Source organism: Phodopus roborovskii, unplaced genomic scaffold (genome assembly GCF_943737965.1).
Source record: "Phodopus roborovskii unplaced genomic scaffold, PHOROB, whole genome shotgun sequence".
Taxonomy (NCBI): Eukaryota; Metazoa; Chordata; class Mammalia; order Rodentia; family Cricetidae; genus Phodopus; species Phodopus roborovskii.
This window is the reverse complement of record NW_026126749.1, coordinates 9,221-81,309: the sequence shown is the minus strand read 5'-3', so window position 1 is coordinate 81,309 and position 72,089 is coordinate 9,221. Positions and strand designations below refer to the sequence as shown.

The 72,089-nt window shown below is 39.7% G+C and overlaps 1 pseudogene; it reads left to right on the top strand.

The window, feature by feature from the left end:
* Positions 1-39,953: 39,953 nt before the first annotated feature.
* LOC127214550 (F-box only protein 33-like) lies at positions 39,954-43,983 on the top strand (annotated as a pseudogene).
* Positions 43,984-72,089: the final 28,106 nt, after the last annotated feature.

The following is a 72,089-nucleotide window of genomic DNA, read 5'->3' as shown; positions in this document are numbered from 1 at the left end:
TCCTCCCCCTACCACCCACACAAACCCCAGCCCATCCCCTTTCTGCTCCCCAGGGAGGGTAATCTTCCATGGGGAGTCCACAGTGTCTGTCAGATCATTTGGGGCAGGGAACCCTACAAGGTCACATCTAACAATATGAGCAACAGTGGAGAGGCTACCTTAAATGGCATTTCCTGATAATGAGTTTGATAATTAAGTTATATGCCATCCTAGAGCCTTCATCTAGTGGCTGATGGGAGGAAAAGTAGATACCCACAGCTACACAATGAGCCAAACTTCTGAAATCCAGTTGCAAGGAGGTGGGAGTGATAAGCAAAGGGGTCAAGAACAGACTACAGAAAACAAAGTGACAGCTGACCTGAACAAGGGGGAGCTTATGGATCCCTACACTGATAGCTGGGGTAGTCTCTCATTGCTTTTAATCATAGGACAATGTGGCACCAAGGTAATCTTAAAGTACTTCCTGACCAACAGCCATAAACTTTCTTTCCTCTATTGTGGAGGAGCAATCCAAATTCCTGTTGGTTACCTTGAACTTTCTCTCCTCATTGCACTGTTATTTCCTTCTCAAACTGTTGTATTAAGGACATAAGCTCAAAGTGGTCTGGGAGAACTCTCAGATTCCACTTCAATGGAATAGTTGTTGTGGCTTCAGTCAGGAATACTGACCTCACACCAGCAGTCACCCTGGAACCAAAATGTCTTTGCTTGAAGAACTTAAGTTAATGGGAACAGGAAACCAATTTTTCCCACAGGAAGTCACTAGGCATGACAGAGGGAGGCACAATTCCCTTTTCTACCACTTGGTGCCTGAACCTATGCATCTGTGCTATAGATAAAGCAGGCTCCTGGAGAACACTGCCACAGTCGTCCTGGCTGATGACATGTCATTGGCTTTTTAACCGTGTCCTCGAAAGTCCATCCTATCATTCGGTCATGACAGCTGCTTCAAAATGTTAGTGAATATGGTAAGAGCAGTGAACTACAAGATCTGTGAGGCAGTTGCAGCTCTCTGTGAATTTATTGCCATGGACAGAAGGTATACTGTGTGGAATACCATGATGGTTGACAAGGCATTCTGTTAGTCCTTTTATAATATATTTGATAAATCACTGCATGCAAGAAAGGCAAATCCATAATCAAGTAAGAACAAAGCATTGTCCCTTATGCAGTTGAAGTGGTTTAATATAGTATTCCTATCACCAAGTTGTTGGCTGATCAGCCAGGGGGATGGTGAAATACAGGTTTCTTTATTGGTCACTGTTGTAAGATCTGGCATTCAATAGCACCTAAAATCAGGGGAGTCTCGAGTAGATGTTCATGTTATTGTTCCCATTGATAACCCGCATCTCAGCTACCATGGCTACATTGAACTTAGACCCATCACACAATAATAAGCATGAATTGGGAAAAGAGCTGATTGTCCACAGAATGTATAATCCTATCTACTTGATACTGACCTCCTCTGCTGGAATTACCTTTTCATGGGCATTTACATGGAAAACAGGGATCTTCATATTTTTGTTCCTTTGTATATCTGTCCAAATATTTCATCAAACGTTTTCTCAGTTATTCTTTATTTTTTCCATGTTTCTTTTTATTTATCTTTCTCTTATAGTCTTCCCTCCTTCCACTCTACCTAGATGAACTTACTTCTTTTTCCTTTCAAAAAGGAGCAGGCCCTTTGGGCAAATTAAATAAATATAGCATAATGAGATGCAATAAGAATTAGCACAATCCCTCCAGAAGGGAATGTGCTATCAAGGCAGGAGCCAACCCAGTAGGAAGATAAGGTTCACAAGATCAGACATATAAATCAGAGTCTCATCACACTCCCACTATTAGCAGTCTCTCTCTCTCTCTCTCTCTCTCTCTCTCTCTCTCACACACACACACACACACAAGTAAGTATGTTAAACACACACAGCATATATAGAGCATAGCACAGATCATGAAGGCCCATTGATAGCCCCTTAAGGTTATGTGATTCACCATTAGCTCCCTTTGGTTGATTCTGTGGGCTCTTTTCTCCTGATATAGTTGATGTCCCTACAATCCTTCCTCCCTTCTCCTTTGGGCTTCCTTAGATCTTTCTAATGTTCAACTGTGGATCTCACTATCTGTTCCCATCAGCTGCTGGAAAAAGTCTAACTAATGAGACTGCTGGGCTGGACAGCAATCTCTGAGTGGAACAGAATTTCATTACTGTCATTTCATTGACTTTTGTGTATGATGGTGAGAACCCTGCCCAAATATCCACATATGAGAGAATCTGGCTGAACTAATGGGGTGTTCTTCAATAAGAAACACCACTGGAATCCACAGAATTGAACGAAGTCCAATGCAAGAGCAACAAATGTGTTTGCCACCTGAGTCAATGCTCCAGTTCCTACATACCGAGTTTAGAAGAAAAATGTCTTCTTTCTCTTTCCACTTCTCTTATAAGGAAACATTCATTTTTTTTTTGCTTTTGTTCTGAGCCCTTGATGATATGTTCTGCTTATTTAAAATCAGAAAGGCTTTATCTGAGGAAACACTGTTGATATATGCTTCATGCAATAACTAAACTGAATTCCAGTAAACAAACCAAACCAGTATAGCAACAGGGTAGAAGTTGGGAAGAATATGTCAAAATCCAGCTTTCCCGTTCCCCAATATGCCATTCAACTCGCTTATGATGGTATAAAAGGCCTAAGCCCCATGTTGTCTTTCCCCTGATTCTTTGTAAATGCTACACATGTCCCGATCAACCAGGAATCCTTGGTAACAACACTGGCTACTGCTTCTAGACTATAACTGTAGGTCACAGCTGAGAGAATTCTAAGACTGCCTCAGTCATTACAGAGTGCAATCAAGTAAGAATGGTGAGCAGAACCCAGGGAGCTGTATGCTTCAGCCACCAAGTAAGGATGTGAGCCCACCATTGTCTTCCAACTTGAGAACTCAGAGACGTCTGAAGCATGAGGTGTAATGAAATCCAATGTCTGGTGTTTCAGCTGCCCTACACTGAACAGGTCAACCAGGATGAGAGTTTGGGTGGTATTATCCACAGAGATGTTACTTCAGAGGGCTCTCTGGCTCATGACTATCAAACTTATAAGGCCATACTTGTTTTCAGCTGCCATCACAGCATTTGCCATGGTGTAGATTTCTAGTCCTGTCCCACTATAAATGAATCCTATCATTCCTTTGAAGATTTTGGGATGCAGATCACATCTCAACGTGGTTTGGTTTGCACTGCTCTCCTTCATGTCATGTTCAAACATGGCACTGAAAACTGAAAGTGAGCTGCTAAGATGTCCTTGTGAACCCAGAACTCCTGGCCAGCTACCAACCGGCAGCAGACTGTGAAGAGGGGAATTCTCCCACAACTCTCCTTGATCATCTGCCATCGTGGACCTTGGAAGCTATATCCATGGAATCATGCTCAGGTCAGACATGCTGAAGAAGTCTTGGGACATGATCCCCATGTTGAGGGTTGTGAATATGTTTTCTGGGATAATCTGATGAGCATTGGACAAGATGAAATCTGGAAGGATGACCCTTCTGAAAACTTTCCCATAGACTGGCAGGGAGGTAAAAGCTTTTGGGCTTATTCCAGTTTCAGGTTTTTCTCCGTGGGTGTTGATGATCCAAAACTGGAACTGTGCCCCAATGCAACACTTTAGAGAGCTGAGCAACTCTAGGTTAACTGACAAATAATCTCTGCTTCATTCTTCTACCCTGTTATGGTGTAATCTCAAATGCCACTTGTCATTATCCTTTGTTGAGAAAGTTGGGCTTTTAATGCTGTCCCTCATTTCCTCTATAGAAAATGGAAGATGCTGATGGGCCACTTGTAGAAGAAATTCTGAGCTCGGAAATGTTTGCAGACCCAGCTCTGGGCCATCTTGTCCTTTGACATTTCTCCTGGAGGTACTATGAATGTAAACTGGCTCCAAAATGGAGAACAATGATTAGTTTTCTTGACCCTGTGAGAAACAATAGTAATGGTTTAGACATTTAGTTTCTGTCTCTCCAATGTTCCCTCTTCTATGAGGCTGGAAATGTGGATCTCTGAAATTCTTTATCCAGATTTCATTAGTAGCCTCAGTGTAGATACTCAAGGATACTAGGGACTGTTACATCACATCATTTTTTTTTTTGTAGATTGATTTTTAGGTCAATAGGTGACTAATTTTGACAATCATACACAAGTGTTGAAAATTTGGAACATTTTCTACATTTTATATAAAAAAATGTTGTTCTCTAGAGTAACAGAACATACACAATGACTATCTCTCTGTTTATGAACGAAGGGTAATCATGAGAATGACTTTGAGCTGCAGTCTTGCTAAATCCACAATGTCTAGCTTGTTTAAGGGCGAGTCCAAATATTCTGTGCTTACTCAGTCCAGGATGTTGAACATTTTGGCTGGTCTTCAGTAGATACTGGAATTACAGAAACCATTCTCTAGCTCTAGTGAAGGTATGAACTTGCTGCAAGGTGAGGGCAAGCAGTCAGAGAGCAAAATCTTCCTTCTTCCATGTTCTTTTAATGCTCCCAGCAGAAGGTGTGTCCAAATTTAGGGTGTGTCTCCTAGCATCAATATCTAGATTAAAGTTGTGTACATTTGGGCCTTGATATGTAGCTTAAATGTTTTTGTATTTCTGCCTCCCAAGTCTGTATTTGAAGTGGATCTACCCTACCTTCTTCAACTTATGTAAAACATTTCTCAGAGACAAATCTCTGTGAGTCAGAGCCTGTCCAGTCTATACAGGTAGTTCCACGACAGCCAGAATTGTTACCAGAAAAACCCTGTCTTTAAAAAAAAATGAAGTGAAACAGAACAACAACAGCACAAAGGAGTATTCCTTTCATTAACAAGGTCAAGGAAGAGGTGTTTTTCTCCCCTCAGGAGTCTCAGTTTTTAAATATGTAGGACAATGTGGAAGAATTCATATATGGTGGCAGGAAGCAGTGGCAGACAGGATGCTCTGAAAGTGGCTGTCTTCTTTCTGGCCTTTTATTCCTTCCAGACTCACAGTCCCAGATATGGCTCCACCAAATTTCCTTGGCGGTCTTGCCCCTCCTCCTCTGTCAATACTCCTTGAACACATTCTTAATGCTGCACTTAAGGTTGTGCATCATTCCATCATGCTGACTACAATGATTAAACTTCTCATTGGCTCATTATCTTTAATCATTAATTGGTGAGTTCTTTTCTCATTAAACTTTTTATTTCCATGTGCACTCTGCTGGGCTTAAAAATGAGGAATCATTCTTGCTTTGAAAGGGTGCAGAATATGTTCAAGAGTTAGTGATGGGGGGGGGGCTTTTGAGATAATTGATTGTCCTTAGGATGTGATCTGTAAATGCTCCACTTCTATCATCTCTTTATATTTTATGATGTCTTCAGGGATTCACTAGGGCTAGAGGACATGAAAATAACGTCTGTGATTCAATCCACTCAGTAATTCCCAGACTAGCTCTCCTGAAATTCTGGTTCCAATGGTGTTCCTCCCTCCATACACATAAATCAATCAATTGGTTTGGATCTCTGAATGTTTTGTTCCTCACTTAGGATAGGAATCTATTATAGGTGGCTCTCCAGTATCATCAGTGACTCTTCTCTATGCGGGTTTACAGTCAGCATGACTGAAGAGACCACACCATCATCCAGCCTCCTGATGTAGCAGTCATGATAGGGAGCAAAAAAGACATATAAGCCTCTGATTCAGAACATGTCACGAAGAAACTCCAGGACTGACTAAACTCAGCATGCTTAGTTCCTGGTTAATATTTGGAATATGTCACCTGCAAGAGATAAACAAAACCACAGTAACCATTCCCTTCTATAGCCAGCCCATTAAATTACCGGGAATATGTATTTCATGCCAAACAGAAAATTTTTTAAATTTCCCTTAATTTTTCCCAAATGTCAACCAATCAGAAACTTACTCATTCCTCTCCCCACCCATTGGTGTAACCCTGCCTTTTTGCCTTCAATACCCAGCCATAGACACGGTGGTGGAGGGGGTCACTTTCTCTCATGGCTCCCTCCTCAGTTAACTAATCAAGGTTTCTGGCAAGCCAGATAGAGCAGTAATCTTTGCTTTTCTGTTTAGTGAGTCTGTCTCCCTGGTTGTCTTTGAGGGTCCTTGGAACTTGGCATAGCATGGCAGGTACCCATTCCTTCAATTGTCTCATTTGAAATGAAGATCAATAGACAATGGAGGACCCATCATTTGCAATAGTAACGCTTTACATTGCTAGCTCAGAGCTCCCATGAGCAAGATCCTGGAAAATAAAGCAGCTTTTTCTGGGGGAACTGGACCCCCCCAAGTCTGCAATACAGAAAAAGTTCATAGAGTCTGCCATTCCTTGAATGGGACAGGTGGAGCTTTAATTTCAGGGAGGTGGTTCTCTGGGGGGAACTGGCACAGAGAAAAGGATCCAGGTTTACAACAGGAGGACAAACAAGTCTTAATTAGCACAAGTGTCCACATTACCAGGGAAAGTCATTGCTTATTACAGGAAAACAAAGTGATTGAAACACATACAAACATACACAAATGCAAAAGAACATGTAACAGAGAGAGGGGAGAGAGAGTAAGAAAGTCAGACAGAAAGACAGAGTAAATGGTTTGCTGCTTGACCACTGATTTAAGCCAATATAAAGTCTTTATTAGACAGCTGCCAACTAAACGGGGTGTTCTGGATTCTAGTGAAGTAACTATTCTTCCTCAGGGTGAGCTTTTAAGCACAAAAAAAACCATATTCTGGGTTGGCATACTCCGGTTAACAGGAACAGTTAGCCAGAAGTGGCACTACAAAAGCCAAAATATTAGTATATGTTAAGTAATATTTGAGCATTTAGAGATATTCACAGAGCTATGGACTTTGGTGGATTAAGCTTTTGTTTTTGTTATGTCAGGGTTTCCTATTTTGTGCACAAGGGCTGGGTTTTACACCTCGCATGGTACTAACATCATGGAGACATTCGTGCTTAGGTATGGATTCCTACTAATGTGTACCTCTGTTACACAGCTTAGTGTATGCATCAGAAGCCTATGGTGCAGAGGCAGAAAAGGGTTTTGGATGCCCTGGATAAGTGGAAATATTGATATCAGCTGTCCGGTGAATGCAGAGCATTGGATGCAAGTCCTCTGGAAAGGTATACATCACATTTCTAAAAACTAAAACACTTCTGATTTTGTTGATTTGAATGTTCTCTCTCACTCTCTCTCTGCCTTTTAGTTAGTTTGGATAAAGGTTTATATATCTTATCAATAATCTCAAAGAAGCAACTCTTTGTTTCATTTATTCTTTGTCTTGTTTTCCTTTTATCTAATTTACTGATTTCAATTTAGTTATTTCCTGGCCTCTACTCCTCTGATGATGGGAGATGTCATTCTGTATATGTTTCTCATACTGGATAATGAATAAAGCACTGTTGGCCAATAGAAAAGGAAGATATGAGGGACTAGGAGACAAGGAGGAAATAGGAAGGAGGAGCCAAGATGGAGAGTCTGGAGTGACCAGAACTGCCATACCTCCGCTCCCGGTAAGACCACGTGGAAATACATAGAAATGGGTTAATAATTAAGACAGAGCTAGCCGATAAGAAACTAGTAATGGGCCAACAGAGTTATATCAAATACAGAGTCTCAGTGTGTTAATTGGGGCTGGCTTGGTGGCAGGAACAGACCAGCAGTGGGAGGAAAAACCGTACTTGTTACAAATGGCACCCAACATGGGGCTACTAAGAACTTCCCCTTAAAATTTAACAAAAGCTTAAAAAAGGGGTGTTACAAAGCAAAGAACAGAGACAAGGAAGGCTTCTTACTAACAGCATTTTTCTCGGTTGGACTCTGATTTGCAAGAGACAAGCAGATATTTGCTCGGCTCCTTTAAGGGAATTTTCCTGACACAGCATAAGCGGCAAAAAACTATACAGCTTTTAAATAACTCTGCTAACAATTTATTGGTGTGTATGAGAGCTTGCAATGGCAGTGACCACATCAGACTGAGGCAGTGAGCACAGCTTTCAGTGCTGGTGGTAAAATAGCCACCGCCATCTTTTATAAACTGCTGAAGATACAACAAAGACTTTCATTTTAGCAATGTTGTTGTTTACCAGATAAAAGACTTGTGGCCAGAAAAAGATAAAGATTTACAGGAAAGACAGATTCATATTAAGAAAAACTTCTAAAGGTTTACAGTGTGCTTTAAAATATACGTAGACATGGAAAAAAATAAAATGGTTTTAAAGATACAAAGAGGAACTGGGTGTGGTGGCACACACCTTTAATCCCAACACTCAGGAGACAGAGGCAAGCAGATCTCTGTGATTTCAAAGTAAACCTGGTATGCAAAGTGAATTCCAGGACAGATAAGAGTTACACAGAGAAACCCTGTCTCAAAAAAAAAAAAAATAAAAAGTAAAATAAACAGAGTAATAATAAAGCCACTTAAAGATGAAAAGCTCAGAGAGAATCTGGTTACCGTAGGCTATTGTGTTGTTTCTGCATTTTTTTTGCCTACTGATAAAATAACAACAACTGATAAAGGAAATACTGCTGCATTAATTCAATTTATATATTTTAAAAATGCTTTGACTCCAAAATTTAAGTCTAAGGACAAGTTACTGGGGAAAAGGATTTCTATTTTTGTTTCCACAGAAAGTAAAAAGCTGTGGATTCCTTCCAGACTAATGTGGTTTGGGCAAGCCAGACCCCCTGAAACAGAGTACCAGGTGATCCTACATTCAAAACAGCTGAACAAAGCAGCCTTGCAGACACAGCCAAGATTTCTGCGTCTTCTCAGGATCTCTAATGACAGCACCCCCTATCAGCAGGAAGTAGTTTGGAAAGAAGGACGCCCAAATTCCCAAATATTGTTTATAAATGTTTGTTTTCATTTAAATTGACTTGGTTATAAATGGTTAATGATCACAGCCAATTCTTTGTAAAGGTAAAAAGGGGATTATGGTATAGATATGAATACATTGTTTTGGAATGGATTTTAATTTATTGATACAATTTAAGGTCAATTTTATGATATGTATATTTCTCCTGTTATTTAGGCATTGTGTTTCTATAGCTCAGAAATGTAATGTATAATTTAATGCATATTATAGATAGTTACCAATAATAGTCAAAACTTATAGTTAAGTTAGCTAAGGTTTCTAGATATATAGACATGTATTTGAGATAAACAGGCATTCTTCAAACCTTTCAAAAATCTACAGAATATGGCATTTAAAATGGTTTAGGGTTTTTCTTGACAGTGAGACATAAATGCTCCTGGCAACACAACCTGAGTCAGAAAGGAAGATGAAGATGAACATCGAAGAAACGCGTTATGAAGTTTGCTTTCAATATAGCAAGACTGGCCATTTGGACAAGATACTGCTCTTGTCTGGACTGTTTGACTTTGTGATATATAAACTGGACATGCAGGACCCACAGAAAAGTGACTGCTGATTCAAGATGGACATTGCTACCGAGTTCCTGCTTCTTGAAAGAGTCTGCCAGACAGTCTGCAGGACACAGAGAAAAGTGACTGACAAACTGCCAATACAAGAAGTCAGTTTAACGTTTCCTGCTTTGCTGAAGAGTCTGCCAGACACACTATGGCCTATGGGCTGAAGATGGAAGATTACAAAAGAACCTCGGGTGACCAGGCAGTGAGATGTCTCTGACATTTCTAGAGTTTATATGTTGAAGACAGATAGTTATAGTTTGTTTTCCTTAGTTAAGCTTAAAGATAAGTTACATATAGGACATTAGACTCACAAATATAAGATAGATAATAGAATAGTTTCTTTTAATCTTGCTAAATGTTAATGGACTAAATATTGTTAACTGTGATACTTACTTGATAACTGTTGTGTTATATATTTTGCTATGTTAAGGTTAAAACCCTTCTTTTTATTTAGACAGAAAAGAGGAGATGATGGGAGATGTCATTTTGTATATGTTTCTCATACTGGTTAATGAATAAAGCACTGTTGGCCAATAGGAAAGGAAGATAGGAGGGACTAGGGGAAAAGGGAGGAAATAGGAAGGAGGAGCCAAGATGGAGAGTCTGGAGTGAACAGAACTGCCATTTCTCCACTCTCAGTAAGACCACATGGGAATACATAGAAATGGGTTAATAATTAAGACAGAGCTAGCCGATAAGAAATTAGTAACAGGCCAACAGAGTTATATCAAATACAGAGTCTCAGTGTGTTAATTGGGGCTGGCTTGGTGGCAGGAACAGACCAGCAGTGGGAGGAAAAACTCCTTACAATCTGAGGTGAGTTTTTTTTTTTTTTGTTTGTTTGTTTTTTTGTTCTAGAGCTTTCAGTCTTTCAGTTGTGCTGTTAAGTCACTAGTATAACTATTTTCCAGTTTCTTCATGTGAGCACTTAGTGCTTTGAATTTTCCTCTTAGCACAGCTTTCCAAGTGTCCCATAATTATGGGTATTCTGTGTTTTCATTTTCATTGAATTCTAGGAAGTCTTTAATTTCTTCATTTCTTCCATGACTTAGGAATGGTGGAATAGCCTGTTGCTCGATTTCCATGAGTTCATAGGCTTTCTGTAATTTGTGTTGTTGTTGAATTCTAACTTTAAAACTGAGGGAGGGAGAAAAGGAGGTAGGGAGAGGGAACTTCAATCAATGTTAAAAAAAATAAAAATAAACCTTGGTGAGCCAATAAGATAGAAGGGGTATTCCATTTCTTTCTTTCTTTCTTCATTTCTTTATTTTTGTATGTGTTAAGGCTTGCTATATTGCCAAATATGTGGTCCATTTTATAGAAGGTTCCATGTGGCACTTAGACAAAGGTATATTCTTTTGTGTTTGGATGGAAAGTTCTATAGATGTCTGTTAAGCCTAATTGGGTCATAATTTTTGTTAGTTCCTTTGTTTCTTTGTTAAGTTTCTATCTTGTGGTCATTTCTAGTGTTGAGAATGTGATGCTGAAGTCTCCCAATCTAAGTGTATGAGATTTTATGTGAAACTTCAATTTTAGCCATGTTTCTGTTACCAGTGTGGGTGCCTTTTGTTGGGGCATAGATGTTCAGAATTCAGACATTGTCCTGATGGATTTTTCCTGTGATGAATACAAAATGACCTTCTTCATATATTTTGATTGATTTTAGTTTGAAGTCTAATATTTTTAGATATTGGGATAGCTACACTTGCTTATACCATGGGTGCATTTGATTGGAAAATCTTTTCCAAAGCCTTTACTCTGAGGTAGTATCTGTCCTTGATGTTACAGTGGTTGTGTGTGTGTGTGTGTGTGTGTGTGTGTGTGTGTGTGTGTGTTTGTGCAGCAGAGGGATGGATTCTGTCTTCATATTCATTGTTAGCCTGTGTCATATACATATATATATATATATATATATGTGTGTGTGTGTGTGTGTGTGTGTGTTTGTGTGTGTGTTTGTATGTGTATGGATATATATATATATATATATATATATATATATATATATAATTTTACAAGATTCCATTGTTTTTTTTTTCTGCTGAATTGTATTTCATGGTGTAAATATCCCACATCTTCTTTATCCATTCTTAGGTTGAGGGTCATCTACGTTGCTCCCAGCTTCTTGTTATTACATATAGTGCTGCTATGAACATAGTTAAATACATGTCTTTGTTACATGGATGTGGATCATATGGGTATATGCCTAAGAGTGAAATTGCCAAGTCCTGTGGTAGATTGATTCCCATTTTCCTGAGGAACCACCATACAGATCTCAAAAATAGCTGTACGAGTTTGCACTCCCACCAGCAGTGGAGGAGTGTTCCCCTTTCTCCACATCCTCTCCAGCATGAGTCGTCATTGGTGTTTCTAATTTTAGCCATTCTGGCAGGAGTAAGATTGTATCTCAGAGGTGTTTGATTTGATGGATAAGGTTTTCTTTGATGGATAAGGATGTTGATCACTTTCTTAAGGATCTTTTAGCCATGTTGGATTCCTCTATTGAGATTTCTCTATTCAGTTATGTAACCTAATTTTTAATATGTTTATTTAGTGTTTTGGTGAATAGTTTCTGGGGTTCTTTTTATATTTTGGAGATCAGCCTTCTGTCAAATGTGGGGTTCGTGAAGATTTGGTCTTGTCAGTTGTGTATTTTGCGTTCCAGAAGCGTCTCAAACTCAGGAGATCTCATGTATTACTTTTTGATCTATGTGTCTATGCTACTGGTGTTATGTACAGGAAGCAGTCTCTGTACCAATCTGTTCAAGGGTACCCCAACTTTCTCTTCTAAGAGGTTCATTGTATCTGGATTTATGTTGAGGTTTGATCCATTTGGACTTTGTGCATGGATATAGACATGGGTCTATCTACAGTCTTCTACACACCATCATCCAGTAGAGCCAGCACCATTTGTTAAAGATACTTTCCTTCTTCCATTGCATACTTTTACCTGTTTTGTCAAAAATAAGTTGTTTGTAGGTGTGTGTATTAATATCAGGATTTTTGATTCAATTCCATTTATCTACCTGTTTATTTTTGTGCCAATACCAATCTGTTTTCAGTACTATAGCTCTATAGTAGAACTTGAAGCCAGGGATGGTGATGCATATCACATTTCCTTTATTGTACAGGGTTGTTTTGTCTATCTTGGTTTTTTTGTTTTTCCATATAAAGTTGAGTATTATTTTTTAAAGGTCAGTGAAAAATAGTGCTGAGATTTTAATTAGGGTTTCCTTAGTGTCCGTTGTTATATCACCCTTATTATTTCTGATTATATTGATTTGCATGTTCTCTCTTCTGTTTGGTTAGTTTAGATAAAGGTTTCCCTATATCATTGATTTTCCCAAAGAACTAACTCTTTGTTACATTTAATTCTTTGTATTGTTTTCCTAGTCTCTATATTATTGATTTCAGACCTCAAATTGATTATTTCCTGGTGTCTGCACTACTGGGGTGAGTTTGATTCTTTTTGTTATAGAGCTTTCAGTTGCACTGTTAATTCTTTATTATGTTTATTCTCCAGCTTATTCATGGGGCACTGAGTGCAATAAACTTTCCTCATACCACTGCTTTCAATGTGTCCCACAAGTTTTGGTATACTGTTTCTTCATTCTCTATAAACTCTAGGAAGCTTTTCATTTCTTTCTTTATTCCTTGATCGAGGAATGGTGCAATTGCTCATTGTTCCGTTTCCATGAAATTATAGGGTTTATGAAATTCGTAGTTGAATTCCATCTTTCCATCTTTAAATCATGATGATCAGATAAGATACATGGGGTGGAAATATATATATATATATTCGTTGAGATTTGCTATGTTGCCAAGTATGTGGTCGATTTTACAGAAGATTGTATGTGGAGCTGTGAAGGAGTTATATTTGTTTGTTTTTGGATGAAATATTCTATAGATGTCATTAAACCCAATTGGGACATAACTTTAGTTATTTTGTTTATTTCTTAAGTATTTTCCTGGTGGCCCTGTGTAGTGGTGAGAGTGGAGTGTTGAAGTCCTCCAGTATGAGTGTGTTAGGTTTTATGTGAACTTTAAATTTTAGTAACATTTATTTTACGAATGTATGTGCCTATGTGTTTGGGGAATACATGTTCAGAACTGAGACTTTATTCTGTTGGATTAATGCTGTGATGTATATGACATGACCTACTTCATTTCTTTCTCCTTCTTCCTGTCTTAGGGGGCTATAGGGGTAGGAAAATCTCTGTCTCTCCTCTGTTGCCCATCATTGGAAAACCAGCCCTGATCACCAAGGACAGGATGACTCCATTTTGTCAACACACAGGTTACCTGTGTATTGGCTAGAGTTTATCATAGCTGTCTCCCATATCAGCCATTTCAAGGTGATGAAAATGTACCTGTATGGGTTGCATTTTTATAGCATTTGATTTTTAATGAGGCACATCAGTTTGTTAACAGAAAAGGTCCTAGCGATAAAAGACTAAGTAGGCTAAGGATGGGACCTAGCATGGGAAGGAGGTAAAGCAGGAATCCGTTCTAGGCATTCCAGATGGTTGATCAAACAGCCATCTGCAAAGTTTCTCGGGCTCTTCTTGATGTTCCTTGATTCTGTCTAGAACTATTCCGGATTTGTTAGCATAAAGCAGCATTTAGCTGTAAAGTCAAATAACTCACTTGTGAGCAGTGAGCAAGTCTAGCCCTCTTCTATTTTGTAGGTACACCACTGCTAGAGAGTCAACTTGGTCCTGGAGGTCCTGGACTGACACTTAGATGGTCTGTACACCATCAGTAGCTGTTGAGATAGCTTGGAGTATGATTTTATTGCTATTCCCATTGTTGTTCTTTTGATGCAACTTATGCCTAAGAAACAGAAACACGAGACTCAACGCCTACGTGGAGTTTATAGAGAGAGGGGAGAGAAAGAGGGGGTAGCTGGTGGCCAACCAAAAGCAGGAGAGAGAGAGAGAAGGGAACAGAGAGAGAGAGGAATGAGAGAGCAAAGGAGCAGAGAGAGGCAGAGAAGGAGAGAGGCAGAGAGGCAGAGAGTGAGAGGGGTGTGGGCCACTTGCTTTTAAAAGGGAATTGCTCATGCATAACTGAGTCCTCTGGCTGCCAGGTAAAGCCAGGTAAAGCTGACATAGGGATGACACTGCCATGAGCCACCCGCCCATCGTTGGGGAGGGGGTCAGCTGGCTGCTAGTTCCTAACACCTATGCCTGCAGAACTGTGGCCAGGTCTCCTGAAATACCAAGTCCAACCAATATTGGAATGGATTAGACGGCTCTCTTGTGCCTCATTGTGAAATAGTCTATGCTGCATATTGGGATGGGCACATCCAGGTATTATTTCTATATCTGGAAGGAGGGTAGTCAGGACACCCAATCCTGTCCAATTAGCTGGCAGCAAGGAATAAGCTAAATCACTGCACAAAGTAGGACTTGTCCAGAACCAGCACATAGAGCTGTGGAGACATTAATCACTGAAAAGCAAGAGGTAAAGGAGGCTTGTCCTACATCTCTATCAAAGCTGTCATTCATTCTTAAAATGTTTGTAAAACCATGAGGAATTATCTGGATTTTAAAAGAGACTCTATGTGTGAAGTTATCCTTCCCCATGAATTCATAATTAGGCAACAAGGAATCATAAAGTACAGGTAATGCTTTGGACCAGGAGGTCCCCAAGGTCAACCATAGCTGGAAGTCTTTTGCTAGGCTGGGGTTGGTAATGTTTAAAGCATAATGGGTAGCAGACTGAATATCTGACGTTTGTGAGTTGCTGTTTATACCGCTGGGTTTGGGAAGTAGTAATGTATGATAATCCGTATGAGGAATCAGAGAGTAAATCATGGTTTGCATTTTTTCTGGACTATGATTTCTCTGCCCTGATCTCTCAGCCCACCATCAGAAACACGGATGGGTGCTATCTTATCACAACAGGCTGGTTTTCCAGGTGGAGCAAAGTGTGAAGCCTGAGCATATTTGTTGGAGTAGAGATCTTAATGATAGTTCCCTAGTCTCCTCCAAATTACCCTTTATAGTTTTAAAAGGGGAATGCTGTAAAGTATGATCGATTTTTATGAATGCACTCTTGAGAGGTGCCATAATACCTGGCATTTATTTTATCTACACAGTTGCACTCCATTGGACAAAGGCCTGGCTCTCCATTAATGATGGGAAGGGACTAAGGTTTGTTAACACGTATCCAGTCTTGAGTGACTCCCCTGTTAAGGGCAGACTGCATGGATAGATAAGCAGTTTTATCTCCTCAATCAACATATCCAGTGAAGGAACCAGTAGTAAGGTACTTTCCTCCCCTGCAATCACATGGGGCTCCATATAATGCTTTTATCAATTCACTGTCATCAATGAGCTGATCAAATCCTTGTTCTGAGAGAGGGAACAATAGGAGGGAGGCCCAAAATATAATATATGTCTTCATGTCTGGAAAACAGAAAGGAATAAATATTCGAAAGCAGGATACTTCCAGTTGAAAGAATTCATGTTAACATCTATTTGTTTAACTAATCTCGCAGGGAGCCATCATCTGGCTGACTTCATTTCTTTGAAGTAAAAGCACACTGATCCTTGGCCCCACATTGGGAATGGGTTGGGGCCATGGCAGGTGTTATTTGGGGGGGGTCTCTCCACATGAACGTGATGAATGTTTTGTGTGTATTAGAGAGACAGAATAGCATGACAGCAGATTTTCCAACTTTATAACGATTTTAAAATTAATAATGAAGAGTGCATGTGTTAGGATATTTCTTAGGATGCCTTTGGTGGGATACCAGGTTCTCCCCTTTTAATTTATTAACAGGAAAGTTAAGCATGAGTTTAGTTGCTGTGCAGCTGTGAGCTTTTCAGTGTTAAGAAGTATTGATCGATCCATGCTGCCTCATCAGACAACCATGTAATTGTGTTCTCTCTGCCTATTGCCTGTCATGTTTTCTGTCACACTGTGCACTTCTTGCAGTGATGGCAGAAGCTATGAACTAAATAATGTCTTCCTCATAATATTCATGTCAGTTATTTTATCGCAGGAACAAAAATCTAACATGTAGGATGGGGAGAATCTAATCCCAGCCAGGGTCTGAACCATCATATAGAACCCAGGAAATCAAAGGAAGGACTTGGAGGTCTGCCTACTGTGCTCCCTGCCATACAAAGACATGGTAAGGGTATTGATCTCGAACCCATAAAAGATTCCTTGGGTTGCACCCACCTCATTGATGGGGAATAGATGACAGGAACATCTAACTTTCTAAAGCACAGACCAGGATACAGAATTTTGATCTGTAGTGAGATAGTCCTTTTGTGGCACTGGCCATGCCCATTGGGGGTGGAGCCATGGGCAGAAGTGACCTGTGGAAGGAAGTCAGAGGAAGAGCCTGGAAAAGCTCTCTTGCTGGTGGGACTCGGACAGGAGAACATCCGGTGGAAATTGCTGGTGTTCATCTGTCTAGGGTGCAAGTTATTTTTCCCTGAATAAACATCTGTTCAGCCTATTTATTTATCCTGATCCTGATTTAACCGCAATATTGATCATTTCATAATCACCTGTCAAGTGGGACATCCTGACAGGCTCTTAGATCAGGCTCCTGGGAATCCTGAACTGGATTGAACAGGCACATGTCACAGCAGTGGATCCAAGCTGTTCTTCAGCCATTCTGAATCAGACTCCAGGAGGGGAACTCTTATCCAGTGTTAATATGTGGAGATGAGATGGCACATTCCAGATGGCATCTAGGGCTCATTCATTCCTGATGCCTAATTTAGCATTCAGAATGGACAGGGCCCTAAGAGTTCAACATTCTGTGTGCCACAAAATTTTGACAAAGATAGCACTCAGGAGCAAATGCCTCAGCCTTTATATGCACTCACAGAAAATATTTCTGTATTTGTACTCCATTGGGCAGAGATCCCAGGAGGGGACGAGTGTGGAAGGGAAGAAGACAAGAACAAAGAAAGAGATGAAGAGAGAAAAGCATTAAAAATGAGCTGAGGATTGTGACATTGAGCTATGGACTGGACACAGTGGGACTGACTCCGATAAGGCAGTTTGGTTGGGATGGTGAATGGAATGGGATGAGATGTAAACACTACATTGTTTCTTCCTCCAGCAAGCAAACACCAACTCATGCTTTGATGCATCTTTGCAAAGCCTAAGACTGACTTCATATTTATCTCATTTGACATCCCTCCAGTCATCCTTAGCAGGAGTAACAATTCCTCACCTCTATCCACCCCCCCCCCCCCCGTGCTAACTTTCTAACCTTCCTGGTTAAGACATATGCATATCAATAAACAATATACTTTTTTAATGCATCTGAAGCTTCACTATCAAGAAGAAGGAGGAGATGATAGAAGAACCAATAACCACGAGTAAGGCTTCTAATTGCAAGCTTAGCAGCTAGAAGAACCATGATTAAGGCTACTAGCCAGGAGGTAGTGGCCCAGGCCTCTAATCCCAGCATTTGGGAGGCAGAGGCAGGAAGACCACTGTGATGAGTGCATGGCCAGCATGGTCTACAAGAGTAAGTTCCAAGAGAGTTTCTAAAGCCACAGAGAAACCCTGTCTCAAAAAACCAAAGGTGGTGCGAGGAGGGGGCTACTAAATGCAACCTTAGTGGTTATCTGAAGTAATGTGAGCATCACCCTAGTAATCTTATCCCACATAAGAGGGTCCAGACTACTAAGGGACTTTGCCTAAAAAATGCAGTATGTTGACAAAAACAGTATTTTATTATCTCCTGCCACCTCATAAAACACCCCTTACAACTCTACCCTAGACCTTTGGAAAACAGGTGTGGTTGCCTTGAATCTGCTGGAACCACCTCATAGGTACAGCACAATTCAATGAGTAAGGCAGTGACTACTGTAAGAGTGATGTCAGATGTCTAAAATAGAGTAATTCAGGCAAGAATACTGGCATAGGCTATGACCCAGGAACTACCAAGATCTGTTGCATTTGGAAGCTATAGGCTATAAGTGGTCTGGGAAGATGTCAGGAAAAATGGGAAAGAGTGGAGGGGTAGACCAGAGAAACCAGGAAGAGTACCATAAGACCAGTGAGGAGGTAGCCATGGCCTGTGAGGAAAATCTCTAGTCTAGACCAGGGTTATCTTTGTAGGTTGCCTTAGTTAGGGTTTGTTTTATGTGGTAAAACACCATGGACAATTGTTACTAGGGAAGGAAAGGGTAAATTTGGCTTATATTTCCACTTTGCTATTCATCACTGAAGGAAGTCAGGACAGGAATCAAACAGGGCAATTGCCTGCAGGCAGGAGCTGATGCAGATTCTTTAGACCTGTGCTGCTAACTGACCTCTTTTCTTAACAGAATCCTACTCCACTAGCCCAGGGATGGACCCACCCACAAAGGTCTGGGCCATCCCAAATTGATCCTGAGAAAATGCCTTGGAGCCAGATTTCAAGGAGGCATTTTTTCAGCCAGGTCCCCTTCCTCTCCAATGACTATCTTGTGTCAAGTTGACACACAAAACCAGCCTTTCCAGAAGCACACAAACATGGTTTTCTGTTTTGTTTGCAATAATGGGAACTAAACATCACCCTTGAACCAGCAAGGAGAACTCTGTACCGATGACCTATATTACCACACTTTTTAAAAGTTTTCCTTGTTTGCTTGGATGATTGGATTTGATTATTATTTTTTTTCCTTACAATGTAATTTCAACCTTGATAGCTCAGCTGGTTGGGAAATGCCAGTTCTCTCTGCCTGAGCCTCACAAATGCTAGCATTATAGACATAATATAGGCATGTTCCACCATGGCCTCTCAGAGAATTATTGGGCGTGAAAACCGGTTGAAGAAGCAGCCTCTGACACTTCAAACCTCTATGTACTCACAGCCAGGTCGACGAAAGAAGGATGGGCTAACAAGGACACACATGCATTGGAGGCTGGTTAGATGGAGAAGCTGGGTCCTGCTGCTAGCAGGACTAAACAGGTGGGGACCAGCCTGCAAGCACAGGCTCAGAGAAAAGGGAAGTGGGAAGCGAGGCTGGAGAAGCCTGTTAGCTCCCAAATATCAGCGGCAAGGTTGGCACAGTTGAGTACCAGAAAAGTGGTTGCTTGCCTTCTTGGTTTTTTTGACCTTACATAAACCACCATCATCCTCCTGGTACCTCAGGGTCATTTTTAAAATAAAAATTTTGAGTGAAATATATGAGGCATAAAGTTGTTATGTGTGGCTTCACCCAAAGTTGCAGATCTCTAGCACTGTCTTCCAAACCAGGTACCAGGCACTTCCCAAGGCTGTTCCTACCACAGCAAACTCCAGCTAGCCCTAAAAAGTGTACACTGTCAGCCCATTGGCTAGCTGAGGACACAGTCTGACCTACCAAGAACTAATGCTTCTGTAGGTGGGTCACAAGGCTGGACCTCCCTCCTCCAAATTATTTGTGTCTTATTAATTTAAACTCACCCTGAGCTTAAACCCACATGAACAAGAAAAAACCACAAATATTTTCTGCCAGGCAGGAACCCCTGCCAGTTCCACACTTCTTCCTTCGTTTCCTACAGGATTGAGAGACTGCAATAACCATCCAAAGCACTTTTATGTGAGTCCCACATTTTTCTCTGAAAACTTGGTTGTGGTGCTGTGATTTAATTTCTGTTGGTCTTAAGAGTTTTGAATATTTGCAATTATATTGTTAAAATAAACACCTTTATACCTTTATTTAGTTTAAAGACTGAAGCACACACCACCAAACCCAAGCCCTTCATCTCCCACACATCAGAGTCTCCCTCTGAGGTCCTGGCTGGCTTGAAACTATGTATGTAGCCCAGGCTATGATCCTGCCTCAGCCTCCTCAGTGCTGGGATTACAGGTCTGAACCACCATTCCTAGATATTCTTTTCTCCAACTGTGTCCTCATGTCCACTTTAAGAGTTTTCCCTCCTGGTAGGAGGTGTTAGCACACACCTTCATCCCAGCACTCCAGAGACAGAGGCAGGAAATCTTTGAGTCTAAGGGCAGCCTGGTCTACAGGGTGAGCTCTATGACAGCCAGGATTACACTGAGAAACCCTGTCTTGAAAAACCAAAGAAATGATTTTCCTCTGGTAGTGGCTGTCCTGTGCATATCAGATGCCCTATATGTAAAGTGAATAGACACAAGAGTAAGAGAATGTTAAGTTTCATGCTCCACTCAAAAACTTCAAGGGAAAGAGCCACCGTGCACAGTATGCCCATTTAAACTCAGAACCAAAGCACCTCGTGAATGGAGCAAATATAGATAAAACTTCAGGCAGAATTATCCTTGTTTGTATCAGAATATCATTCATTGACTAGCTCTCCTGTAATCCCAAATGGAAACTTAATTCAAATTTCATAAAACAGTTTCATAAACTATTATAATACTACGGGCATGCATATTGGGAACCAAACCAATGTCTGTCTGTTCTTCCGTTGCAGTCACAACAGTAGCTGAGCCAGAAAGAAAACTGTCATGCTGAGCAGTGGAGCGGTCACGGGGTCCGCCCTGGATGCTGTGGGAACATAAAGAACAGAAGTGTTTCTAACTGGCCTGTCAGACAAGACACAACTTTGTAAGTGTAGAGCAGGCTGCCTTTCCAGCCTTCTCGGCTGACAACTTGTCAACCGTGTATAAAATCCCTGAGAGGCAGCTTCAAAGCTGAGAAATGGGTGAGATTCTGAAAAAAAGATCATACATACACCCCCGTTTGGTCAGGGGGAGCTATGCCATTGAGAACTTCTGTACCATGCACTAGGTAATATTCAGGGAAAATAGAAATGCAGTGAGATTTGGTATCTGGCCCTTAACCAAGTAGAACTGTCTGGAATGGAAATGGCAGAATAGGGAATTCAGGAGAGTTATAATACCTTCCCAGGACTCTTCCTCGGTGCAGGCACTCAGAAAAACGTACCTGTTTCTTCCTTTTTCCATCTTGTTTTCTTTCTGGTGCTGCCCACTGCCTTGGCATGGGTGGTAGTCTGAAGCCCATATAGAGTGGCACTCTTAGGACATGTGACTTTGTTGGAGTGGGTATGACTTGTTAGAGGAATTATCTCACTATGGGTTGCGCTCTGCTGCTTCCTATGCTCAAGATACTGCCCAGTACATTTCAGTCAATTTCTTTTTTTCCTGCAAGCCAAGATGTACCCAAGTACCATGTCTCCTTTCATGCCACTATGCTTCCCACAATGCTCCTTATCATTGTAATATTGGACTGAGCCTCTGAAAGTGTAAGTTACCACCTTGTTAAGAATTGATGTGGTCATGGTTTCTCTTCACAGTAATAGAAACCCTAACTAAGACAGTATGCTTTCCTGGATACATTGGGCTTTCTCACTCTGTTTCTTAGAATCTCCCTCCCTTCCCTCCACTCCCCATGCAGCTGTTTATTTCCCAAGTCACTGCTTACAAACAACATGGCTCTCTTTCTTCCTCCTCTATTTCCCTTCACCAGGCAGTTGCCAAGATTTACAGCTTGCCTGCCCTGTTGTTTTCATTTCAAACTACATTAAAATTGTCCACAAGATCGCTTCTGAGTCTATATTTTACTAACAAGACTAAAGACTGCAATGTGTAAGTCACAGTGTCTTAGTTATGATTTCTATTGCTGTGACCAAACTCAATCTGGGAAAGAAAGGGTCAATTTCTGTGGTCACACTACTGAGGAAAGTCAGGGCATAAAGTCTAGGAACAACATGGAGACAGAACCTGAAGAAGCTGTGGAGGGGTACAGCTTACTGGTTCACTCATCATGGCATTCTTAGCCTGCTTTTTTATAAAGCCCAAGACCACCATCCTAGGGATGACCACAATCATTGTGGGCTGGGCCTGCCCCATGAATACTTAACCAAGAAAATGCCCAACAGACATTCCTACACACCAGATGGAGGTATTTTCTCAAGTCAAGTTCCTCTTCCCAAATAACTACATTGTGTTGACAATCTAACCAACTAGGATACTCAACTTCCCCAGTAACAAAAATCAATACCTTCACCCATTTTTCTACCTTTTGGTAATTAAAATGTATATGTGAGTTTTCTCCTTAGGTTTTCTTTTTGTTCTGCCAGTACACACACACACACACACACACACACACACACACACACACACACACACACACACACACCATATGCATGCTTAGTGAATAATTAGGCCAAAAGCAGGCATTAGAGCCCCTGGAACTGGATTACAGGTGGTTGTTAACGACCATGTGGGTGGTGGGAATCTAACCTAGGTGCTCTGGAACAGTGACTAAAGCTCTTTACCACTCGCCATCTCTCTTGCCTCATGCAATCTTACTTCCATGGATGCTTTCTTTGGAAAGAAGTTTTGGTTACTTTGATTCATTACTTTGGTTTTCTTGATACAAGTCAAGTAGTGTAGCCTCAAGCTCATGTCCTCTTGTCTGTGTCCTTATTATTCTGATCCCAAGTATGAGCCCTGCTATGGAAGATTTGGCAAGCTATTTTGCCCTTGATATCATGTGAAAATATCTCTACCAACTCTGTGTTTCCTTTTGTTGGTTTTCCTTGATTACTTTTGGTGTGGAAGATTGGGGAGTGGAACATTGTTTGGAAGGTATGTATTGTTTGAGGAGGTTTTTTTGTATGTTTGCCTTTGACTTTGCTGATTTGTTTATCTTACTTATTCATAGTTCTGATTGTTATGGTTTGTGGGAAGGAGACTCCAGTTATAGAAATTCTGCCTAGTAGCTTTGGAAAAGAAGGACATGCTTACCAACACTCAGTGGATAGAAGCAGGTAGATCTCAGTGAGTTCAAGGCCAGCCTGGTCTACAGAGCAAGTTCCAGAACAGAGAAACTCTGTCTCAAAAAAGAAAAAGAGAAGGAAGTAAGTGCTGACCCCTGTTGACTCAAGGTTTTAAGGAATATCCCTAGGATAGAACAAGAGGAACTTTAGGTTTACAACATGTGAGGAGAGACTTTCAAACAAGGAAAAACTGTGTTCATTTATTGTGGTATTGCCCCTCTCTTATCCATCACACTTCAGGACTCCTGAACTATAGACTTGATTGTGAATGGAACTCTGTTTCTCTGCACAGTGTGACACACAGAACAATCTCCTTTCTCTACTCTTCACAATTACTTGTCTCTCTAAACAGCCCACTGAGGAAAGATGGCTAAGCTTAGCTTGTAAGGATTGTGATGAATTGAGATCTGCAGACTGGATGACTTAGGAGGACTCTCTGACTACAAAGGGATGCATCCCAGTAGGCCAAAAACCAAATGATCTTGCTCTGACCATGACCAAAAGCAAGAAGAAGAAGGAAACTTATTTTTGCTTACAGTTCCAGAGAGAGCGAACCATAATGGCAGAGGCTGAATGGCAGCCAGTGGCTGGAGCATGAGGCTGAGGGACCACACTATACCCTCACATAGCAAGCAGACACTAAACTGGAATGGGTCAAGTTTGTAAATTATCAAACCCACCCCATGATATAATTTCTCTCTATAGCCTTGTCCCTATTAGTTTCATGACCTCTCCAAAACTGCTGCCAACTGGGAACAAGTATTCTAAGGAATGAGTCTATGGAAGAGGTCAATGTCATTTAAGCATTATGTAAGTCAAAGCACTTGCCACCAAATCTGAAGACCTGAGAATGATCCTTGGAACCTGTGCTGGAGGGGAAAATTGACTCCTGCAAGTTATCGGCTAACCTCCACATGCTCATACACATGCACATGTACAAACATACATATAATAAATATGTAAAAAATAAAATGGTAGACAAAGCAATTTTGTAAAGCAGAGAGAAGAGATTTATTCAACATGGCTACACTAGGAAGAACAGATGAAGGGGTCCAGTAATGTAGCATCCATCTTTAGCATATGAATGTGAGCCTTAGATTAAACACAGAAAGAACTGAGGGGGGAGGATGAGAGATGCACATGATTAATTGGTCCAGGGAGGATGCAGTCTGGTGGATCCTTGCCTCAGCTCTGTATTTATTTAAGGTTGAAATGCAGAGGGATCCCATTGAACAGAATCCTCCATCTTTAATCATACATAAACTATGTGCCAAAGATGATGAGAATCTCAATTAGTAACAATGTCCTTAAGGGATTTCAGCTCCCTCTCTCTGAATCCTACATGTCACAGGAAAATGATGCTTGCAACTTAAATTCCTGAGTATGTGGTCACATATAATGCACATTAGTGAACACATATATCATGTGTAGTGCACAGACACTCTGCAGATATGAATGCCCCCCCTGAGAATAACAAGATAGCAGGAAAGAAAATTCTTTCAAAAATTAGGAAAAAATAATATCAAAAATAAGTAATGAATGGATAAGACAAAGCCAGAGTGCCAAGACAATCCCTTTGTGTTCATCAGGGCAGCCCTGTCCTGCACTCAATAAAATCTACATGTGCATCCTGTCCTCTGGGGTGGCTTGCCAACTGTCTTTCCACTCTCTTGAGCAGCCACAAATTCCTGAATATTATAACAAGTATGGGTTTTTGCTGCCCATCACCTTGTCTTGTCCCGCCGCCATGCCTGCCCCAATTAACGCACACTGAGACTCTCTATTTGATATAATCTGTTGGCCCATTACAAGTTTCTTATCGACTAGCTCTATCTTAAGTATTAACCCATTTCTGCTGATCTATGTATTTCTCTTATCAGGGAGCCGGGCAGAATACTGCTTTCTCCAGACTCTCCATCTTGGCTCTTCTCTCTACTTCCTATTTCCTTCTTGTCTCCTAGCCCCTCCTATCTTCCTTTCCTATTGGCCAACAGTGCTTTATTCATTGACCAGTATGAGAAACATATATACAGGATGACATCTCCCATCATATATTATCTATAACCATATCTATTCTCCTTTCCCTCTCCTTTTTCCCTATGTCTCATTCAAGCCATCTGGTTCTGTTGAGGCATTAAATCAAAATCTCCTTCTCACAAGAACCAGCTGTGATGCTCAGAAATAGTGGGTCATCCTGATATGAACAGGCAGGGAAGTTATCCCTGACTCAGGAAGAAGGCACCAACCACTCTGTCATTTTTGATTCTACATTGTCCTCTAGTGGTCTACTGAAGTATCATCCTTAAGACCCTTGAAGCTTTGATGGTTAGTATTACTCAGAGGTGGCAACTTCCATGTGCAACATCTTCAGGGAAAGATCTCAGAGCTGCCAGAAGATAATTATTGCTAGACCTGGTGAAGCAGACCTGTTATGCCACCTACATGATAGACAGAGGCAGGGAGATTTCAACTTCAAGGCTAGACTGGACACTCTACCCTGGCCTCCAAATAAAAGGCAAAAAGGGGAGAAGGAAGTGAGCTTGTGACAGAACACATTCCTAGTACATTGAAGTTTGCTAGAGTTAATCTCACAGACCTCTGATTATCTGGCAACTAAGCAGGACGTTTGCTGTGATACTGGGGTAGTTTTATGCACAGCAATTATCATGTGCTTCCTTTATATGTGTGGCCCCCAGTGAAAAGAAAGACCATGGTTTTAGCCCAGTTTGAGGATCATGTGTTCACCCACTGAGCCATTTTTTCCTCTAAGTAGTTTGAGGTGTCTGTCATAGAAACTTATGGGACTTTATTCCAGGTCAGAAAGCTAGGTCATCCACAGTTCTGTCCCCCCCCCCATCCAACCACAACATCCCTCCATTTTATCCTTCCGCCCCTCCTGGTCTAGACTTCAGTTTCCTGCATCTGATGATTCTGTTCTCCCTTTGTCCAATCTGCGTTTTCCTGTGTCTCATAGCTTGTCCCATCCTGGTCTAATCTGCAGTATCCTGCCTCTCATGGTACTGTCTTCTCCTAGTCTAGCATGAAGTTTCCTGCATCTGTACATTTTCATCTATATTGCTTTTGGATATGTTAAATAATCCTTGTTATATAGTAGGTTGCATGTTCCACATTAAAGGACAGGGAGTGTAGGAGAATCTAAAATTATCCCTGCCTCTCAGAAAGCATGTGCCTTATAAACTTTTGCAAGCGCCTGTGCTGAGGCCTCTTTTCCAAACAGAGGTAGACTAAAGAAGCTCCTGGTCTTCTGAACCTGAAGGGGAGGGCTATCTGTCTTCATTCCAGCTAGGTGTCAGGACACAAGCAACATAGGAAAAGTTTAGTTTGTGCTTCTACTCCTTTCTCTCTCATTTGCCAATATCATGAACCACCAAGAAAGGATGCACAGGGAAATGTGAGGCCTGCAGCCATCATCTACTTCTCTGAAACTGAGCTTCTCAGAAATGGGGATGCAAGCATGAAATGAGTGCATGCCCTTGCAGCCTATATGAGACCCCTTGGAAACTACTCTGGTGTCTCAGGAATGACTACCAAAGCCAAAAAGATTCAAATTTATGTGAGCCTATCATAGAAAACAAAACCAATTTCACTCAATAGGGTCAACCCAAAGAAAGACACCAGGTAATTTAAAATATTGACTTAAAAAAAAAACCTGGTATTGTGGTAGAGGCAGGTGGATCGCTTTGAGTTCAAACTATTCCAGTCTACACATAGTGAGTTCCAGGACAATCTGAACTATATAATGAGACACAGTCTAGGAAAAAACCTAATCTTCTGAGACACCAGGTAACTTTAAGCAATATTTTGTTTCTTTTTTTTTTACTCCCCCTCCTGGCTTTTGGTGGACTGTAGGCAAACAGAAGCCGCCCGGCCTGGAGTAGGACAGATGAATCTGAGTCTGGAATCTTGGGGCAGCTCAGTACTATGCTAGAACTTTCCTTTCTGATGCAGTCTCAGCTGCTGCTTAAAATACATGTGGCCATGTTCAGAGGCATCCGTGTGGGGCACACAAAGGAAGTGCTTATCCCTCAAATCCCACTATTTCCTCACACCTGCCTCTGTGCCTTCTCTGCCCTACTCATCCAGGGTTCCATTTGTGCTTTGACTCATATGAAGCTGATGAACTGTTCAGTGTTACCAGAGTCCTGAATCAACCAGAATGACTAGTCTCTGTTCTTCAGCTTGTTTCCAGACATGAGCCTGGAATGTCTTCCTGCCATGGTCTACATCATCACCTGTCCATGCTGCTGTCACAAAATCAACACACATCAGGAATCTGCAGTCACAAAACAACCTCACATCAGGTAACTTATAAAAGCCTTGAGAGGATTGGGTTCTGACATGCCAAAGTCAGAGTTTCAAAAGCTTTAATAATAAGTAGGGCATGATTCTACAAGATAGCTGTCTGGCTGAGACATGGCTAAGAGTCAATTCATCTCTGGTGGTTCTTTCAAATGAGTCAATATTCTTTTATTACCACAGCCTTCACAAATCATTCAGCTCTAAAAGGCTGTGGTGAATGTAGGGCATCCTTATAATCCCAAAGCTTGATAGACTGAGACAGGAAGAACATGCATTCAAGGCCAGCCTAGGCTAAATAGTGAGATGCTTTCTCTGAAAACCAAAGGTTGGAAATGTGCCAAGACTCTGGGTTCCACCCCCAGCACAGAGGAAGATAAAGAGAGGAAGACTACTAGGGACAGGATGGAAAGAGGGTCAAGCCCAAGTAGATACTCATTATATTTTCTCTGTCTTGTTTCATGTTTTTTAATGGATGGCTCCTTACTCCAAGACTTGAATTTTGAGAAGAGTCATGCTTTGCCATTTTATGTATGTCCCTAGCTCCCCAAGATAATTGCAGCTACACACTGTGGAGGGGGCTAATCCAGCCAAGAGGTCGCTTTAAACAAATCCCAGATAGCAGGGATTTAGATGTTTCATGACCTGCCATGAAATGTCCGAGACTTTGAACACTGAGAATTCTAACAGAGTCTTAGAGCTTAGAAACAAAGGATAGTTCTGCTGGTGTTTAGTGGAAGTTCACAATGCTGGTATGATCACACACTTTTAGGTCACCTCACAGGCCACCATTTGGTCAATCTGTCCTTCAAAGAAGTTTCACTGATCATCCCACCAGGATCTGTCTGTCTAAGCAGTTCTTGATGTGAGAGTGTCATGGGCTAATGCCTCCAAACTAGGTATCCTGACTTCACCATGTCTTGTCATTAAGATAACAGCAATGAGAGTTGGAGTGATGACTCCATGGTTAAGAGCCCTTGCTGTTCTTTCAGAAGACTCAAGTCCAGTTTTCAGCATTCAGCTACTGAGTGTGTTACAACTACATGTGATTCCGTTTCCAGGGCATTGAACACCATTTTCTGACTTTTATGTATTTTTTTCATGTATATACAAAACAATTTCTTGAAGGTATACATGGAAAGCTTCAGAAATTAAAAAAAAAACATTTTAAGTAAAAGATACCAGGGGCAACATCCTTTTTTTTTTTTTTTTTTTTTTTTTTTAAGAAATGAGATAGACTATGTAATAAAATACCAAATTCCTGCCAGGCAGTGGTGGTACCCACCTTTAATCCCAGCAGAGAGGTGGCAGATGTAAGAAATACTGTATCTTCAGGGAAAGACCAGGCTTTTGTAAGGACACTAGAGTGTGGCCCAAGGAGAGGCATCCTCCCAAAAGTTGCCATCATAGCTGTCTTATAGCTGCACCAGGTCTTGTGGAAGCAAAGATGTGGCCCCACTTACACACAAGGTCAACAGGAACTGTGGGTGCCAAGAACTCAGAGTTGCTACAATGGTGATTGCTTGCTTTTCAAACAGCTGCAGTCACAGATGAGCAGCAGTGGGCCATCCCAGGCGTAGAGAGCCAAGGCAGGACTACACCTAAATGGCTCCTGCTTTAGGAGCTTCTGCGGAAAGACCCGTAGAGCGTGGACCTTCATGCTCCCACTCAGGAAAGGCGCCCCCCCAATCACTCACGAGAAGCGGTCTTGATGTAAAAGCATGAGGTCTTTATATTCCAAGTTCACTGGGGTCCATTGTCATGTGTCACACAGGGGCAGAGGACTATGGACCACTAGCAAGGAAGTAAGATAGCTTTTATAGAATTACACCAAAGCCCGAGCGTCTTAGACCAATCATCTCATAGCATCTAGACACTGCTCAGAGCAGAACAATCAACTAAAACCATACAAGCCCATGTTTTATAGACCAATGAGTTTCCTAACGCCCCAGAGGTTTGCATTCACACAGGTTCCTGGGTGGGATGACAAAGCTCATGTACTCACAGTTCCTGTGAGTACAGCAAACAATGTGACCTTTCGCCTATTTACTAGCTGAGGGCAAGGTCTGGAATTTAAGGTTTAAACTTCTAGCTTCCTGGAGTCATTGGGGAGTTAGGCTTTATTTTTCCATTCTTATGCCATGGCTTACATCCAGCCAAATGTATGAAAAAAAAAATGTAGCCTGTTAGAAAGTGTTTTAAGGACTCATTAAAAAAAAAAAAAAAAAAAAAGTGAAAAAAGGTGACATATATTGGGGTGTGTTCAGATTTTGGATGTTCATATTTCAAAGTTTAGCTTCAACAGCTGTATTACAAGAGATTTTAATTAAATATGTTCCATTTCAACAAACTAGTCTTGGTCTAAAAAAAAGAGAGCTGAAAAATGTATGTATGTTCTGTATGTATAATGTGGACACACATGAGTGTCTGAAATGTGATTGTGAATGTGTGAATTCCAACAATAGGTGCTACTTAAATTGCTTGGGATATAGAAAGAAAAAGAAAAGAGAGAGAGAGAGAGAGAGAGAGAGAGAGAGAGAGAGAGAGAGAGAGGAGGTCACTGTCTTAATTGAAAGGGTTGGAGCTCTGAGTCTCCCATGACCGTCTTGCAGAGTGAAACAGCAGGAAATGTTTAAAGCCAGAATGGCCTGAAAGCCAGAGAATTCTGTATGTATGGTTCAAAAGAGTTTAGCAGAGGAGAGAATAACGAAATCTAAATTTTGGTGGTTAAAAAATGAATTGAAAATATGGTGGTTAATATAAGATTTGAGAGAAGCTATTGAAAGGAGGCCTCAGGTAATTGCATCCCTGTTAGGCCCCACCTAAAAAGGTGTCAGTGAGGATGCAAATGAGACCATGTCAGCTATTGAGAAAAAGCTTCAGGGAACTACAGCCCTTTTAAGCCCCCACCTAAAAAAGGTGTCAGTGAAAATTCAAATGATCTTATGATCATTGAATGATATTCAGATGTTATTAGGAAATGTTCCAATGATTATGTCCTGTTTTAAAAAGAACCTACTGGTGATTTGGAACCTTTAAGCAACATCCTGAAAGGAGATAGTGATCCCAATTCACCTAGACAACTAACTGAAGAGAGTAGACAAGTTCTCTTACAGTTGGAGAATGCAATCCAGCATCAGTAGATTTGCTATATTGACTATGAAAAACCATGGGAGGGTTATGTGCTTCTCACACAGCATAGTAGGACTTTGGTCTTATGGCAAGGAAGATCATTGTTATGGTTGCATTTACCTATTTCCCCAGCCAAAGTGCTAAATCCTTGTTTTGAAGCATTAGCTTATGTGGTTCAAAATGCCATATGGAGTCTAGGAGATATTTTGGCAGGGAACCAAATGTAATACATGTTCTCTATAACAAACAAAAAGTTGATTGATTATTTCAAAACAGTGATTCATGTACAATTGCTTTTACTCAGTTTTTGGGAAAAATTGATAATTAGTTTCCAGCTTATAGGCAACTTGTGATCATGCCTCCTTCTGTATATCCTAAAAATTGTAAGGAGTAATCCTGTTAAAAATGCTATATAAGTTTTTCTAATGGAAAAGAAGCTTATGTTACTGATGGAAAAAATATGTAGTACAGTCAGATCCAGCTTCAGCTCAGAGAGCTGAATAGCGAGCTGTTGTGGTGGTTTTTCGGCTTCTGGTGAATGATTCCTTTAACTCATATTCTGATAGTCATTATGTTTTCAGAGCTCTTCATGTTATAGAGACAGTTACATACATTGGAACTAATAATAATTATGTTAAATTACTGTTTGAGCAAATTCAAAGAGTCATTCATCAAAGGAAGGTACTGTGCTTTGACCCCAGGTAGTACACAGTCCTCTGGTCCCTGTGTAGCTAACTTCTTTCTTAACCAAACAATATGCTACAGGATTAAGAGAAGAGCAATCAGGGCTCTGCCATACATAGGAATAAGTCTGTGACTGGATGCCTGGCCAGAGATAGAGCAGTTGACACACATCAATGCAGACACATCCTCTTCACATGCCAACTCTTTCAACTAAAATGAGGGCCATGTGGAAACATGTTCATGAACTATCATGATTTCCCTTATTTGTGGTTCTCCTGTCTTTGAATAGCAAGGAAAATATTTGTGTGAGCTGCCATAAATCTGACTGAAAGATGTCTTTTCAAGCTCTGTAAAGTCAGCAGAGGTGAGAAGCTTGAAGAGGAAGACAGGCTTATACCCTCTCAGCATGTGTTTGATGAGTCTGTGAAGGGCTCTCACCCACTGAAGCAGAAGAGTGAGCAGAAAACTGGCATCCCCTGAACCTTCAGCTGTTTATGACACTCCGTGCTTTAATAGTTCAGAGATTGTTACACTTTAGCCTCTGACATAATCGCCATTGACATTTTATAGGCTGATACATAGGGGATGGAATATAATTATTTATAAAATTTATTTATGAACTTACTTTTAGTTTCTTGAGGTGGGTCTCTCTCCATAGCTCTGAATGTTCTAGAACTATCTAAGTACACCAGGATAGCCTTGAACTCACAAAGATCTTCCCATCTGCCTATTCCTCAGCCTCTGCCTATGTCATTGCCTCAAGAGTCTGTGACCAAAGGGATGCTCCAACAACCAGGTGGAATCAAGTTTCTTTCTGTACAAATAAGATCCAATATTCTGAAAATCTGCTTTGTTACAGTTTAAGGAAGTCAAGCTCTGACATCATAGGAGGTGTGCTTAAGGTATCCAGGGAAGTTTCCTCTTAGGTGGTAATGTTACCATTGCATTTCTACTTAAAGGAAATACAGCATCAGAATTTTACTGAGCGTTTGCATTCAAATTGCCATTAGATGTTTTATGTTATATCTCTTTAAACAATATGAAATCCCCCAACTACAGCCCATTATCACAAGGACTATTTGCAGTCCAGTGTCACACATCTAGAAAATTTTAATAAGACCACCATGAAAAGATCCCACCACCTGCATCCAATGAGCCTCACAGGGACAAGTTTGAGTACAAGAGAAAGATGGAAAGCAATAGCTTGAAGAGGTCTCTGGTTTATCTCACTGTGTGTGCTGCTTTTGCTACAGATTTGGGCACTGCCCTGAGACAACTGTGTTTTACTTAACCCCTTGGGAGTGATATAAAGGTGTTTTGATGAATATTTTCTAACTTGGATATTATTATTTTAATCTTTATGTTTTCAAACTAAGTAACTTGTAGAATTATTGCTTATTAAACAATGCTCAGGAAATACATTTCTTATTAAAACAATTAACAATATGTTATATTTGTATTTTATTCCCCTAGGACCATGTGGGTCTCTGAATTTTATTTATTTATTTATTTATTTATTTATTTATTTATTTTATTTTATATAACTAAGTCCATTTAAATGAAAACATACATTTATAGACAATATTTGGGAATTTGGGAGTCGTTCTTTCCAAACTACTTCCTGCTGGTAAGGGGCGATGTCATGGGAGATTGGAAGAAGATTCAGAAATCCTGGCTGTAGTCTGTAAGGCTGCTTATTCCAGCTGTTTTGAATGTAGGATCACCTGGTACTCTGTTTCAGGTGGTCTGGCTTGGTCAAACCACATTAGTCTAGTAGGAATCCACATCTTTTCATTTTCTGTGGTAACAAAAATAGAAATCCTTTTCCCCAGTAACTTGTCCTTGAACTTAAATTTTGGAGTCAAAGCATTTTTTTAATTTAATTTATTATTTTACATGTGGATCCCAGTTTCCTCTCCCTCCCTCCCTCCCTCCCTTTCTCCCTCCCTCCTTCCCTCACTTTTACCCTCTCTGTCTTCTCACATGCACTCTAACCCCCCTTCCCTCCCATCTCCCAACACCAATTCCATATGTAGGGGAATGCCATCCAGTTGGGGACATAACTGCCTTAATCTAGAGACAGGAGGGTCTCTGAATCTTATGCCACTCATTAGGACATGCTTCTTTCAAATGTATGATCATCTTCAACTTTGTTGTAATAACTATACATTATTTTGTCATTTTTGGTTGTTACCTCTTGAAAGTATGTTCATTGAAAAAGATCAACAGAAAGGCACTAAGTGAGAAATTATATGGAGTAGAGGGTAAGAAAACTAAAATCAGTATAGGTAGATAGAGAAAATAAGTTCTTTTCAATATAGGAAAACAATAAGCAAATATTTAATTTTTTTAAAACACACAAAAATGATGGGAACTGTAAACAGCAAATTGGGAGTATGCAGTGAGGGGAGAGGGAGTTAGGAGAAACAGAAGGGCAGAAGTGGATGGGAGAGGTGGGCTTGAGGGAACAAGAAGATTGAGTCATGCATGGAATGGAGGAGGGCAAGAAAAGAAATATAATAGACTGAGCCAGTATACGTTTAAAGAGAAATCTGGCACTAGGAAAATGTTCAGAGATCTACAAGGATCACCCCAAATAACAATCTAAGAAATAGTTGAGAGGCTACCTTCAATGCCCTTCCCCAATAATGAGATTGATGACTACCTTATATGCCATCTTAGAGCCTTCATCCAGTAACAGATAGAAGCAGAAGCAGATGCCCACAGCTAAACACTGAGATGAACTACTGGAATCCAGCTCGAGAGAAGAAGTAGTGGTGAGCAAAGGGGTCAAGACCAGGCTGAATTTCGAAACCTGCAGAAACTGTTGACCTGAACAAGGGGGTGTTTATGGGCCTCAGTCTGATAGCTGGGAAACCAGCATAGGACCAGCCTGGAACCCATGAATGTGGGTTATCAGGAGGAATGGGAAGGCTGTGGGGTTTCTGGTAGTGGATCAATATTTATCCCTACAATATGAAGGACTTTTTAAATACAGGGAAACTCTCTCAGCCTAGACATGTATGGGAGGGACTAGACCCTGCTCCAAATGATATGACAGACTTTGAAGATCCCCTATGGAAGGCCTCATCATACATGGGGAGCAGAATGGGAATGGGATGGAGGTTGGGTGAGCAGAGGAGGATGGGAGCATGATAGAACTGTGATTGACATGTAAAACCTCAAACTAAACACAAATTATAAAAATTCAGAACACAGTTCTATTGATTGATCCATGCATCCACCCACCTACCCATCCATTCATCCTTCCATCCAATCATTTATGCAACTGTCCATCTATCCATCCATTCACCTATTCATCCATATACCCATGCATCCATCCATTCATTCATCCACCCAACCAACTTATGTGTATGCCTACTTACCCTCTGGTTTAAGTATTGTGATTATATAGCTCATTTAGAAACATAATGTATAATTTAGTACAGATTATAGAGAGCTATTTATAATAGGTAAAACGTATAGTGTCAGTTAGGTTTTCTAGATATATACATATATATTTGAATAAGATAGGTATTAATGAAACCTTTCAAAGACCTACAGAACATGGCATTTTAAATGGTTTAGAGGTTTTCTTAACTGTGAGGCACAACTGCTACTGGCAACACCACTAGTTAGAAAGGAAGATGGACATCAAAGAAACTCGTTATGGAGATTGATTTCAATATGGAAAGATTAGCCATTTGGGCAAGATACTACTCTTCTCTAGACTGTTTGACTTTATGCTGTATAAAGCAGGACCCACATAGAAGTGTCTGCTGATATAAGATTGACATTGCTACAGGGTTCCTATCTCATGGAAGAGTCTCCCAGATATGCTGCAGGACACAGAAAAAATGTGACAGAAAAACTACCAACACAGGTGGGACATGTTGAAATTTCTTGCTTTGCTGAGAAGTCTGCCAGGCACACTATAGCCTATGGGCTGAATAGGGAACATTACAGAAGAACTTCAGGTGCCTGACCAAGTAGTGAGATGTTTCTGTCATTTCTAGAGTTTATACGTTATCCTTCTGTGGTCTTTGATGGATAGTTGAGGTTATGGTTTTCCTTAGCAAGTATTAAAGATAAGTTACATATAGAACTTTAGATTTCAAAGATAGGATAGATGATGGAATATTTCCTTTAAATCTTGCTAAATGTTATTGGACTAATTATTGTTCACTGTGGTTCTTACTTGATAACTGTTTTCTTATATATTTTACTATGTTAAAGTTAAAACCCTTCTTTTTATTTAGACAGAAAAGAGGAGATGATGGGAGTTGTCATACTGCAAATATATTTCTCTTATCTGTTAATGAATACAGCACTGTTGGTCAATAGGAAAGCAAGATAGGTGGGACTAGGACACAAGGAGGAGAGAGGAAGTAGTAGGGAGGAGATTCAAGATGTGGGACAAAGAGAAAAGAATGATGGGCACTTTCTCCTGTAATATAACACCTTCTAAATTGTCTACAACCAGGAGACTGAATGACCCATCCTAATTTCAGGCATTGCCACCAGGGATGTGTCACAGTATCTGAAACTTGGTGAGGTATGAGGGAATCTGGCAAGGTGAAAGTCGGGATTTCTGCTCTGCTATGGAAAAGGATATTTTAATGGCAGAGTTTTGTGCAGCAGTACAAAACATTGCATTATCAGCATGGAGGAAGATTGCTGCTGAGCCCCAGTTGGATCTGCATACTACAAACAACAGAACTACTTTTTATATAAGGATGAAATCTTCACATTCTTGTTACATCAATGAGATTCATCCATGACAAGGCATTTGGACACCATACTTGGTTCAATAATGTTCTGCACACTGTGATGCCATCAACATTGATGGGCAAGTACCTGTTTAATAAATATACTGAGTTCTTTGGCAAGGTATACATGAACCATATTTTAGAATAGGTTTTTCGCGCCTGAGGACCCCCCATACTGATATCCAACCAAGCTTCAAACAGTCCCATACTTCCCAGCAGAGTATAAGTATAGCATTTGCTTACGAAAACTCCCTCATCTCTCTTTCATATTTATTTCTCATTGGCCTTGGTTGGCAGCTACTGCAGGTTCACCACATATTTACCTGATGCCTCCTCAACTGATTGTCCATTGACAGTAATACTGTGAGGACTGCCATTTTCTTCTTCCTTTAGTAAGTTTGTTTACTTCTTTCTCATGATTTTCATATTTTATGTAATTGTAAATTATCCAGATATTAAATCATCTAATTGAGGTGTCAATTGGAAAGATTTCAACCATTTCTTTACAAAATACTCTCAGGTAACTCTTTAGTTTGCTGGCAATGAACTCTTTTCATTCATGAGAGACCATTTGCCAACTACTTCCAAGATTTCTGGAGTGGATGGTATGTTCCTCCATTTAGGCCTGTCCCTAGACATTCAAGTCTATACTACAACAGGAACCTACATTTTAAGTGTTTGTTTCACACTGACCTCTGACACATTTGGCATTGATATATTATAGGGTTCAATAGAAAATGAAGACTTCATTTATTTATTGACTTTCTTTTATTATCTTTCATGATGTTCTGAACTAAATATTTTGCATCAGGGTAGCCTTGATCTCACATTAATATGCTGGTCTCTGACCCTGCTTCAACCACCACGACACACACACACACAGTTTTAAATTTTGTTTTTTAAAAAATATATATTATGAGTACTCCTCTGTGACTTAATTCTCCCAAAAGATGCCTGGGAATCAGAATTTTTTTTAAGTTTTCTCCAGAATACTATGTAGACCAGGCTGTCCTTGAACTTGCAAAGATATGCTTTCCTCTGCCTCCTCATTGTTAGCTTTAAATGCAAGAACCATCAAGACAGAGCTGGAGTCAGAAGTTTTGAAACCATTAATTTTCTTTACACATTGTGTATGCTAAAATAGCCCCAATCTCTTTATATTCCTGGCCCAGCTCTTTGAGTGCTGAGTTTATAGGCATGCACCCTTCACCCATGTGATAAATTTAATTTACCAAAAATGTCAGCACAGACTTCATTGTCTCAATCCATCCATGTCAAATGTTGTTATGAATACTTTGTAATTATAAATAATAATCACAAAATTCTAATAGTGATATCTCTCCATACTCTGTTTTCTGAAAATGGTTAAGTAGGGGCACCTACTTTCTACAAAGTAAATAGTTTAGTAAGGACTGTCTCACTGGGATACCTGGCACCCTAATTTATTCTGAGAACCACGGGATATACTAACAGATACACAAAACTATGATACTTATTTGAAAAGTGTTTATTAAGAAATTTCCAATAACTGGGCTACAGAGATGGCTCAGCAGCTAAAAGCACCCGCTATTCTTATTGACGATAAGGGTTCAATACACATTGAACACCTAATGGCTTACAACCATCTGAGTAAGTCTCATTTCAAAGAATCTGGTGCCCTCTCCTGGCCTCTGCAGAAACCAGCCACAAACAAAGTGCACATACATACATGCCCTCAGAACCTATGAAATAGTGCTGGGCATTGTAGCACACACATGTAATGCTTTAAATGAAAAGAAACCAGAAGGTGAGGGCTGTTGTTCTCTAAGAACCCTTACGTTAGAACAAAACAATCATTACATTGGATTGAAAATTTTGACAACCTCTGCTTCTCAAAACTGCAGGGCATGTGGTGAGTTTTCCTGTTGCTAATTGATTCTTCTTGTTCATTTATCATTAATTTTCTTTCTTTCTTTTTTTTGGTTATTAAATCTCTGTCTATTTTTCTATTTGTTCATTATTTGGAGACAGTGTCTCATTCTGTGTTCCATGGCATGCCTCAAGCTGAGAGATCCTCCTGCCTTTGAGACCTGAGTGCAGGGATTAAAGGTTTCAGGCCCATGTTAATTTTATTAATTAATTATTTTATTATTTAATTTTTTTTGCATCAAGTTTCTCTGTGTAGTCCCATGTGTCCTTGATTCACTCTGTAGACCTTGCTGGGAGGTAAGTCATAGAGATCCACCTGCATTTGCCTCCCAACTACCGAAAATAAAGTCATGGACCACTACTGTCTGAATATTTTTTAATTATACCTGTTGAAGTTTCTCAAAGTTCCTGAAGTTCATGAAGGTCTTGAAGAAGGAGATCATACAGTATGTACTGAAACAGATTCCTTGGACCAAAGTGAAGAAGACTTATAGGAACATCTTGCCAACCTACTGGTGAAGCATCATACAGAAGAACCTTGAGATGTGACCTTCAGAATCTTCCAGAATATCAATAGGAAGGATGCCAGTGATAGGTCAGCAGGAGATTTGCTGGTGAGTTGGGTCAACTTCTTTACCATGAGATTCATGTCATAATTAAGATAATTCTTCTTTAGGCCCAACTCCCATAGGAAAGGCAGGTATGGGGCCCATTTTTCTATTTGAGGAAGTAGGCACACTGGGGTAGATATGTTAGCTCTGATCTTTGAAGTCAAATGAATGAAGGTTTCATGCCCTAAACTACCTAGATTGTAAAACTTCTACCTAGGACATCAGTAATTTTGCCCTTGCATCAAAACTGAATACTTAACTCTAGAGTGACGTGGTCGCTCTGGATTTGGACTGTCAGCAATATGAAACACATGGGGATGAGGAAATTGGCTCTGTCTTTGTAAACATGAAAACCTGACCTCAGAAACCACATAAAAGCCAGGCACCATAGCAAGTTGTCCCTTCGGCATGGCAAGTTGTAAGCCAGCTGAAAAGAAATCTGTCTCAAAACCTGACATGCGGGAGGGGCTGTAGGGATAGCTTAATATTTAAGAACACCTGCTCCTCTATCACAGGACCTGGGTCAGTTTCCAGAAGCCAGATGATGGTTCACAACTATTATGTAACCCAATGGTCAGGGAATCTAGTGCCCTCTTCTGTCTCCTGAAGGCACAGCACTCATATGATACACATATATGTATGCAGACAAAAGAACCATATACATCAAATTAAAGCAAGCCCGTTTTATTTTAATGCAGGGCACCTGAAGAAGACACCCAGTGTTAGTCTCTGGTCTCAACATGTATTGATTCTGTATCCTTCCCCCCATCCACCCACCTATATACTTATAATGCATGTATTTGAAACAAATCTAATCAGTTGTGAAATAAGGTTTTTCATTTTTTATCAAGGCTGGTATGTTTATATCTTTAACAAGCACAGGTATAAAATGGAAAAGCCATTTTTCATTAAATAGCATGGTTTTAAGAGTCACATATTTATTTACTCTTGTATGAAATATCTGGATGCAATTTTCTGATAAACTTAGGTCTGTGGCTACAAAGGTTCTTCACACCTTAGTGTTTTGTTTGCTGTTTTAAAAATGTCTCTGTGCTGTTCTTTTACTCTGACTTGTTCTGGGACTCCAGATGTGAGCTCAGCATTTGGCTTTGGTTCCAGTGTTGTTCACAGTCATTAAATTTGAATGCAAGCTTTGTACTTAGTCCATGCCCTTTACCATGTTTGCTATTTCTCTGTGACTTGCCATCACTCTGAATATGCACAACAGTCTGAATTTGATTTGCCTATGAATTTGATGGTAGAGCTACTCTAGAATATCTTTTAGACATATTTTAATATTTGCTTATATTAAACATTTAGAAAATCATTTTGACCATTTTCTCCTATAGGAAACTCCAGAGGTTTAGTCTGTTTGGAGATAGAAGCAAAGAAGTCTATCCAGCACATACCTCAAGAGGGAAGAACTTGACTTCAAGAAGATTAATCAGTTAAGTCACACAGTAAGCTTTACAAGGGCATGTGTTAATAACAAGTCTAGCTCTTGACTGAAAAGTAATAAGACACAATCAAGAACAGTGATCTTTAAAAATTATGGAGGTAACGTACAGGCAAGAAGATCTGAATCCACATTTCCTGATCTTGTGTAAATGCTGTAGAAGCATGATGGACTACCTACAATTATAACTTTGGCAGGCCCAAGGTCAGGTATCCCAGAGCAAGCAGGCCCACAGAGGCTAGCCCTGTCAGCAGACTCTGGTTTGTTTGAGAGAGCCTGCCTCTCTCTCTCTCTGTCTCTCTCTCACACACACACACACACAGTGTTGGGCTAGAATATATGTCCTAGAAATATCTTAACTGCATTTTAGTTGTGATTATGTGACAATTGATGGCATAAATCTTTGGGATAAATCATATAGCTTGCTGGGTAAGTATTGCTATGTGAATTGTTAATATTTTATTTTATGCATTTTTAAGTGTTTGCCTGCATGGGGTATATATGTACCGCATATATGTCTCTTTGCTACAAGTCAGAAGAGGGTTTTGGTTCTCTTGTAAATGTAGTGAGTGAAGGTAGTGTGCTGGTGGGTGGGTGCTGAAAAATGAACCTGGATTCTTCTGCAGAGAAAGCTCTCTTACACAAATCCCATTCCTGCTATTTAAAGGTGTTATTTTTTTCACTTGCTTTTTATTATCTTTTCTGCATGTTTAATGTATCTTACTGATTACATTGTAATGTGAGACTAATTGCATTTGTAGATTGGATAGAAATAAAGTAATGGGAAACAATATATCTCAACATTGAATGCTTTGTGTTGCCCATTTCTAAAAGATTAGTGTCAAGTGCTAATGATAACATTGTGTTCTGTTTCCTTGTATAATTTAGCAGCTGTTTGAAAAATACTGAGTAGGAGTAGGAGACTAAAATAGCTGTCTTGTGTGTTTCTGCTGGAAATAGTGACCCCCCCCAACATCCCTGTTGTCTCTAACTCAATTGCCAACACTATGGAGCACCTGATTTTACTGGGCAATGGTATTTCTGGCAACAGCACACTTATTACTGCAGTTGAACTAGAGTGGTGTGTAAATCTGAGTTCACTTGCCCTGGATTTCTGTGATTTTACAGCTGAGATGGCAAGAGTCTTAACTGATAGCAACCATGTGCCTTCACAGCGATCTCCTGGTCCGCAATGTTTCAGTGATGCACAAATGATTACACAACATGCCAAATGATGAGAACTATAAAGCCCTAGCAGGAAAGATCTCCAGCCTTCAGGTCTATCTAATGGCTTTTGATGTGCAAGGAGAAGACATGCTAAAGATTCTGAAACCCAGTATACCACTTGAGAGTGTTCACTTTGACAGCTATGTCACTTGTGTCTCAGGGGCTATTGTTGATCTTATATCCAGGCAGTACAGCAAATTTCTCACCCATTTTTTATTGGTAATTGATGTAAGTGACACGTCTGGTTTTCCAGATCTTAGTGACAGGTGCAATAAAGATCAATTGGTTTTATCAGCATGGAGGTGCACAAAGCTCATGGTGTGTGCTTTTATTCACTATAACTTGATACTGGCATCATACCTTAAAGTGTTTCATTCTGGTAAATATATCGCAAGTTTGAAAGTCCTGTCTCAACCCTGAGTGCTCTATCCCTGGGTCCCTCTAATGATTTTACCTGTCATGAGGAAATAATACTAATGGAGCTAAGGAAATAGATATGTAACTACCTACATTGGGTATATTCACTCCAATCAGAAGATCCTGAAATGATTAGGAGGAGGGACACAGAAAGAAGGAAAGTGTGACTTTTATACTTACAACCTCATCTTTTAGATTCTAGTGTTGATGTATTTACTATATTGTTTAAATTATCTATTACTTATACATATGCTTACTTCTTAGCCATTCATCTTAGTATGTGTACTATTTTCTTTTGAATAGAGTTGCTATTCAAATATACTAAGAGAAAATTTTACTTTAATACAAATACATTTTATTTTAATATAAATAATATATGAAAATGTCTTACCTAGGCATGGCATCACAAGTAAATAATCTCAGCTCTTGAGAGGCTGAGGTAGGAAGATTGCCAAGAGTTTGAAAGGGCAGTCTGGTCTACATAAGTGTTCTAGTCCAGCCTGAGATACAGTGTGAGACCATGTTCATAAATTAGTAATAATCAGAGTATAGTGGCACACATCTTAAATCCCAGGACTTCAAAGGAAGAGGAATACAGATCTCTGTGAGTTCAAGGCCATCATGGTCTACAAAGCTAATTCTAGGACCACCAGCGATGCTACACAGAAAAATCCTAACTCAAAAAACAAAAAGAACCAATAAATAGGTAACACAACAAGCAAGGACTGTTTTACCTCTATAGTAACTCTTTCATTGTTTTTGAAACTATTTTTCTTAGCCTGCAATTGTGTCCTTTTAGGTTTTACTTTATAATTGGCCATAGAATTATAGGTAATAGACAGAAAAAGATCCATATTAAAATTAGCAAGTGGTTGTTGGGGAAGATGGCTCACGGAATGAAGTGCTTAATGTGCAGGTACAGGACTAGAGTTCATATATCTGGAACCCATCTAACAGCCAGGCAGCTTGGTGGCCACCTCAAGTCCTCTACTCAGGAACAGAGAATAGAATCTCTCCCTGGGTCATGCTGGCTAGCTATTCAAGTTCTGGTTCAATGTCAAGATCCTCTCTCAACTAACAAATCAGAGAGCAAACAGGAAAGGCATCCAGTGTCACCTTTAGACCTCTACAAGTTGGCATACACTTGCATGCATGCACATTGTGTAAAAAATAAAAACAGGGATTGCCAAACAATCCTTTTTAAAGCTTTTTCTTCTTTCAGGGTCTTAGATAGAAATAAAGCTTCATCATCTTCCTCACTTATCCTTTCCCAGAGGTGACCTCTGTTCTGAGGCTGACACATAGTCTTATGTTTCCTATGACTTCTGATAATAAACCATTGCTCTCAAAGTTCCAGATGTCATGACTGTAGACTATGAGAAGCCATAGGAAATATTTTTTGCAATGAAGAAAAATTCCTGTTTTGTATATCGGGTTTTTTGTTTGTTTGTTTTGGTCCTCAAGACAGGGTTTCTGTGTGTACCCTGGCTATTCTAGAACTCACTCTGTAGATCAGGATGAACTCAAACTCAGATATCTGCCTGCCTCTGACTCCTAAGCACTGGTTCTAAAGGCATGTGCTATCACAGCCCAGATACATACATACATACATACATACATACATACATACATACATATATATTGGGACTTAGGTGGGAAATAAAATGTGTTCCTTATGATAAATCAAATGTCTTTTTTTTTTTTTTTGCTGAGTGAAATACCACTTGACAGCTCGCAACTCTGTGACATTCTTAAGAGAGCATGAAACACCTAGGTAGTCATGACTTTTTATTCTCAATTTGTTTTAAAGGGAAAGGACTGACATGGTGAAATACAAATGTGTAGCTTCTTATGAAGCACTTACCGAGGAACAGAGTAAACCACAGAATAAAACAGAAGAGAAAGACAGATGCCTTCTTCTTATATTTAAGATGATACCATGTGGGCACTCATCCTCATTGCTATTGCTGGTCTTTGTGGCTCTCATCTCAAATGCTTGCAGTCACTGAAGAAAGCATTAATATTTACCAAGGTGAACTAACCGAGGATGATGTGGATTCCCGTGCATAACCTTATTGAGCAGAGCAAGTATCGCTGGGCCTTGGTCAACCTTGGCAAGCAGTCCTGGACCCTGAATCACTCAGTGTCTTCACTAAACCAAATTGTCATTTTTACAGAGAGATACTAAACTTCAATGAAGACATTATGTTTTGTAAAATGTATAATTTCTGTGTCCAGATATGCAAAGTAGGGTCTTAGTATTTTTTTTTAAGTATTGTAAACTAAACAATTTGTGCTGTGTTAAATCAGCTTTATAGGATTATATATGTATATTCTATTTCTTGATCAAAGAAAATAGTTAGGTATTGGTTTTACAAGTAGAATGTTACATTGTACAGGGCTTTCTTGATTAGATTGTTACCAAACCTTAAGGGCAAATAGACAATAATTATCTGAGGTTGCTGCCTAACTTTTTCATTGAGGTACTCTGCTTTTTGGACATTTTTATTCTTTCTTTTTCAAAATGCCGAGCTCAGAAGCCAAATACACACACACACACACACACACACACACACACACACACACACACACACACACTCATAGCATAGCCAGGTGGATTGAATGCAATGCACTGCATCTATGTATTCTGGTAGCATCTCATTGATTTTGGTTTAAAATAGAAGGGAAGGTAGTGTCCCAAATGAGATATCTTTAACAGAAACCTGAGTTTAACTTTTATTAACTATATAATAATTGATACTGCCAATTACCATTCTGAATTTCATATAGTATAAGTTAGATATTGTTTCATCCTTTTTAAATGCATTTATATAAACTGAACCCTCAAATTGCTGGATATTTTTAGGCTATATCCGACTTAAGTTTTTTCACCTCTTACATTCAAGTTAGCTTCTTCAGCCCAGATATCAAAACAGTGGAGGAAGAAATGAACTGTATTCCAGGGAATACTTCAAGGCTAAGTGAAAGCACAGAACTGTAGGCAAACAGGCTTGCAAAACAATATTAGTCATAACATCCTTAACAAGTCACAGGATTCTCTCTGTCAGCATGCATGTCAGCTGGCAAAGAATAGATCTGCATGAAAAAGTGCCCACATGCTGGCTGGATCTGGCCGCTTTGGCCAGCTGGATGCTGCTAGATTGTACTATTTAATGTCGAATTTTGACTTGTGGTAGACAGCTGTGCTGTGTGTCAGCATCCTCAGATGAGGGATGGGAAAAAAAAAAGACAAGGAAAAAAACGCATTTGAGTGAAGAGAGAATGGAAGGGAAAGAAAGGAAACACAAAAGCTTGTTCCATGACAGGTGTGAGTTGCTATGGTACATACAATAATGTTAAGGACAGCCTCCAATAATCAAGTAAGTAGCCAACATGGGTGGCTAGCAGTGCTGAGACCTGGCTGCTCCATTGGAAGTTTGGAAACACAATTTATTTATGGAACAACTTTATATATCTTAAAATGGTTTTACCATCTTATATTAAATGAACTGTTGACAGGCGTGCACTTTGTCCAGTGAGCACATACTATGTGGATTTTATATGCACATCTGTAGTGTGAATCCACTGGCACAGTGTGTGTAAATTCCAGATGTGGTGAGAGTTTCCCTTGTACAGGTCATCAGATAAAGCAACTCCTGACAGAAACTGTAAGGAAACCAGCAAAATGTTTGACCCAAAGATGGATGTTGTATGGTTTATGTTAAATATATATTCTTTTAATCACTGAAGAAAGCATTAAAAAGTGACCATTGTAATGTATTTTATTGTATATGAAACACAAACTGTCGATGTTTAAATAAAACTCTTTGGCTGCAGAGTTTAGAAAGCTTAAGTTTTTTTTTTTTTCACTTTGAGAAAATCCAAGCTTACAAACAGACTAAGTCAAGCATGTTCACACACTCCTATCATCCTAGTTCTTAGAGACAACAGGAAGATTGTAAATTGAAGGTCACTGTCTCAGTTACTTCTCTGTTGCAGTGAAAAGCACCATGACTAAGGCATCTTATAAAAGAATGTGGTTAATTGGGCTCACAGTTTCAGATGGTGGAAGAAAAGCAGGACACCAGCAGGAAAATCTGAGAACTCTTTTCTTCATCCACAAGTAGGGAGGGAGGAAGAACTGAATATGGCACAGGGCTTTTGAAACCTCACAGTCCTATATCTTAGTAACTGTTCTATTGCTGTGTGAAATGACACCATGACCAAGGTAGCTCCTGTAAGTGGAAACATTTAACTGGGGGCTTGCTTACAGTCTTGGTGGCTTTAGATAATTGTCAACATGTGAAAAGAATGGCAGCATGCCAGCAGGGATGGTTCTGAAGAAGTAGCAGAGTTTTTTTTTTTTCATTTATCTATTTTATATAACCAAGTTCATTTAAATGAAAACAAACATTTATACACAATATTTGGGAATTTGGGCGTCATTCTTTCCAAACTACTTCCTACTGGTAAGGGCGCTGTCATGGGTGATTCGAAGAAGATGCAGAAATCCTGGCTGTAGTCTGTAAGTTTTGAATGTAGGATCACCTCATACTCTGTTTCAGGTGGTCTGGCTTGATCAACCCACATTAGTCTGGAAGGAATCCACATCTTTTTATTTTCTGTGGAAACAAAAATAGAAATCCTTTTCCCCAGTAACTTGTCCTTGAACTTAAATTTTGGAGTCAAAGCATTTTTTAATTTAATTTATTATTTTACATATCAATCCCAGTTCCCTCTCCCTCCCTCCTTCCCTCCCTTCCTCCCTTCCTCCCTTTTTCCCTCCCTCTTCCCTCCCTTTTCTCTCTCTGCCCTCTCACATGCCCTCTAACCATCCTCTGCTCCCATACCCCCACCCCAATTCCATATGTAGGGGAATGCCATCCAGTTGGGGCCATGTAGGTCTGACAGGTCATGTGAAGTAGGGACTAGGGCTTCTCTCCTGCCTCTAGATTAAGGCAGTTATCCCAGTCCAAAAACTGGTGTTTCTATGTGAAATAAAAATTTTATTTTAAAAAATATATTCATGAATCTATATAAGTATTTCATATGATATCAATGCATGAATCTATATTTAAAAAGACAGTGGAAGGACAAAAGCCACATGGCAACATACTCTGAAGGGTTGTAAACATCACTTCCTAACAGATGTTTTCCATTGATTCAACCATTGTCTACTTTACTAAGTATTGTATACTGATTTTATGTTTTGTTTATGAAAGAAGATGAAGCAGAGATGGTTATTCTTATATCCTATAATTACACACTCACATTGCTCAAAAGTAATGCCCAATTCAATTTCATGAGCTTTCACCTGTCCCATTATCACTTCAATTAGTCTAAGTATAAGGGAAACTAAATGTCTTATCATGTCAGGCTCTTGTTTCAGGCTATGAACAAACTATGACAGCAAGAATCTGGGTCCCTAGGATTCACAGAGCAGGAGAACGACATTTAGTATGTGATTACTACAGGGCCAGAATTAGCAATTAAATAATGAATTTGATTTCTTGAGTTGCAAATTTTAGGTCAGATATGGAACAATTTTGCATGTTTTTATGCCCAATGAAATTAATAGTATTTTGGGAATCAAAATTGCTAATACAAAGTAAAATACTGCTCCAGGGAGAGAAAGAAGAAAGTGGGTTTAAACAGAGATTTAAGGATGTCAAGTTTACAAAAGTTTCAATATAAAACTTGATTGTAGATAAATACCAGTCATTAGTTCTTTTCAATTTGCTGAATCAAGAAATAAAATGGGAATGAAGAAGAAGATGTACATGTTGTAAAATTCTAATTAACAGAATAGAGGGAAAACAGTGCATTCAGTACAAAGCTTTGCTTTCTGTCTGGAGCAGAAACACCTCCTGGTCACTGAATGTCCCCATTGCCACTAGGGAACCATTCCAGTCATAATCACACTGCTGTGCTAGAGAATGAGTTCTTATGCTGTTCCTTTACACTGAAGCAAAATATAACTGACCAGGTGAAAACCACTGGTTGAATACACCGATAGGAAATTCATTAGTTAGGTCTCACTCTCTATTCCTATCAGTATGCAAGACCAAGAACATGAACACCAGTCTGAAGATACTTGAACTCCCTACCTCAGAAAGAGGTATCTCAAAGTAGTTACATCATGGCAGCTCTCTCAATGCAGCCCATGGAAAACAGTCAATATCTTATATGTTAAGAATAAAATGACAGGCATGGTGGTTCACACCCTTAATTCCAGCACTCTATGGGCAAAATCAGGAATATCTCCAAAGTCAATGCCAGCCTGGTCATCACAGCAAGTACAAGGGACTACACACACAGACCCTATCTCTAAGAAGCAAGCAAACAAAATTAATCAATGTATAAATAGTTAAACTGAGAAAAGAGGAAATATATAAAAAGCCAGTCAGACTGACAGGAAGGGAATAGGGCTCTATGCCTACTGTGTGAGCTGAGAACCTCAGCTGTCACCAGAATGTACTGTAGAAAAATAATATTCCAGCTGTCAATTAATCACCATACATTGAGCATCAGAATAGGAATGCCTGTACCTACTTTTGCTCTCTCTCTCTGTCTCTCTCTCTCTGTCTCTCCCATCTCTTTCACCCATCACACACAGCATACACAAGCACACTTGTTTTTGAAGTGTTAAAACTCGTCAGTGAAATAAGTTAAAAAAAAAAACCCTGAAGTTCATCATTAGGCAATATTCTGGCTTCTTTAAACCATATGTAAGTTTTTAAAGTCTCTTATTCTTCATTTTTGGTCATTCATATCTAACTGCAAAAAGTAGGGTACATATTTTATAAGATAACCAAATCACAAAAACTACAAATGCTTTACATCTTTTTATATAATTTATGTCTGCAGATAGATGCATTGTTGTTCACTACTCCCATGTCTGATGAACACATGCATGTCTGGTGTACTTGGAAGCAGAAGTGGCCACTGGATTCCTTAGATCTGAGTGCTTTAAACCCCAATATGGATACTGAACTCTGGTTTGACGTAGCAGCAAGTCTTAACTACTGAGCCACCATCTCTCCAGCCATAGACATTTCCCCCTTGAACCACTGAATTATTGGTACAGTAAAAAAGACTAAATTATGGAATCATGTTTATGGAAACCTGGCTGGGTTTTTGGTTATTTATTTTGTTTTGTTTTTTTTTTGTTGTTGTTGTTTTGTATAATCAATGCCAAACAAGATTATTTATTCAATTGAAATTTATTTGATTAAATATACATTACCTCTTCATTTGTCTAAAACCATAGCGAACACATTCCAGGTAAAGATACAAAGCATTCCCAGTTTAAGATAGACCAATAATAAAATTACATTTATAAAACTACCATAATTATGAATAGGTAGTCCACCTGAAAAATACTATACAGAATTAAATAAAATGGAAAAAATTACCAATAAGATTCAGAGTTAAATCATCCTTATTTACAAAATGCTATTCTGTTACCATTTGATTTGAGGAACAATATCATCACATAGGAACAGCAGTTACCTAAACTTCATCTAAAAAAGAAAATGGATGCCGAGGAATCGGTCAGGTCTCCTCTGTCTCCAGATGTTCCAGTGCAGGCTGGAGGTTCTGGTGCAGGTTGACTGGAAGTAGGATTCAAGTCAGGAGAGAACTCATTTCTACTTTGAGATGTAAGAGTGGTGGAAGAACTCGAAACTTGGGGAAAGATAAGATGGAAATCCCCTTTCATTTGCACACATTTCTCCCTGTTCCAAGAGACAGGAAAAAGACAGTGGGAGTTGAAACCCTGTGCTGCACCCTTGTTAAACCACTAGTTCCAGCCCTTATTCTGGTATCCAAACATTCATACCACAATATTTGATTTGCCAAATAAATCTTGACATTACATAATGGACATTTTAGCTACAAAGGACTAATAATAACATCACAAAAAATTTCAAGGGTGTTTGTTACTGGCAGCAATGCAAGATCTCAATACAGTGCAGACTTACTGGAAATAAGCTTTTCAATACATTAAAATTTGAAACTTAACATTCAGGTCATTGATCTCGACCTGATATCCTATTTGAAGCATTTCCTGTCAGTGCCAAGGACAACCTTAAATCCCCTCCACCACCAAAAAAAATCAGCCCATGGCATGCTCACAGAAACTTAAGACTAAAGGTGAGGGCACAGAGCAGACAACTAGGACAACTAAGCTAGTTCTTGTCTAGTATTGGAAATATGATTTTCTGTGTGGAAACATGTGATTCCAAAGGGGGAAATTATACTGTAAAATCAATAAATTACTTTTATTTTAAAATGTAAGGGTTGGAAAGAATTTCAAAAATTCAATAAATGACTAAATATGATCTTAGATTTTGATTAGGATCATGTGGGAACCACTACTTAGGAGACATACTTAATACTTTAAAACAATTTAGCCAGTAATCATAAGACAAACATCTAAGTAATTATTTTAAATATTTTTTTTATTTTAAATATTTTAAATATACTCTTATATTACATGAAGTACACATATACTTAACATTAAAAATGCTTGTAACTGAACATTGGTGGCACAGGCCTTTAATCCCAGTATTTGGGAAGCACAAACTAGCTTTCCAGTTAAGGCTCCAAAGCTATAGGGAAACCTCCAGCCTTGGGGAGAAAAACAAAGCAAAACAAAAACCTGCTTATACATTCAATGATCTTTTAACCTATCATATTACAGTTAAAATTCAAATTCAAATTTGCCTAATATTGATCAAGGTGAAGCTTTTACTTCCCTTTGATGCTGGACAGTAACCTGTGAGCCATATAAACCCTGTCCCTCTCAAGTTGGTTCTGGCTAGTGTTTCTCCCCGGTAAAAGGAACCTAACTTGATGGAAAGCACAGATAAGCACTGACACAAACACAGACCTTTAAAGAAAGCCTACATGGCATTGGAAGAAACTGCAGGCCTTCAATATCCCTGATTGGGACATACTGTTGAGGATCTGCACAGGTGTTTCCTGGTGGAGGACTTGGTGGGATCTGTCCTCTAGGATCACCTGGTAAGGCAGGGCCTCCAGGGCCTCTAACCTTGGGAACAAGTGGGAGGAATCAAGCCATGGCCAGCTGGTTGGCATTCAGCAGGGACATAGTTGGGCACACTTGCCTTCTGTAACAGAGAAACAATCAGCAGTAAGTAAAGACATTTCATTAACAGCTCCTTTCCTGGGTGTGTAAGGCTAGAAGAAAGCAGTCCATTACATTCTAGAAAGGCTGGGGATAGGCTCAGTATCCCACAAAGGTGCAGGAGCTGCTTATTTGTTATTCTAAGTAGTTTTACTGACTTCACTCTCTCCACACCTCTTCTCATCTTGCAGTTGAAGTTCTAGCTAAGGCATTAAGACAACAAAAGAAGATCCACGGAATACAAATTAAAAGTAACAAATCAAACTTTCACTATTTGCAGATGATATGACAGGTTACATCAGGGAATACCTACCACTGATAGACACCTTTACCAAAGTGGCAGGATACAAAATTAACTAAACATATAAAAAAATTAATCACTAACCCTACTATATACATATGATAAAAGGGGCTAAAGAAAGGAATCACAGAAACATCTCTTTTTTTTTTTTTTTGCATTATCCAAGAAAAACATAAAATAGCTTGGGGTAATGTCAACCAAACAAGTGAATAACTCTATTTAATAAGAATTTTGAATCTTTAAAGAAAAAAATTAAAGAAGATACCAGAAAATGGGAATATCTCTCATGCTTTTGGATAGGTAGGATCAACATAGTAAAAATAGTAGTCTTTCCAAAAGTAATCAACAGATTCAATGCAATCCCTATCATAAACCCCAGCACAATTCTTCACAACCTTGAAAGAACAATAGTTCTTCCTATGGAAAAACAGTAGACCCAGGGTAGGCTAGACAACGTTGTGTAATAAAGGAACTTCTTTCTGGAGGCATCACTTTCCCTTTCTTCAAGCTCTACTGTAGAGCTATAGTCCTGAAAACAGTTTGGGAGACTGTCACAAAAATGGATAGGAAGACCAATGGAATCAAATTTAAAACACTGATATTAACTCATACATCTACCAATACCTGATTTTTGACAAAGCAGCTAAAGTTATACAATGGAATATAAAAAGCATTTTCAACAAATTGTGCTGGCATAACTGGAGGCTGACCTGTAGAAGACTCCAGATCACCATACATAATACTTAAGTCTAAATATATCAAAGAAAGACCTCACCATAAATCCAGCCACATTGAACCTCCCAGAAGAGAAAGGGGGAGGTATCCATGAAAAAATTGGTACAGGAGCCTGCTTCCTGAACATAACTCCAGTACCACAGACTCTGAGATCAACAATTAATAAATGAAATCTCTTGAAATTGAAAAGCTTCTTTAAGACAAAGAACACAGTCAACAAGACAAAATGGCAGCCCACACAATGGGAAAAGATCTTCAACAACCCCACATCTGACAGAGGGCTGATTTCCACAATGACAAAGAACTCAAGAAGCTAGGTACCAAAACACCAAATATTCTAATTAAAAAGTATGGTACAGAACTAAATAGAGACACCCTAAGAATGTGTTCAAAATCCTCAGACACCAGGGAAATGCAAATCAAAAAACTCTGAGATATCATCTTACTCCTGTCAGAATAGCTAAATACAAAAACACAAATGACAGTTTATGCTGGAGAGGATATGGAGACTGTAGTAAATTCTTCCACTGCTGGTGGGAGTGCAAACTCGTACAGACATTTTGGAAATCAGTATGGTGGTTCCTCAGAAAAATGGGAATCAGTGTACCTCAAGTTTCAGTAATTCCACTCTTAGGCATATACCCAAAATATGCACACTCATACAACAAGGACATCTGTTCAACTATGTTCATTGAAGCATTATTTGCTCAACTGAAGAATGGATGGAGAAAATGTGGTACATTTAAAAGAATGAAATACTATTCAGAGGGAATAAACAATGTAATCTGGAAATTTGCTGGCAAATGGAAGGAACTAGATGGAACCATCCTGAATGAGGTAACCCGGTCACAAAATGACAAACATGGTATGTACTCACTCATATATGGCTTTTGGACAGAGCAAAGGATGGCCAACCGACAATCCACAATGCCAGAGAAGCTAGGAGACAAGGCGGACCCTCAGAGAGACATACATGTTGCCGTGGAGAAGGAGAAATGGGCAAGATCTCCCTAGAAAATTGGGAGAATTGTGGATGGTGGGAGTTAGGGAGAAAATGATGAGAGAGGTAGGCATGATGGAACAGGAAGATTGAGTTAGGGAAAGAATAGGGGGAGAGCAAGAAAGGAGACATTATAATAGAGGGAACCATAACAGGTTTTAAGAGAAATCTGGCACTAGGGAAATGCCAAGAGATCTATAAGAATGACCCCAACTCACAATGTGAGCAACAGTGGAAAGGCTACCATAAATGCCTTACCTTGGTAATGAGATTGATAACTAACTTATGCCATCATAGAACCCTCATCTAGTAGCTGATGGAAACAGAAGCAGTACCCACAGATAAACACTGAGCCAAACTCCTAGAATGCAGTTGCAGAGAGGGAGGGATGTTGAGACAAGGAGTGAAGGTCAGGGTACAGAAACTCACTGAGGCAGCCTACCTGAACAAGGGGAAACACATGTACCCAAAACTGATAACTGGGTAATCAGCATTGGACCGACTTAGACCTCTAGAATGTGGGACTCAGGTAGAAGGCCCCGTAAGTCTAAGGGGCTTCTGTCAGTGGAACCAGGATGTATCCCTGGTGCACAAAAGGTCTTTGGGTCCACATTCTCCATGGAAAAATATTCACTTAGCCTAGAGCCAGGAGGGAGGGCCTAGTCCCTACTTCAAATAATTTGACAGATTTAGATGATCCCACCTGGAAGGCATCACCCTCCCAGTGGAGGGTTACGGGAATAGGATGGGAAGGTTCCCAAGGGGGCATGGGAGAGAGAAGGATCAGGGATCAGTATCTAAAACAAGAAAAATAATAAATATAACTAAAAAAAGATTCAAATAAGATTTCAAGGGAGAAAATCTGAAATCGTGTACAGCATCTAAACAAGCTTTGAATTTCATGTAAATGTTGTACTTCTTTTAGGGCGATATATTGGGCTTCTTTCTGTTTTTTATCTTAATATTTTTTTTCATTAACAGGAATGGGTGTTTTCCTACATGTATATCTTCATACTATAACATTCAGTTTTCTGGAAGGATACAATAAGCCTTCAGATCCCTTGAAACAGGAGGTAAGAAGGTGCTGGCAATTAAACCCAAGTTCTTTAGGAGAGCAGCCAGGGCTCTTAACCTGTAAGCCATTTAGCAAGCCTATGTGGATTTTTGAGACAAGATCTGCTTATAAGGCCCACACTGGCTTTTAATTTACCATCTTTCTGATGTAGCCTGCCAAAATGCATGGATTACATGGACCATCAAAATTTGTCTTGTGATCTGTACTATTTCGCAGAAGGTTACAAGCCAACAATGAGAATGTTAACTCTAAGTACAGGTATATTATATTAATATCATAATATCACAAAGTAGAAGAGCTCTCACCTTGTTCTAATAAAACAGAGGAAACTAGTTGTGGATTCTTGGGTAGAATTCAGTTTCCAATACTTACCCCAGGGTCTGTTTTGGTGGCATTCTTCTTGTATTCCAACGTGGAGGATGCTGGCCTATCTAGACAGGAAAATCAAATCAGGAGAACTTCATGAGTTCTCACTTTATCCCACGACTGTTTCCAGATCCAAGTGACCCTGACATGTTCCACTCCCCCTGGCCAGTACAGAGAACAACTGGACACAAATACAATAGTATTCCTCATTAGGGTCCCCAAAGCACCATGAGAACCTTGGAAATTTCAATAGGACAAAAGAACATTCGTTTGCAGTGTGCTGGTGACCTTTCCAACAGGCTCTTAGGTAATCGGACTGAGGAGTAGCCTAGCGAAGAACTCAGGATGAAGCATCTGCTTCCTCTGTCTATGTGTGACAGCCCTTAAAATATATTTTTTTAAAAAGTACCCTTATAGATAACAAATACACAATGAAAATTTAAATGGTTTCATTTTATACTTAATGTGATTTTCTGTCATACCTACAGTAGATACACATCTTTCCCACCTTCAGAGGGTAGTGAGTGATAATTGAAGAGGTCCTGGGAGATTCACTCAACTAAATGAAAAATGATTAAATAAGCTAACTAATAAAGAACATGAAACCAAAATATTTTACTGGTTGTCTTACACAAATCAACTGACATTTTCCTGGCTAAAATCTTTCACTACTACACTGGATATAAATAAATGGTTTAAAAAGTTGAGAAGTAAAAAAAAATCAAAAAAAAAGTTGAGAAGTTTGCTATTGAAAAGAGTAAAGTTTGTATTACAACCCTTGAAGGAAACCCTTCAAATGGCAACAAAACTAACCTTAACACATTCATTAGATGACATACATGAAACATGACACAACAAGAAAGGGCTAGAGAAATGTGTTTACAGGGTAATGTTATGGGCTGCTCTTCCTTAGGACTTATGCTTAATAGCAAGCCACTACACAGCAGCACACAACTATCTGTAACTCCACTTCCTGGGGCACTGATGCCCTATTATGGCATTCTGTGGAATCAAACACACATGTAATACACAGAAATCAGATGGTAGAGATGACAGATTAATGGGATACCTACCAAAGAAAGGTGCTAACGGGGAATACAACCAGGCCAAAGGAGAGAAGTGACTTATAGTGAACTGCAATGTGGATGTTGTCAAGGAAAAGAATATAAAGCTATGACAACTGAAATGGTACTTGTCTATTACTTGAGTAACCAAAGGGGACATTACGATGTAAAACCAAAAATTATTTTTATTTAACAATGTAAGTATATAAAAAAATTTCAAGGACTTCAAAAATAATTATGTTGGAGAGGATGTGGAGGAAGGGGGAACACTCATCCACTACTGGTGGGAGTGCACACTTGTACAGCCATTTTGGAGATGACTATGTTGGTTCCGCAGGAAAATGGGAATCAGTTTACCACAGATCCGGCAATGCCACTCTTAGGCATATACCCAAATGATTTACATCCATGAAACAAAGACATGTGCTCAACTATGTTCATAGCAGCATTATTTGCAATAGCAAGAACCTGGAAGCAATCTAGATGCCCCTCAACTGAAGAATGGATAGAGAAGATGTGGCACATTTACACAATGGAATACTACTTTACAGGAAAAAAAACCAATGGAATCTTGAAATTCACAGGCAAGTGAATGGAACTTGAAGAAACCATCCTGAATGAGGTAACCCAGTCACAAAAAGAGGAACATGATATGAACTCACTCATATATGGAATTTAGACATACAGTAAAGGATCACCAGCCTATAATACACACCTCCAGAGAAACTAGGATACAAGGAGGATTCTAAGAGATTCACTTAAGGTCCGTCAGAGAAGGGGGAAAGGGACAATGTCTCTGAGCATTTTGGAAGTGGGGGGACAACAGTGAGTGTAGAGGGAGCTAGGAGAAAGAGAAGGGGAGGACAGGAAAGCACGTGGGACTTGGAAGATTGAGTCAGAGGAGCAATAGACAAGAGAGGAGAGAGAGAGAGAGAGAGAGAGAGAGAGAGAGAGAACCATAAAAGAGGGAGCCATTAAAGGTTTGAAGAGAAAACTGACTCTAGAGAAATATCCAGTGACCTACAAGACTGACCTCAACTAACAATTTGAGCAACAATGGAAAGGCTACCATAAATGCCATTTCATGATAAGGAGATCAACGACTAACTTATCATCCATCATGGAGCCCTCATCTAGTAGCTGATGGAAACAGAAGCAGACACCCACATTTAAACACTAAGTTGAACTGGAATCTAATGCAGAGAGGGAGGACAAGACCAGACATCAGAAACACACAGAGACAGCTGACCTGAACAAGGAGGAGCTAATGGGCCCCAGACTGATAGCTAGGAATCCATCATGGGACTGAATCAGACAGCCTGAACATGGGTCTCCAGTTGGAAGGCCTGGGCAATCTAAAGGACCTTGGTCAGAGGAACCAGGATGTATACCTGGTGCACAAATGGACTTTGGGGAGCATATTCCTTTAATCTGGAGGCAGAAGGGGAAGCCTATTCCCTACTCTAAATGACTTGACAGATTTAGGTGACCCTTCCTGGAATGCATCACCCTACATGTGGAGGTGGGGTGGTGGGAGTGGAGGGTGGTCTGAGGAGATGGGAGAATGGGAGAGAGGCAAAGAGCAAGTGAGGGAGAGGGAACTGGGGTTGATATGTAAAATAAAGAAAGAAACAAACAAACAAATAAAAATTGTATATCTCCCTCTTTAAAAAAATTAAAATATAATCATGTGGGAACTGCTATTCAGGAGTAATACTTGAAACCACTTTTAAATAACTTTTAGAAAACATATAACTAATTATTCAAATAATGGCCCCAATGCATTTCTATGAAATGAAACACACATAATTAAAATCTAAAAACTACTTGCATCTGGGCATTGTTGATACAGGCATTTAATCCCAACACTTGGGAAGCAGAGAGATGTGGATTTCTGTGAATTCATGGCTAGTCTGTTCTACTGAGTGAGTTCCAGGGCAGGCTTCCAACATATACAAAAACTTTGCCTTGGGGAGAATAAAACAATCAAACAAAAATACCCCACAAACAGTCTGTACATTTACTGATCTTCTGGCCTATCACAGCACAGTTCAAATTCAATGTTCCCTATGGTGGATCAAGGTGAAACCTTGACTTACTTTGTTGATGGAATGTATCTTTGAACCATGAAAACTGTTTCCCCCTCAAGTTGGTTCTGGCCAGTATTTCTCCCAGTAACAGAAACCAAACTTGAATAAAAGAACAGATAAACATTGACACATGCAGGGACCTTTAAAAATGCCTACCTGGCACTGGAGAGAAAGGTGGGCCTGCAAAGTCCCTGGGTGTGATATACTGTCCGGAATCTCCACAGATGTTTCCAGGAGGAGGTGGAGGCAGGATTGGGCCTCTTGGATTCCCTGGAAAGGCAGGGCCTCTAGGACTTCTGACCAAAGGATCCAGTGGAGGAATCACGTCATGACCAACCGCATTGCATTCAGGAGGACTAGAGTTAGGCAAAGGTGCCTTCTGTAACAGAGTCACAATCAACAGTAAGTGAAGCTTCTTGATTCATAGCTCCTTTCCTGTGAGTGTAGGAATTATAGAAAGCCTGGGAACAGGCTGAATTTTCCTCATGTGTGTGAGAGCCACTTATTCACAGTCAGAAGTAGTTTTACTATCTCAACAGAAAGCTTTATGGATGGAACTAATCATCTACCTAGCTCCACCACAAACACAAATACAGTAAAAGCAGATCAAAACAGACACTTTTAAAAACAGATATACACCAGGATATGTTGGCACAGGCCATAAATCTCAGAATTTGTCTATTAGAGAAAGGTGGATATCTGTCAGAATGAGGGTGTCTGGTCAACAGAGTGAGTTCCAGGACTGACTCCAAGATCTACTGGGATATCCTATCTCTAGGAAAAAACAACAAACAACAACAACAAAACCCCCCCAAAACATAGAACTTTTATCAAACATAGATGCAAAAGGAAAATGTTTAACATGTTGGTGATTTCAAAATGATCCAAATTAATTTTATATTTGAATAATGAAATACATGTTTAGATTCAAATAAGATTCAAGGAAGAAAATCTGAAATAGTAGACAGCACATATACAAGCTTTGAAGTTCTTCTAAAACTTGCACTTCTTTAAGTAGGAGATATCAAGTTTTTTTCTCTTGCTTTTTTTTTTTTTTTTTGTATATTTTTAATGCCAAAGAAATGGGTGTCTTGCTTGCATGTATATCTGCATTCATTGTTAAATTTTTGATTGTGAGCCTTGCCTTTAATGGCTGAGCCATCTCTCCAGCCCCTATAAACTCATTGTGAAAGAATGATTAGGATAGGGGATTCAGATCCCTTGAATTGGAGGTAAGGATTGTCTGCCTGAAATCATGTGCTGGGATTCAAACCCAGCTCCTATGGGAGAGCAGCCAGTGCTATTAACCTGTTAGCCATTTCTCCAGCTCAGTAGTTTTTTGATTCACAATCTATGCATATTGGCTACACTGGCTTTGAATGTACCATACTCCTGCCTCATGATGTGGGAGTTGGAAAAACTCGAATCTTGTGGTGAGGTAAGATGGAAATGCCCTGGGTTCAGTCACATTTCTCATGTTCCAAGAGATGGGTAAAGGACAGCAGGTTCAAAGCCCAAATACAAAACCAAAATCTTCAGCACTTGTACTGATATCCCATCACTCAGACATTACTTGATCTAAGAAATAAATCTTGACATTGAAAAAAAACCTTCTTAGCTACATAGGACTAATAAGAAAGAATGTCTCCAGCAATTTTAGGTACATTTTCCCTATTTTGGCAGCTATGCAAGATCTCAATACATTGGAGACTTACTGTAAAATAGATTTTCAATGGAGTAAATCTCAAAGACTTAACATTCCCATTATGATCCTGACCTGATATCCTACAAGATATATTTCCTGTGTTGCCAATGAAATAAATTCCTCCAAAATTCTCATATCATTCTCCTAGCAGGTTAAGAGTAGTTGCCATGGCAAAGTACAGACACTTAGGACAACTGAGATGGTTCTAGTCTAGTACTTGAACACTTGATTTACCGTATAGGAACATGTGAAGCAAAAGAGAAAATTATGCTGTATAAACAACAAATAACTGTTATTTTCAATTGTAAAGGCTGGAAAGAAGTTGAGGAATTCAACAAATTCAGTGAGGTCCATGACTGGCACCATATCTAATGGGAACACTATCTCTAGTTAAAACAAAGAAAAAGAAAAAAAAAGAAAAGAAAAGAAAGCAGACACGTTTTAATCGAACACACACACACACACACACACACACAGGAAAATGATTGATATGTGGACATTTATAAAATGACAAAGTCATTTGAAAAGTAAAATACATACATATTAATATTCAAATAAGATTCCAAGAATTTATGAAATAGTGTAAAGCAAGTAAACAAGCTTGGAAGTTCATGTAAAAGTTGAACTTCTTGAATGGGAGATATCTGGTTTCTTTTTCTTGTTGGATTATTTTAGTGTTTTTTTTTTTTCATTTCACAGATATGGTATATTTGCCTGTATGTATGTCTGCATACTATAGTCATTCAGTGTTCTGTAAGGATAGAATATGCAAATCCCTTGGAGGGTAAGATGGATTGTGAGCCACCACTCCAAGCTTGGAAATTAAACCTAGGTCCTGTATAAAAGGAGACATTGCATTTAACTGGAATGCCATTTCTCAAGTCTGTGTGGTTTAATGAGGCATATTCTGCATATATAGCCCACACTGGATTATATATTCCCATCCTACTGCCTCACTCTGGAAACTGCTGGGATCACATGTACCATCAAACAAAGGCTAGTGAGCTAAACAATTTCACATAAGGTTACAGACCAACAAAGAAAGTTAATGCTAAGTGCAAGTATATTTAACTCAAGCCTTGCTCTAAAATAAACAAGAAACTAGGTGTGCATCCACGGGTAGAATTCAATGTTCAGTATTTACGTTAGGATGATGTTTGTTGGCATTCTTCCCAGAATACAATGTGCAGGATAAATACATATATAATAGGTAAAATACATACATAATAGGATCCCAAAAAGATTTCAAGAAAGAAAATCTGAAAGAGGGTACTGAAAGTAAACAAGCTTGGAATTCATCCTAAAAGTGTACTACTTGAAGTATTCAATATCAGGTTTATTTCTCTTCTTTGCTTATTTTAGGATATTTTTTATTTCAGAGACATGGGAATTTTGCCTGCATTTATTTCAACATATTGTATCCATTCAATATTCTGGAAATATATGATAGGGCATCATATCCCATGAACAGGAATTAAGAAGGATGGTCATCAACTACACAGGAGTGGGGAGTTAAACCCCATGTCCTGTGGGAGAGCCCAGCCAGTGGTCTTAAAAGTGTAAGCCATTTCTCTACTCCTAGGTTAATTTTTTTGGGAGGCAAATTGTCTTAAATAACCCAGACTGGCTTGAAATTCCCCTCCTCCTGGGTCAGCCAGCAAATTGCAAGGAAGCATGGACCATCAAATTCTGGCTTGTGTTCTGTAAAATTTCACAGAAAGTTACAAGCCAACAATGAAAGTGTTACAGATAATTGAAAGTATATTTAATTAATATCCTTCGTATGAAACAACTCTAACCTTGTTCTAATAAAATAAGAAACCAGTTGTTGATCTATAGGTAGAATACAATTTCTAATACTTACCACAGGGTCATGTTTGGTGGCACTGCTTACCAGATTCCAATGTGGAAGTGACTGGTGCATCTAGACCAAAAAATGAAACCAGTGAAACTCATGAATTCTTACATTATTCCCAGATCATTTCCAGATCAAAATGACAGTGACTTGTTCCACTCCCTTGCTGGGACACAGAACAGTGACATGAAGCAGCCCCAGACTTAGACAAAATTCAAAATTACAGACATACTTTTGTGGTATGTGGCTGATGCATCCAAATGACACTTGGCAAACTTGACCAGTCACCTTAAATGACCAAATTAGGTATACAGCATGGACTTCCCGTTTTCCAGGTGTGCCAACCTTTCCCCTCAGTACATATGATATATTTCAGTTTATAGGTACCCTTATAGATAATGCAACAATTACACAATGAATATTGAAATTTCTGAATTTTATTATTTCTTAATATTAGTTACTATAATATCCCTATAGTAGATAAACATCATTCCCTACATTAGTGAATAGTTAGTGATAGCTGAAGACATCTTGAAGGAATCAATCGACTGTATATAAAAATATTAAATTAGATAATTAATTAAGAACAAGAACCACAAGATTGTTTTACTGGTAGTCTTTTACATATCCATTGATATTTGCCTGCCTAATGTCCTTGTGTGGGTAAACAGGATCTATCTAAATGCCTTAAAAAGAATGATGGAAGCTATGGAAGAGTAAGTTTGTATTATGACCGATACAGAAACCCTTCCTCCATAAGCCAAACTTCAACACATACATTGGATTACAAGCCAAAAATATTAGACAAAATAAAGTTCTGGGAAAATGGCTTACCAGTGGTGATGGGTATAGTAAATCATTACTATACCATCAAAACTAACCTTACACATACACACACACATTAGCTGACACACCTATATCTTTCTACAACATGAATATTGTGGTCAAATGGTCAAGGGAACAGTCTACTCTTCCTTAGGACCGGTGCTTGGTTCACAGAAACTACACAGCAGCTGACAGCCATTGGTATCTGCAATTCCAGGGTCTCTGAAGGCTTCGGTCCTTCACATGCCTCACACATGAATGTGATATGCAGAAAGAAGATAGAAGCATTGCCAAATTCATGGGATAACTGCCAAGGAGGGGGCTGCTAACAGGGCGTACTACCAGCCAAAAACAGAAAAATGCCTTGCACTGAATCTCTTATGAAGATGCTGAGAACAAAGCCCAAGTCCCTCAGTTCTGCTAGATGAGCCAGTATTAACCCAGTCACCTACTACTTCTCCAGCCACAGATTCTTCCCCTCTGGAAGCACAGAGTAAAATGTCGTCATTATGGAATCATGTTGATGGGGCACTGGCTGGAGTTTAATATCAACACTGCCAAATATGACTATACCTCAATTACAATTTGACTATAGCTGTAGATACCAATACGTTTGTCTATAACCATATGTTTCTACACATTCCTGGTCTAAAAACTTTTAGAGTAGTGGTGAAGATATCCCCAATAGGGAGACTGAATGCATATCTACCAGGATATTATTAAACATAATAATCCAATTAAAAGATATTATCCATATTGAAATCAAAGGGAAATAACTTACTCATATGATTAGTATTCATATCACACCGTACTTTTTTAAAAAATAATCTGAAATTCTAATTGCATTATTCTTCCAGCTGAGCACCAGGAGCAGTACAGAAGGAACATCAGTCGCCTAAACAGCCAATTAGAAGAACTGATTGCCATGGAAAGTGCCATGTCTACTTGTGTTCCCAGGAGGTCCCCTGCAAGTGCAGTTTGTAGGTTCCGGTGCTGGCTGTTGGGAAGGGCGAATGAAGTCTGGAGGGGGACTCATATATACTATCATGTTGTGTAAGTGGGGCCATTGTGCTTCTTTGGGCAAGGTAAGATGGAATGCGACTCAGCACCTCCACGTTTCTAAGGATCCAATATTTAGGAGAAGGACAGTGAAGTTGAACCCATTTACGTTTCACTTATTCAACCAAAATCTCCAGACCCCTATATTTGATCTGCCCGATTCAAAAGCACAATATATAATCAAACAAATATATCTTAAGTGGGTTACGTACTTATTCAGTACATAGCATTAATAAGTTCTAAAAATCCGCCTAACACTTCCAGGGGTATTTGTACCATCTAAAGAATATATGAGATCTCAGTGCACTGAAGTCTTACTGCAAAAGAGCTCTTCAATGGAGTAAACTTTCAGAATTCACATTCCTATCGTGACACGAACCTGACTTCCTAAACGTGAAATTCCCTGTAATGTCAGAGAAAGGACTTGACACCCAAAAAAAAGGCATAACTTTCCCCTAGGAGCATACAACTAGAGGCCATGGCAGAGAGGACACCTAGGAGCACTGATTGGTTCTTCTTCTTTATGTTATAGACACATGGATACATGATTCACAGGAACAAAATATTAAATGTATTTTAGATTTTAAACATGATTGGGTGGGAACAATGATATTGGAGGAAACTTTGATGTAATTGACTCCCTGAATTTCTTAGCCAAAACATCGAGACATTACATGCTGTATTGGCCTCGATACATTCTCATCAATGAAGACACAGAAATTTAATCTGAAAAACGGTTTGCAGATGGGCATGTGTGGCCCAGGAATTTACTCTCCACAAGTGGGAATCAAATATATGTGGATATCTATGGTTTTAGAGAGGCCCTGATAAATAGAAAATTCCAGGACAGTCTCACCAAGTGAGGTGTAGAGAAAAAGAAAACAGGCAATAAAGACACCTAGGAATAAAATATATGTGGATATCTATGATGTTAGGAGGCCTGATGAACAGAAAATTGGGAAAGGCTCACCATATAGGGTGGGGAGAAAAAAAAATGAACAGACAATAAAAACAGACACAACTTGGAAATTTACTGTTCTTCTGGCCTGTCAGAAAACAATTTATTTTCAAAATTCCATAATGTGTATCAAGGTGGAAGCCCTGACATCATAGACTGTTTGACTGTAAACTGAGGGCCCTCATGAACTTTTCCTTATCCAGTTGGTTTTGGGAACTGTTTCTAACAGAATCAAGAAAACACTTTATGTTAAGCACAGATCAACATTCAAAAATACTCAGACTTTTAAAACAAAACCTACCTGGCATAGGAGGAAACGGTGGTCCCACAAAGTCCCCTGGTGGGAAATACCATCCAGGACCTCCCCAGGCGATTCCTGGAGGAGGAGGTGGTGGGATCTGGCCTCTTGGATCAACTGTAAGGGCAGGGCCCTCAGGTCCTCTGAAGCTCAGAACCAAGTGGAGGGAGTCAATTCATGTCCAGCTGCATCATGTGCATCATGGCCAGAGGTGGGCAAACGTGTCTCCTGGAACAGAGTGACAATAAGCCTGCCAGTGAGGTAGTTTGCTTCACTATTCCTTTACTGGGATTGTCAGGCACAAAAGAAAGCATTCCATGACATTCTAGCAAGCCATATAACAGCCCCAAATTGCCACTTGTGTGCAGGTGCCGCCTACTCGCTATCCTAACTAGGTTACTAGTTCAGCACAAATCGTTAAACATCAGTGACACTCTCCCTAGCTCACCCTCAAACAAAAACACAGTTCTTGCTGATTTAGATAGACAGACACTTTTTGGAACAGATATGCACCAGGAGGTAGTTAGAGACAATGGCCTTGAATATATGAACTCCCATTCAGATATTGGTATAGTTCTGTCGTATGTGACCACATGGTCAGTACAGTGGGATCGAAGATTGGAAGCATCTCTAATGGAAAAACCTATCTGGAATCGAAAAATACCATGGTTTTTATCAGACACACAAAATAGGAAAACTCTTTTTGAGTTGAGCATATTTCCACAATGAAAAAAATCAAGGCTGTGTGTTAAAAGTAAAATAGATTCATGTTAAGATTCAAGTAACATTTGCAGGACAGAAGTCTGAAAAAGAGCATTGCAATTGACCAAGTGTTGAATGTCATCTAAAAGTGTTAAAAGTTGAAGTGGGAGTTATCAGTTTTTTTTATTATTATTATTTTTCTCTTGTTTTTGTCAGCATTTATTTTTCATTTCACAGTATGGGCATTTTTGACTCCATGTATGTCTGCATACTATTTTCACTCACTGTTCTTGAAGGGCAGAATAGGACATCAGATCCCTTGAAATGGAGTTAAGATGGGTGGTGAGCCACCACAGAGTTTCTGAATCAAAACCAGGTCCTTCAAAAAGAGCAGCGAATGCTTTTAATAGTGTATGCCTTTTCAGTCCTACCAGGTTTTCAAGGCACATTCTGTCCATATAGCCCACGCAGGCTTTGAAAATGCATGCTCCTGCCTGAATCTGCAAAATGCTGGGAACACGTGGGCCATCAATCCCTGGCCCGTGATCTGTATGATTTCAGAAGGTTACAGTTCAACAATGAGTGGTGATGCTAGGTCTAAGTATACTTAATAAATATCACAACGCACAAGAGCTCAAGTCTTGTTCTAATGAAACCTAGAAACTCCTTGTGGATCCACGGGTAGATGTCAATTTCCACAACTTACCACGGGGTCTGTTTGGTGGCACTCTTCCCGGACTCCAATGTTGAGCACACTGGCTCACCTAGAAGTTAAACCAGGAAAATTCATGAGTTCTCCTTTATTTTCAGGGGGTTTCCCAATCCAAATACCACTGACATGTCCCATTCCCCTTGTCGGGATAGAATACAGGGAGACAGGAATACGATAGCAATGCTCATCACGGTGACAAAAGCAGCCTCAGACTTGGGGAGAATTTCGATAGAACACATATGGTTTTGAAGTGTGCTGGTGACATGTACAGCTGGCTCTTAGGCAATCTTGCTTATTAGCCTTAAAGAACAACTAGAGATTCAGCATTCACATCCTGTCTGCATAGTATGCCAACCTTTCCCATCAGGACTGGACGGGCACTGTTATGGTCGAGAACCCTTACAAGTGACTCAACAAACATATAATGAAAAGTTCAATTTCTTAATATTATTTTTTGTTTGATGTCCATTGCATTTATAACTACAACAGAAACACACCTTTCCTGCTTCAGTGTATAATGAGTGAAAGTAGCAGGCAACCTGACAGGTTAAATCTACTAAATATAAATGATGGAATGAGATAATTTATTAAGAACAAGAAAACAAATTATTTTACAGGTAGTCGTTTAAATATCCACTGGCATCGGCCGGCTTCCTATCGTTGTAGGAAACAGGATGGATGTAACATGAACTGTAATCTATGAGATGATACCCATGGAACTCTGGTGAGTTTGTGTTATGGCCAGATAATGGAATGCATTACTATGGCATCAAAACTAACCTTACACATACACACACACATTAGCTGACACACCTATATACGTTCACAGCATGAATGGTGTGGTCAAATGGCTCCAGTGGTCAAGGAACAGTCCACTCTTCCTTAGGACCCGAGCTTGGTTCACAGAAACTACGCAGCAGCTGACAGCCATCTGTATCTGCAATTCCAGTTTCTCTGAAGGCTTCCTATGTCCTTCCCCATGTGTCACACATGAGCGTGATACACAGAAATAAGATGGAAGCATTGCCACAATCATGGGATAGCTGCCAAGAGAGGGCTGCTAACAGGGCGTACTTACAGCCCAAAAGAGAAAAGTGCCTGCACCGAAGCTCTATGTAGATGCTGGGACCAAAGCCCAAGTCTCAGTTCTGCTGGAGGAGCCAGTATTAACCAGTCACCTACCATTTTTTTCCAGCCCCAGACCCTGCCTCTGGAAGCACAGAATAAAACGTACTCATTATGGAACCATGTGGATGGGATACTGCCAAATAAGACTTTACTTCAATTAAATTTTGATTGGCTATACCTGCAGGTACCTATACGTTTGTCTGGAACCACATGTTTCTACACTTCCTGGACTAATGAAATCATAATAGTTGTTAAATATCCCCAATACTGAGAATGCAGGGCATAACAACTAACGATTATATTAGACATAATAATCCAATTAAAAGATACTATCCATATGGAGATCAAAGGGAAATACCTTACTCATAAAGTTAGTAATCATATCACACCTCCTTTCCAAAAACTAATCTGAAATTCTAATTGCATTAGGCTTCCAACTGAGCAACAGCAGTGTACAGAAGGAACAGCCAGTCGCCTAAACAGCCAATGAGAAGAACCGACTGCCATGGAAAGTGACAAGTCTCCTTGTGTATCAGGAGGGTGCCTGTAGGTGCATTTTGCCGTTCGGGAGCTGGTTGTTGGGAAGGGAGAAACGAGTCTGGTGGGAGCTCATATATACTTCGATTTGTGAATGGGGCCACTGTGCATCTTTGGGGGAAGTGAAGATGGAATGTGACTACGGCACCCCCACATTTCTCAGGATCCAAGAAACTGAACCCGTTTACGTTTCACGTATGCAACCAAAGCTCCAGACCATATTTTTGATGTTCCCAACTCAACACCACAATACATGATCAAAGGAATAAATCTTGAGTGGAAATATGTACTTGTAAAGTACATAGCATTAATAAGAGATAACATAACTAACACTTTAAGGTGTATTTGTCCTATCTAAAGAGCTATATGAGATCTCAGTTCATTGGCATCTTACTGTAATAGAGCTTTCAATGGAGTAAACTTTCAGAATTCACATTCCTATCATGAGACCAACCTGTCATCCTCAACGTGAAATTCCCTGTAATGTCAGAGAAAGGACTTGCACCCCAATAAAGGCATATCATTTCCCTAGGAGTATAATAACAGAGGCCATGACAGAGAGGAGACACCTAGGAGCACTGATTGTTTCTTCTTCCCTTCATGTTATAGACACATGGACACATGATTCACAGCAACAAAATATTAAATGTATTTTAGATTTTAAATATGAGTGGGTGGTATCAGTGACTTTTAGGGGGAAAACTTTGAAGTAATTGACTCCGGAATTTCCAGCCTAAACACTGAGTCATTACAGGCTATATTGGCCTTGGTACATTCTTATCAATGAAGACACAGAAATTTAATCTGAAAACGGTTTGCAGCTGGGCATGTGTGGCCCAGGAATCTCTCCCCGCACCCAGGAATCAAATATATGTGGATATCTATGGTGTTAGGGAGGCCTGATGAACAGAAAAGTGGGGAAAGGCTCACCATATAGGGTGGGGAGAAAAAAAAAAATATAGACAATAAAAACAGACACTACTTGGGAAATTTACAGTTCTTCTGGCCTGTCAGGACACAATTCATTTTCAAAATTCCATAATGTGTATTAAGGTGATGCCTGACATCATAGACATTTGGACTGTAAAGCTGAGAGCCCCTCATGACCCTTTCCTTATCAAGTTGGTTCTGGGAACTGTTTCTAACAGAATGAAGAAACATACTTTAAGTTAAGCACAACTCAACATTCAAAATACTCAGACTTTTAAAAAAAACCTACCTGGCATTGGAGAAACGGTGGTCCCACAAAGTCCCCTGGTGGGACATACCATCCAGAACCTCCACAGGCGTTTCCTTGAGGAGGAGGTGGTGGGATCTGGCCTCTTGGATCAACTATAAAGGCAGGGCCCTCAGGTCCTCTAAGCTCAGAACCAAGTGGAGGAGTCAATTCATCTCCAGCTGCATCAAGTGCATCATGGCTAGAGGTGGGCAAATGTGTCTCCTGGAACAGAGTGACAATATGCTGTCAGTGAGGTAGTTTGCTTCACTATTCCTTTACCGGGACTGTTAGGCATAGAAGAAAGCATTCCATGACATTCCAGCAAGCCATGTAACAGCCCCAGTTTGCCACATTTGTACAGGTGCTGTCTATTCGCTATCCTAACTAGGGTTACTAGTTCAGCACAATCGTTAAACATGGCAGTGACACTCTCCCTAGCTCACCCTCAAACAACACACAGTTCATGCTGATCTAGATAGACAGAAAGCTTACGTAATAGATATGCACCAGGAGGTAGTTAGGGACAGTGGCCTTAACACATGAACTCCCATTCAGATATTAGTATAGTTCTGTCTGTATGGTGGCCACATGGTCAATACACTGGGATCGAAGACTGGAAGCATCTCTAATGCAAAAACCTATCTGGAATCGAAAAATAACGACGGTTTTTATCAGACACACACAAATAGGAAAACTCTTGGAGTTGAGCATATTTCCACAATGAACAAAATCAAGGCTGTGTGTTAAAAGTAAAATAGATACATATTAAGATTCCAGTAAGATTTGCAGGACAGAAGTCTGAAAAGGAGCATTACAATTGAACAAATATTGAATGTCTTCTAAAACTGTTAAAAAGTTGAGTGGGAATATCAGTGTTTTTTTTATATTGTTTTTCTCTTGTTTTTGTTAGCATTTTTTTTCATTTCACAGAAGGGCATTTTTGACTCCATGTATGTCTGCATACTATTTTTACTCACTGTTCTTGAAGGGCAGAATAGGACATCAGATCCCTTGAAATGGAGTTAAGATGGGTGGTGAGCCACCACAGAGTTTCTGGGAATCAAAACCAGGTCCTTCAAAAGAGCAGCGGGTGCTTTTAATAGTGTATGCCTTTTCAGTCTTACCAGGTTTTCAAGGCACATTCTGTCCATACGCTCACGCAGGCTTTGAAAATGCCATGCTCCTGCCTGAATCTGCAAATGCTGGGAACACGTGGGCCATCAATCCCTGGCCCGTGATCTGTATGATTTCACAGAAGGTTACAGGTCAACAATGGTGGTGATCTAGGTCTAAGTATACTTAATAAATATCACAACGCACAAGAGCTCAAGTCTTGTTCTAATGAGACCTAGAAATTCCTTGTGGATCCACAGGTAGATGTCAATTTCCACAACTTACCAGGGGTCGTGTTTGGTGGCACTCTTCCGGACTCCAATGTTGAGTACACTGGCTCACCTAGAAGTTAAATCAGGAAAATTCATGAGTTCTCCCTTTATTTTCAGGAGGTTTCCCAATCCAAATACCACTGACATGTCCCATTCCCTTGTCGGGATAGAATACAGGGCGACAGGAATACGATAGCAATACTCATCACGGTGACAAAAGCAGCCTCAGACTTGGGAGGATTTCGTTAGAACACATATGGTTTTTGAAGTGTGCTGGTGACATGTACAGCTGGCTCTTAGGCAATCTTGCTTATTAGCCTTAAAGAACAACTAAGATTCAGTTCACATCCTGTCTGCATGGTATGCCAACCTTTCCTTCAGGACTAGACCGGGCCCTGTTATGGTGAGAACCCTTACAAGTGACTCAACAAACATATAATGAAAGTTCAATTTCTTAATATTATTTTTTGTTTATGTCCATTGCATTTATAACTACAACAGAAACATTCCTTTTCTGATTCAGTGTATAATGGTGATAGTAGCAGGCAACTGATAGGTTAAATCTACTAAATATAAATGATGGAATAAGATAATTTATTAAGAACAAGAAAACAAATTATTTTACAGGTAGTCGTTTAATTATCCACTGGCATCGGCCGGCTTCATATCGTTGTAGGGGATAGGATGGATATAAATGGACTGTAATCTATGAGGTGATACCTATGGAACTCAGGAGAGTTTGTATTATGGCTAGATAATGGAATGCATTACTATGGCATCAAAACTAACATACTACATACACACTTACATTAGCTGACATACCTATATCGTTTACAACATGAATGGTGTGGTCAAATGGCTCCAGTGGTCAAGGGAACAGTCCATCTTCCTTAGGACCAAAGCTTGGTTCACAGAAACTACACAGCAGCTGACAGCCATCTGTATCTGCAAATCCAGGTTCTCTGAAGGCTTCTTATGTCCTTCCCATGGTCCCATGGCGTGATACACAGAAATAAGATGGAAGCATTGCCACAATCATGGGATAGCTGCCAAGGAGGGCTACTAACAGGGGCGTACTTACAGCCCAAAAGAGAAAAGTGCACTTACATTGAAGCTCTATGTAGATACTGGGAACAAAGCCCAAGTCCCTCAGTTCTGCTGGAGGAGCCAGTATTAACCAGTCACCTACCATTTTTTTCCAGCCACAGGCCCAGCCCTCTGGAGCACAGAATAAAACATACTCATTATGGAACCATGTAGATGGGACACTAACAAATAAGACTTTACTTCAATTAAATTTTGAGGGGCTATACCTGCAGGTACCTATACGTTTGTCTGGAACCACATGTTTCTACACATTCCTGGACTAATGAAATAGATAGTAGTTGTTAAGATATCCCCAATGCTGAGAATGCAGGCATAGCAGCAACGATTATGTAAGACATAATAATCCAATTAAAAAAAATACTTTCCATATGGAGATCAAAAAGAAATACCTTCCTCATAAGGTTGTTAATCATATCACACGTCATTTTAAAGGCTAATCTGAAATTCTATTGCCAGTAGGCTTCCAACAAGAGCAACGGCAGCGGTACAGAAGGAACCAGTTGCCTAAGACAGCCAAGCCAAGAGCTGACTGCCATGGCAAGTGCTAGGTTTCCTTGTGTATCAGGAGGTTCCTGCAGGTGCAGTTTGCACGTTCGGGAGCTGGTTGTTGGGAAGGAGAAACGAGTCTAGTGGGGGGCTCCTGTGTGCTGTCATGAGGTGCTGCCCACCCTCTTTGGGGAAGTAGAAGATGGGATGTGCGGCGCCAAACCCACGTTTCTCAGGATCCAAGAGCTAAACTACCGTTTTCACGTATGCAGCCAAGCTCCAGACCATGTTTTTGATGTTTCCAACTCAACACACACACACCTACATGATCAAAGGAATAAATCTTGAGTGGAAATATGTACATGTAAAGTACATAGCATTAATAAGAGATAACATAACTTTCTTACTTTAAGGTGTGTTTGTCCTAGCTAAAGAGTATATTGATCTCAGGTCATTGACGTCTTACTGTAATAGAGCTTTCAATGGAGTAAACTTTCAGAATTTACTTTCCTATCATAGGCTAATCTGTCATCCTCAACGTGAAATTCCCTATAAAGTCAGAGAAGGTTGCACCTAAATAAAAGGCATATCATTTTCCTAGGATTGT